This window comes from Triticum aestivum, chromosome 7A, assembly GCF_018294505.1.
Source record: "Triticum aestivum cultivar Chinese Spring chromosome 7A, IWGSC CS RefSeq v2.1, whole genome shotgun sequence".
Lineage (NCBI taxonomy): Eukaryota > Viridiplantae > Streptophyta > Magnoliopsida > Poales > Poaceae > Triticum > Triticum aestivum.
This window is the reverse complement of record NC_057812.1, coordinates 52100842-52172930: the sequence shown is the minus strand read 5'-3', so window position 1 is coordinate 52172930 and position 72089 is coordinate 52100842. Positions and strand designations below refer to the sequence as shown.

The 72089-nt window shown below is 46.2% G+C and overlaps 1 long non-coding RNA gene across 2 annotated transcripts; it reads left to right on the top strand.

Moving 5' to 3' along the window:
* The first annotated feature begins 58179 nt into the window (after window positions 1–58179).
* Window positions 58180–61967, top strand: LOC123150738 (uncharacterized). 2 transcript variants are annotated; one of them, XR_006475327.1, is made up of 6 exons: window positions 58180–58779; window positions 59073–59942; window positions 60170–60262; window positions 60345–61036; window positions 61116–61274; window positions 61683–61967. It is a non-coding gene; the product is annotated as an uncharacterized lncRNA (long non-coding RNA). The 2 variants fall into 2 exon arrangements; XR_006475326.1 differs by having other exon boundaries at window positions 59090–60262.
* Window positions 61968–72089: the final 10122 nt, after the last annotated feature.

Here is a 72089-nt window from a genome sequence, read left to right as displayed (position 1 = left end):
GTGGGTCAGTTCTATGACCTTCAATGTGAAAGTCATAATTTTGAACATCTAATGGTTCATGTTTTATGATGTGTTAAACTACCGTCAGATGTTTCTTATTGTTGTTTGATTTTCTAGCTTTTTTATCTTTTTTCTCAGAGATATATAAAAGATATTTACCAAACAAGTGACAAGAAATACAAAAACTTGCAAAGGAACTTTGCTAGGGAAGAGAAATGATCAACCTCGTGATGTCTATCCATATGGCCTTATGTCAGTTTGCCACACCAAACCAAGATATTTGAAGACATTATTTCCTATCTGAGCTACAAACAGTATTTCCATTTATTTAGTGAAACGTTGTACTCTTGTCTCCAACCAAACAGTGTTATAAAAGGTGACTTAACGCAAACCTGAGGAGGCGAAATGTGAGAGAGGAAGGGAAGAAGCAAGAGAAACAGAAGTTCGTCGCTATGTTCCGATCATAGATTTTGACAGAAGCTAAAAATGTTTCTCGGTAGTGAGTTTGAGAGGTGTCAGGAATATAGTGAACACATAATGTTTTCATGACACACGGACTAGTAGTATATTAGTGGTTCAATAATGGAGACGTATCACTCGGAGTATCGTCTTTGTGTGTAACTTGAAAGGGGGCTGGAGCTTGATTTGACCGTTTTGAAGATAAGCATGATGATGAAGATAAATATTAATAAAAGTGAGCAAATTCCCATTTTACGCGGGATGCTGTAGGACCATGAAACCAGTTATCCTTTCCCCTTGCCATTTGCTCCGTTATCTCAAAGACGACATAGTCGGCCACCATGACTGATTGGTCTGATAGCAGTTGCAACATGCGAGGATGGTGAGACATGGTGTCAAAGAAATTAATCTCTCAATCTGGGCGATACGAACGGATTGTCATAAAATAAAATGAAGAAACAAAGGGTTGATTATCATATTAAAATATCATATCATAATAAAAATACTATCCTATTATATGTCATGCATGACAATAAATAAGATCATCTTTGATTACTAATTTATGATACTATGCACTATCAAGATTTTATTATACTAGTATCCTGCATATAATTGGTTAGGAGCCTGATATAACTGGTTTGGTGTGGATCATTTCTCTTGCTATTTAGGATCCATCCAGAGGTCTTGTTGGGTTGGCTGCCACCAGCTTGAATGCTACCCATTGCTTTCCGTCCATTGAACTGACAGGGTCAAGGAGAGAGTTTCGTTAGCACGACGTGGCTTATCTTACCGTAACCTAACCAATACACGTTCTTTTCAGTCCACACAGAGATGATCGAGTATAGCACTCCATGGAAAACAAAGATGATCGAGTATCCACTACTCCCTACGTCAAAAACAAAATCAAACAGAGATGGGTACCACCGGAGGAGGGCAGGGTTAAGGCCAACTCTGATGGAGCTGTTTACAAACAAGGTGGCAAATGTGGCGTTGGTGCAATCCCGCGAGATCATTCAGGAGGTCTTAGAGAGGCTACATGCCATTTCTTCGATGGCATTTCTGATCCAGAGGTTGCTGAAATCCAAGCTTGCAAGAGGGCAATTCAGGTGGCGGCCGAGTTCAACACGACGAAGTGACATGTGGTGTTGGACTGTGCTTCACTTGCCAGCATGTTGAATGAGCTGGGAAAGAATCTATCGGCCTCAGGACCATATGTAGAGGAGATCCAGGGGTTGCTGAAGTTCTTCCAACAGGTGAAAGTATCGTGGGTAAGGTGTCGTGCTAATTCTGCCGCAGGTAAGTTAGCTAAATTAGGTTTGAGCGATGAACTTTGTAAAGTTTGGTTTTCTGTTCCCCCAGATTGCATTCTGGGAATTGTTTCGGACGAGATTCCTAGCTACACTTAATAAAGCGGCATCATTGATCCCAAAGATAAAAGAAATTCCTGTCGTGGGGGTTTAAATTTGAACTACTGCACTATTTACAAAAAAAAAAAACATCCCGTAACTTCAAATTGTGTAAAGTAAACCCACGCCAGGCGCGGGCTCCAGGCTCCACGAAGGTGGAGCTCCTACCGTTGTCCTGCAAGTCTCCTCCTCCTTCTCCCCTGCCGCCGGCCTCCGCTTGGCCACATAGGAACTTTGCCGCCCACAAGAGCTCCTCCCACTTCGGAATCAAGGTCGTCTCCTCCACTCCAGCCGCCGCTTCCACTTGAACGCCGTCGAGCCTCCTCAGTCCTCCCCGAGCAGACCCGGAGCTCCGCCTCTCCGATAGCTACGGCCTGCTCGAGCCACGCTTGCTGGGAAGCCGTGGATCGACGGAATCGAGGCTGTCTCCTCCCACGCCGTCCTCCGTTTCTGCACAGGAGCTCGACGGGCGTCACGCCTCCTCTTGCTTCCGGAGCCGTTCAACAGCTTCAAGGCGATCTGCTTGTTCTACAAGCCACTTTTCCCGTGTTCTGATCCATGGTGGAGCAGGTGCTGCTGGCCTGCTGCAGATTCCCTGTCTCTGGAGAAGAAGAAGGTACTCCCTCACAGTAATGATGCTATAAGTCAGATTATAGTCAGATTATGATGTCTAAATGATGCAAACTCCAAAGAAGAAAAATGTTCAATTATTTGCATACTCCAGAAAGCAAATAATTAATGATGCAAAACTGCCGCTGCTACTATAAGTTCTGACTAAATGGCAGCATATTCACAGTCATGAATACTTGCTGCTGTTGGTGATGCTATGATTTGGATCAGTGCTGTATGTTCACAGTCATGAATACCTGTATGTCATATTCACAATCGGATTACTATAAACATTTGAATCATTACACAGTCATATCAAAGTCATGAATTTGGGCAAATTTTGACAGCATTTTACTAAATTGTGAAAACTGAGACAAACAAAGCATTGTTTAACTTAAGTTAGCTGAGTACTCCAGAGAATTGTTTGACTCAGTGATGATCAAAACCCTCAGCACCCCTAATCCAAACATCTTTCAGAAATGCAGTAGTAGAAGCAGAAAAATTGACAATAGTAAATGCAGTAGTTTTGTCAATCACTTCTAAGGACTAATTTTAAAAATCCAGTGAGAGTAGTAAATGCACGAGTATGATGAGGATTAAAATTTTATTTATGAAAAGTCAGTGTTACTGTAAGTGTTAATTTCATTGTATACTGATGAGAGTTCTGCAAATGTTCTGAATAAACATGAAATTCAGTTAGCTGAGTTGTAACTGTCGAATTCATTGTGTATTGAGAAAAATCATGATTTGTACCAACTGCAATCTTCTGAATTAACACGACAAATTCGGATTGTATAGAACATGTCATTGGTGACATGGACAGTCCAAACATGCATATTTACATAACAGAAACATGTGGGCTTTGATGAATGTTCTAGCTTTAACATTGGTAGGGAAATAATCACAAAAAGATTCACAGAACCACATTATTCAGCTTTGAGTTACAAGTGATGTTGTGAACACATAAATCATGCAAAAGTAAGCAACGTTGCTCTCTCTGAATCTGAAAGCGAGTTGAGAAGGTATGCTTACCCAAGCATATAGGGCACTGCACTTCCTTCCATATATCCATTAATTTCACTAGTATAAACCTGCATGAGAAAACAATACTGTTTAGCTACCAGTTTCAAGCTTGTGGTACACAATCTCAAACGGTTTACCAACTATACTGGCATACCATCCACAATTTGAAACTACAAGTCTGTGGTACAAAATCTGAAATAGTTTCGGTCTAATCCACTTGGAGAAACATCAAAGATTCAAACACAGAATACTTTGCAGTGACCGTCTCACCACTACTTTTTCAGAATTCAGTTGAGAATTAGTGCTCAACAGGAATTGGCTCAAAGGCTCAAACATCAAATGTCCGAATTTTCTCAAAGAGTGACAGATCTTCAGTCAACAAGTTTTCTTGAGCTCAGCAGTACGCAAATTTATATTGAAGCAAGCTCATCAGTACACAGATTTTTGAGCACAAAGTTTCTTTGTAGCTCAGGCTACATGAAACCTCTTATCCTCAACCCTCCAGCCTTGCTTTGAGATCCGTACTCTCCAATTAACTAACAACAACAAGATTTCTTTTTTTTGTTTCTCGAAAATGAAACAACATATGAACTTCAAACTTTGCAGATCGAACAAACATTAAAACATCAATGTGTGAAAAAACTTTCAGATTTTTTGGTCTGATATAAATATACAAAATGAGATTTTCTTTGAATAAAAATATTATTTCAAGTATTTAAAATACATGAAAAAATCTGAAAGTTTTTTCCTATATTGTAGTTAGAATGTATTGTTGTTCTGCAAAATTTGAAGTTCATATGTTGTGTCGTTTGAGAGAAACAAAAAAGACAAATATGTTTGCACGGATCTTGATGCATAAATGGATGGCAAAGATAAGGGGTACCGTGTAGCCTGAGCTACAGAAAACCACACTCATTTTTGAGGAATCAAGCTAAAGATTTACACAGAAAAAAAAAATCAAGAACAGAGTTGCAGGGAGGGGAACAAAGGCCTTGAGGCGCTCCAAGGGAGGGGGAAGGTGCGGCAGCTGTGGGATCGGAGCTCCATGGCGGCTTGGAGGTGTTGGAGCTCCTCCTTGTCAGGTACCTCCTGGCAGGCGCTGCAAGCCATGGTCTTGGAGCTTCACATCCTCTTCAGATCCAGGCAGACAACGGACACCACCACGTCTCCAATCGCAACCACTAGCTGCAGCGCCACTGCAAGTCATGGTCTTGGAGGAAATGGGGTGGGGGAAAGGTGGGAAATTTAGGGATGCGGAAAGGGGACACTGTGGAGCTGCGCGACAGCCCGGCGTGCTGGAGCTGTGTGTCGCCGGCCTCGTGGGGGCCGGTGTGGTGGAGCTTCGCAGTCGAGGACGTTAGAATAAATATGAAGCATACCGTTTGTTGGTCCAGACCCGACGCCGAGTACTTTCCGGCCACGGTGACGATCAACGACGAACAACGAACCTTGCTGATGCACTCTCGTCAAGATAACTTTACGCCGAGATGCACCACACCACAAGAAAACTTGATCTCCAATACGTATGTGCACAAGCTAGCACAACTCAACCTGATCGATTCCTTGACAGGATGTATATGCTAGTACTTGTTCCTAGTAGCCGTAAGCTAGCCAGCTACGTCTGGAAGCTTGACGAGGGACAAGAGCAAAATCACCATGAGGGGAGAGGGATTTGGTGCGGGGCGACATGGTCGTGGGGCTGGGCGCTTCGATCGTGGCCGGGGACGCGGCCGTGGCCTTGACCACCACGTCTGGAAGCGCAAGACAGAGACGGGGGACTCGTCGACACAGAAAGCTTCAGGATCTGGAGATGCGGGATCGGAGAAGTGGGACAAGGCGGCCGGAGGCAACCAGGCTGAGCTTCTTCGCCGGGAGCGGTGGGGAGCGGACGAGGGGGACACGAACATGGTCCGCAACCATGGGAAGAACACCACTCCTCCTCGTGCGCAAGATCCTCCTGCATATCCTGGTAATATTGCTCCTCGCCCTGAACCATGTCAGATCTGTAATCTGACTGGTCATGTCACTGCTAGATGCCCGCAAGCTGTGTGTGATAGATGTAAGAAGAAAGGTCATTTGCATGTGGTTTGTGCTGAGTTCCTGCGGTGGGAGTGTTTTCCTATGATGTGTGCGTTCCAAAGCAAGGGGCAGGGATTCTTCTATATTCCTGATTTTAGCATTGATAGGCAAGCTAGGGAGAGGATCTTTAACGTGATTGTTACTATCACTGAGGGGGCTGCTCTGACCAAAGATATAGAACATGAATTAAGCATCTATGTGGGACAGGGTTGGAGATGTTCTGCTAGGTTTTTTGCACCTCAAAAATTTGTGATGAGGATGCTAATCCTAGGGAAGTGGATCGTGCTTTGTTTGTGGAAAATGTGAGACTGAAGCAGTGTGGAGTTTCAGTTAAGTTTTCTCCTTGGTCTGAAGATATTGAATCCGAGGGCCTGTTGGAAATTGCTTGGGTTCGAATTGGGAAGATCCCTCCGAACAAGAGATGTGATAGGACTGTGGCCTATGCGGGTGGATTAGTGGGCATTACTCTTGAGGTAGATATGTCCACTATAAATCGTTCCTTGTCTGTTAGAGCCAAAATTGGATGTCGCTCTGTTGATCAGTTGCCTGCTACGGCGGAAGGTGTCCTGGGGGTCGTTTCTATAAGTTTACCTATGAGGTGGAAGAAGTTCTTGTCAGGAATCCTGTGATCAAAGACCCTATGGGTGTGAAAGTGAAAGATGCACCTGCTAAACCTGATCAGACTCCTAAACATAAACGAGCTAATTAGGAAAAAGAGGAAAAGCAAGCTGATTTCCCTGAGAGTAGCAGAGATGGTGCTGGTGCTCATGGGGGCAAGACCTGTCGTCTGTCACCACAATACCATGACCCCTCAGAATCATCTGATAGTGAAAACGATACATCTCTGCTTATTGAAACACTGGCAAAAGAACATGAGATGGCTGGAGGAGGAACAACTCTGGATACCTCATGTTGGATGGTGGCTATGGAGACTGATATACATGTGGCCCCGCTGGAACATGAAATTGAGCCTAAAGATGTGCAGGTAAATGATATACCCGCAACTCGTCGTTCACTGTCTTTTGATGTTACTGGGGCTAACTCTGCTCAGGTTGTGGAGGTGGATGGTGATGTATACCCAGATCTGAAGACCTCAAGTGACTATATGGTACAGCTTCCTCTTTCTGATCACAGCGATGAGATCATTCTCACACCTCCCCTTGCGCCTGAAGTGGCACTAAGATTCAGCAAGCGCAACACGCGGGGGGGACAGGAGCATATACAAGCTAAAGCCATTAACCTGGCTCAAAAGAACCTGGAAGGTACCATCAGTATATCTTGCAATAATTCTTTCGATGCTCTTTCTGATAAAGAATTAATGTATAGAGCCACTTGTATGGGGGTCAAAATACCTGATAATGATTTTACCTGTGTGAATGTTCTTAGAGAGCTGGATAGGGTGAAAGAAAATCTAGATAGTAAAAAGGACATTGGGGACAGTAATACTGATATTGAGGATGATATTTTAGTCAGCAATGGACTAGGAAAATCTGTTCCTGTTAACTTGACTTGGCTTGACCAAGACGAAATTGTATTTGAACAAAAAGCTTCTGGTAAACTGAAGAATAGAAGACATAAAAAGAAATCTGCCGTTAAGCTCTCTAGACCTGTGACTAGGAGCCAGCATAAGGCAGTATCCTCTGAAGATGTGTGTTGTAGTCCTGCATTGCCTCCTGGTAGGACTACTAGATCTTATTTTCACAAAAAACGTTCCAAATGAGAGGGCTCATTTGGAACTGTAGAGGGGTAGGCAAGAAAGGAATGGCCACCTGCCTCTCAGACACGATTAGTGACCATTCTCTGGATTTTATTGGTTTGCAAGAAACTATGAAGAAACTTTTTACTCCTAAATGCATTAGGAGAATTGACCCTTTTGGTCTATTCCATTGGGAATGGATTCCATCTGTGGGGAAGTATGGTGGCATCTTAGGAGGAGTGAGGCAAAATACTATGGAAATCACCTCCTGTACAAAAAGGAAATATGTTTTGCAGTTAAACCTGCACGATAAGAAGAAAAAAGCTGATTGGGGCCTGCTGGTGGTCTATGGGGCAGCCCATGAGGAGTTTAAAGAGGAATTTTTAATAGAGCTGGCTGCTAGTTGTAGTAGCATGACTGTGCCTTATATTGTAGGGGGTGATTTCAATGTCTTGCGCCATGGTGATGAGAAAAATAAAAAGATGAAGAATAATAGAGCTAATGACATCTTCAATTCCATCATCAATGCCTTGGCCCTGAGAGAGATTTATATCAGTGGGGGGAAATATACTTGGTCTAATAACCAAGCCCACCCTACCCTGGAAAAACTGGACCGCATCTTGATGTCTGAAGGTTGGGAGGATCTGTTTCCTATGGCATCTGTCAGGAAGTTGGTTCGGGAAATCTCAGACCATAATCCTTTACTTCTCTCTGATGGAGAAGAGGGGCGTGAAGCTCCTAAGCCTCGTGAGTTTCGTTTCAACCTATCTTGGATTAAAGATAAAATTTCCTTCCTACTGTGAGTAGGATCTGGTCGAGGAAAGTGCACTCCTCGGACCCTATTGATATCCTAAATATCAAACTTAAGAGGTTTAAGAATTACTTTAAAGGGTGGGGGTCCAATAAGTATGGTCATGACAAGAGAAGGAAAGAAGAGCTCAGGTTGGAGTTAGCCTTGTTGGAAGAATTGGAAGAAAATGCCCCCCTGTCCCCTAAGATGTACAGCACCAAAGTGGATGTTAGTATGGAACTGCATGAGCTTTTGGTGAACGAAGAGATCTTTTGGTTGCAGCAATCTCATGAAAGATGGCTGCTGAAAGGGGATCTCAATACTGACTACTATCATAAGATTGCGAACGCGCGTAAAAGGAAAAACACGATCCATTCCCTGAAAGCTGGGGATGTGGAAATAGAAGGGACTAGTAATCTGATTGCTCATGCAACAGAGTACTACAAAAACCTTTTCGGACCTGCACCCAGCAATGAGTTCCATATGGATCCTGATACTTGGACCACTAATGAAAAACTTAATGAGGAGAATAATGCTGATTTGTGTCGGGCCTTTAGGGAGACTGAAGTTAAGGAAGCTCTGTTTGCTATGGCACACAATAGAGCGCCCGGGCCGGACAACATTCCTGTGGAATTCTATCAGGTGTGTTGGGATATCGTGAAGGATGATATTATGCTCCTGTTTGGACACTTTCATAAAGGAGGATTGGACGTACAACGCCTCAATTATGGAGTGATTACTCTTCTCCCCAAATTTGCGGGCGCAGACAAGATTCAACAGTTCCGGCCGATTTGCCTCCTGAGATGTCCGTACAAACTTATCACTAAGGTCCTAGATAGGCGAGTTGAAAAATATGCTGATAAGCTCATAAATAGGGCCTAGAACGCTTTCGTGAAAAAAGGAACATCATGGACGGTGTGATGTCTCTTCATGAAATCCTTAACTATACTCACGTGAAAAAGAGAGTGGGTGTGATTCTGAAACTTGATTTTGAGAAGGCTTACGACAAAGTCAACTGGGATTTTATTCTTGAGTGTCATAAGCTCCGAGGCTTTAACGAAAAATGGTGCGGGTGGATTAGAAGTATCCTGCACAATGGGACTGTGAGCATTAAGTTGAATAACCAAGTTGGCCCTTACTTTCAAAGTGCGAAAGGGGTTCGACAAGGTGACCCCCATTCCCCTTTCTTGTTCAATTTAGCTGTGGACTATTTAGCTAAAATGATTACAAATGCCCAAAAAGAGTGGCCTGGTAGTGGGGCTGGCCGCTGATCTAATTCCTAATGGAGTAGCAGTTCTTCAGTATGCGGACGATACCATCATATGCCTGGAGCATGACATTGATAAAGCTGTTAACTTGAAAATGCTTCTCCATATATTTGAATTATTGTCTGGTCTTAAGGTGAACTTCCAGAAAAGTGAGATCCTCACTGTGGGAGGCGATGATAATGTGGTGAAAGTGTATGCAGACTTATTTCATTGCGAAGTGGGCAGTTTTCCCATGAAATATCTAGGGATGCCTGTCAGCTATACCAACCTTAGAAATTCAGATTGGGAATTCATTGTTACTAAATATCTGAAAAAAATTTGAAGCTTGGATAGGCAATGCAGCTTCGATGGGGGGGAGGCTGACCTTACTAGACTCGGTAGTCACCCAACTATCCTTATATCATATGTCTATGTGGCTCATGAATAAAACTTTCATCGAGCGCTTAGACAAACACAGAAGGAAGTTTTTCTGGCAAGGCTGCAATAAGAAGAGGAGGTACCATCTGGTTAGATGGGATAGGATCTGCAGATCCAGAGATAAGGGTGGCCTGGGTGTGAAGGATTTACACAAGCAGAATGTTAGTTTGATGGTCAAATGGTGGTGGAAACTAGAGACCCAAACGGGTATGTGGCAAGATATTGTTCGGGCGCGTTACCTGACTAATAAATCTGTGGCGTCGGTTAAGCCCAGATTTTCTGATTCCCCCTGTTGGAAAGCCCTGCTTAAAGTCAAAGATATCTATTTGGTAGGTAGAAAGATCCATTTGGAATCTGGTGACCTTGTTAGAGTCTGGAAAGATTCCATAAACGGGTTGAGTCCTTTTCAGACCCTCTACCCTTCGCTGTTTGAGATCTGCAATAATCAGGATTGCACTATTGCTAGTTTCAAGTCTGTGGACGTCCACTCTTTCTTTAGAAGGAGACTCACTCCTGAATTATCCCGTCAATGGGAGGAAATAAACAAAACGATCAATAATATCCAGCTGAGTCAGGGTGGGGACCGGGTCTACTGGGGGCTTAATAGCAATGGCAAATTTTCCACTAAATCTGTGTATAAATGGCTTGAAAACCCTCTTAGTGGTTGCCATTATAGATGGATTTGGAGAGCCAAGATCCCTCTCAAAATCAAAATCTTCATGTGGCAACTGTCCCAGGACGCAGTGCTCACTAGACAAGTTATGAGAACGAGGAAATGGACTGGGAATCCCACATGTTCTTTCTGTAATGAGTTGGAAACCTCCCAACATCTGTTTTTTACTTGCCCTGTTGCTAAAGTGATCTGGAGATGCGTTGGGATAGTTCTGGGTACTGAGATGTGCCCGAATAGCTACTGGCAATATTTTGCTTGGTGCCACACTTTTCTCCCTGATGGACAAAAGTACTATACGGTGGGCTTGGCTGCTGCTTGCTGGGCCATTTGGCTAGCTCGAAACCGAGCTACGTTCGAAAAGAAGCTTATCAAAACGCCTTTTGAGATTGTTTTCTCCATGTGTTCTTTCCTACTGTACTGGACAGGGCTGCAGGAGGAGGAAGGCGCCAAGGAGCTGCGAAGCGGTGCTGAGATGATCAGGTCGAGCACGATGCGCATGATGGAGATGTGCAACGCGGCGAGGGTGCCGATCGGAGGAGATTGAAGGGCTGCAAAACCTCGTTGGCTGGAGCTGGGCGACCTTACGATCATGTGGTGGCTTTTGGTTCTTTTGTGGATGTCTCATGTCTCTGTCTGTAGTTAAAACTTATGGGTGTTTGTTGTGGATATTCGGTGCTGTCTAGGTTTTCGCCCCACGACATTCGTTTCGATGGCGGGCGAATGTAGTGGGTTTCCTGGCAGTGCCCGGACTCGCTTTACCTCTTTCCCTCCTTCTGACATGTTTCTAAACTCTGTATACCCGGTTCGAAAAAGCTAGATAGCTACGTGACCGACTTGATCGATCCTTCGATGCACAACTCACGCACACGAGACTCCGGCGTAGTGCCACAGGCTTGTATCGAGCCTGTTGTTGATTTGTATTACTTCACAAATCATCGTGGTTACAAGCTAGGGATACAGGACTATATATACTAGCTACAACTAGTCTAGTCCTATTCGGTGATCAGTTAGAAACCTACACTGACTCTTACTTGTATACATACACAGGAGCGAACACGGACACAAGTTGCCATGTTTAATTTTAACAATCACCCCCCTAAACACGACATCGTTATGTTACAGCTCCGACGCCGATTCTTAGTTGTATCTTCAAGAACTTCTCCCGATCCAAAGCCTTGGTCAGGATGTCTGCCATCTGATCATCGGTGCAAACGTAGTTGACCTTCATCTTAGCTTCTTCCACGCAGTCCTTTATGTAGTGATACATCGTATCAGTGTGCTTACTTCGATCATGCCGCGCTGGATCTTCGCGTAGAAAACTTTCAGACTTTCCATCAACATTGAGCACCACTTGTTCCGGATCTTGATCCATGAGATCACCGTATAGCCTCCTTAGCAACACACCTTGACGCATCACAGTGGCCGCTACAATATACTCTATTGCATCAACTGCGGGTGCTTTACTCTTCTTGCTCAGCGCTAGACGAGGTTTCATTAGAGCGTCAACTGGATTGCAATCTCTCATGACAGGGCTTTCAAGTACCTTCCCTGTGTATGCCTTCTGGCATAGTGTGACCCCCTCCGTCTTTTGATGTACCTCTATCCTGGGGTAGTAGCTCAAAATACCTAGATCATCCATCTTGAAAAACTCTTTCATCTGTAGCTTGAACTTTGCAATCACCTCTTCATCTGCTCCAGTAATTAATTGGTCGTCGACGTAGATGCCAACTAGTAGACGATCCCTTCCTTCACCTTGCTTGTACATTGCATGCTCTAGTGGGGCTTGATGAAGCTATGTACCTAGGGTAGGGGCATGGACCTGTCCTAAGTACCCTACCCAAGGACATCCCTAGAAGAAGTCACCTGTCAATCGACTTGGAGGTATCCCACTCGATGGATTCAAGACACTCGATCACGAAGCAATCACTCGACCAAGATCCAACCGCTCGACTGCCAGGAGATCTAAAGTCGCCCTGCACGCAAACGGTTGGTCATTAAGTAGCTTTTATGGTCATCATAGCACTTTATTAGGGGCGTTACCAGTAACCCCCAGTCTTAATGTACTTTAAACCCTGCATTACTGAGGGCTGGAGGGGCCTGGCGAACTCTATATAAGCCACCCTCTCCTCATTATCAAGGTTTCGCACCCCTGTTATTCATACACACATAATCCAGTCGGCCGCCTCCGGGCACCGAGACGTAGGGCTGTTACTTCCTCCGAGAAGGGCCTGAACTCGTAATCCTCGTGTGCTTACAACTCCTCCATAGCTAAGATCTAGCCTCTCCATACATACCCCCCTACATAACTGTCAGAGTTAGAACCACGACAGTTGGCGCCCACCATGGGGCAGGAGTCTTAGCGCCTAGTTTGAGAAGTTGCTATTTTTTCCGATCTCTTTGATCATGGTTTCGGGCGGAGCTTTGGTGGAGGGCCGCGAGATCCGTCTCGGCGCGCTCACGTTCATCGCCGACGACTCCGCTTGGCTTCAGGAGGCTCCACTCGACGTCGACGCGCTCCCTGTCCGCGGGGCGACGCACTTTCGCGCATGCGTCTGTGGTGTCCTCCTGCGGCAGCCGTCGACCCAATATCGGTCGGCTCCTGTGGCATCTCCGGGCCCTGTTTCTCGCTGGCGCAAGCGCTCCGGTCGGTCGAGGCTTCAGAGGTGGGTGAGACATGCGGTGGCCCGCTAGTCGGCCACCCCACAAGTCGCGGCAATCGAGCCCGACGAATCCCTCGACGGCCTGTTCGGCTGGCTCCGCAGAGACCGCATCCGAATGCGACAGCAGTGACCCAGCTGCAGAGGTTCTAGTGATCAATGGGCCACGCAGTCCTCCCGGTTTCCCCCGCGCTGACGGAGGCGCGGATGGGGGCGACCCGTCGCGTCCTCACGAGGAGTATCTCCCCGAGCCTCTCACGTCATTGCAGCGGGAGGAGCTTCGCCGCTGGAACATGGATGCACTCCACACTCCTATCGTTGGAGAAACCCCCGAGGCCCGAGCCTTGGAGGACGCACGCTTGGCTAATTTGGCCGAGCGCACTCGACTGGAGAATCTCCAGCGAATACTCGATGAGCGAGCGCATCAACGGGCTCCAAAATCCAGTCGACGTCAACTCTTTCCGCCCCCGCAGGTATATCGTACTCCGATTCAGAATTTGGCGGTTGCGGCCCGTATAGCAGAGTCGATTCAGCCCTCCTAGTCAGAGGCTGGCAGAGGCTTATTGCAAATCAGAGCGTTGCTCCGGGCAGCGGGAGACCAGAATTCCGCTGTTTCTCAGTCGTGGAACAGGATCCACAGTCGATCCGTTGTAGCGGATACAGTCCAGTCGGCTCATAGCCCAAGATCGCCTCCGAGGCATGAGGGACGTGGAGACCGGCATGATCAGTACAGAAGGAATGAGCAGTATGATCACCGATTCGATCGTGATGATCGACGTCGAGTGCCAACCCCTCCCCCGAGGAGTGGGTCATATGTGCCTCGACAGCAGGATGACAGATGCCCTCATAGTGTTGGGCGGAGAATTCCAGTCGACCCTAGGGAACCAGGCTTTGATGCAACATCCATTCTCGTTCAAGGTTTGGTCGACAGGAATAGGGCTCACCGAGAAGGCCACGACAGAGATGCGCCTACCAGTAGCAGAGTATATGTTTCAGGGCCGGAGTGTTTCAGTCGAGCCATCAGAGTCGCTGTAATTCCTCCCAACTTCAGGTTGGCGACTGGAGTTAGTAAGTTCACCGGTGAGTCCAAGCCCGATACTTGGCTCGAAGATTACCGCGTGGCTGTCTAGATTGGCGGTGGGAATGATAAGGTAGCCATGAAGCACTTGTCTCTCATGTTAGAAGGCTCGGCCAGAGCGTGGCTGAATCAGTTAGCACCCAGCAGCATTTACACTTGGGAGGATCTCTCCCGAGTGTTTGTCACCACATTTGAAGGAACATGCAAGCGACCTGCAGGCCTTACGGAATTGCGGTCTTGCGTGCAGAAACCGAATGAAACTCTGAGGGATTACATCCAGAGGTGGATCACATTGCATCACACAGTTGAAAATGTACCAGATCATCAAGCAGTTTGTGCCTTTAAAGAAGGCGTTAACTACAGAGATTTGAATCTGAAGTTCGGTCGAACCGGAGAGATGTCTCTGAATCGGATGATGGAGATTGCCACCAAATACGCTAATGGTGAAGATGAGGATCGACTCCGGAGTGGCAAGCATAAAGCAGTCGCCCAGGAAACCGGAGGAAATTCCAGTCGGAAATAGAAGCGGGAAGCCGAGCCAGCCGCTCCTAGGGAGGCCCTGGCCGTAACCCAGGGAAAATTTAAGGGAAAACCCAAAGGACCTTGGAACCCCAAGAAAGTTAAAGACCAAGATGGAAATGATGTTTTGGATCTACCATGTCACATCCACACCAAGAAAGATGAAGAGGGTAAACTCATTTACCCAAAGCATACCACTCGACAGTGTCGGCTTCTGATCCAGCAGTTTCACGGCAAGCAGTCCAAAGATAAGGAAAAGGAGTCAGACAAAGTTGAGGACAAGGAAGATAGTGATGATGGGTACCCCCAGGTCAATTCCACCCTGATGATTTTTGCTAATGTTGAGAGAAAAAGTCGACTGAAGGTTATTAACCGTAAGGTAAATATGGTTGCTCCGGCAACACCCAATTATCTGAAGTGGTCCCAGACTGCCATCACATTCAACCAGTCTGATCACCCTACGCACATTGCCACCCCTGGGAGGCAAGCTCTGGTGGTCGACCCAGTTGTCGAAGGCACTCGACTGACCAAAGTCCTGATGGATGGAGGCAGCAGTTTGAACATACTGTATGGAGAAACATTGAAAGGGATGGGCATTCCGATGTGCAGGCTCAGTACCAGTAACATGAGTTTCCATGGAGTCATTCCTGGGAAGAAAGCTGAGTCACTCGGCCAAATTGCTCTTGATGTGGTTTTCGGTGATTCCAAGAATTACCGCAAGGAAAAGTTGACATTCGAAGTTGTGGATTTCCAAAGTGCTTATCACGCTATTTTGGGCAGGCCAGCTTATGCACGCTTCATGGCTCGACCATGTTATGTGTATCTCAAATTGAAGATGCCTGGTCCCAAAGGTGTGATCACTGTTACAGGCAATCGGAAGAAAGCAGAATAGTGTTTTCAGAAAGGCTCAAAGATTGCTGACGCTCAAATGGCAGTGGTCGAGCTGCAAGAGTATCAGAAGACTACAGATCCGAGTGAGTTGCTACGAGCTAAGAAGCCTGCTTCAGAATCAGCTTTTCAGTCGTCCTGTGAAATGAAGGCAGTTCACATTCACCCGACCGATCCAAATGCTGCTCCGACTCACATCTCAACGACGCTCGACTCCAAATAGGAAGAAGCGCTCGTCCAGTTCCTCCGTGAGAACTGGGACATCTTCGCATGGAAGCCTGCTGACATGCCTGGAGTTCCCAGGGGGGCTGGCTGAGCACCGTCTTCGAGTCGACCCAAAATTTAAACCTGTGAAAGAACATCTTCGACGGTCCGCCGTCCATAAGAGGAAGGCCATTGGCGAGGAGGTGGCTCGGCTCTTAGCAGCGGAGTTCATCCGAGAAATTTACCACTCCGAGTGGCTCGCCAATGTTGTCATGGTCCCCAAGAAGGACAAGTCACTTCGCATGTGCATTGATTTCAAGCATATCAATCGGGCCTGCCCGAAAGATCATTTTCCTCTCCCCCGCATCGACCAGATAGTCGACTCGACTGCGGGATGTGAGCGTTTGTCTTTTCTAGACGCCTATTTCGGGTACCATCAGATCCGTCTGTACGGGCCCGACGAGATCAAAACAGCTTTCATCACTCCATTCGGATGCTTCTGTTATGTCACCATGCCGTTTGGCCTCAAGAATGCAGGAGCCACGTTCATGAGGATGATTCAGAAGTGTTTGCTCACTCAAATCAGTCGGAATGTGGAGGCATACATGAATGATATTGTGGTTAAGTCACGGAAGGGTTCCGACCTGCTGACTGACCTTGCTGAAACCTTTGCCAACCTTAGGAGATATGATATCAAGCTCAATCCGTCAAAGTGCACATTCGGAGTTCCAGGTGGGAAGTTACTCGGTTTTCTCGTTTCCGAATGGGGAATCGATGCCAATCCTGAAAAAATTGGTACTATACTCCGGATGAAACGTCCTGTGCGTGTGCATGACGTCCAGAAGCTTACAGGATGCTTGGCCGCTTTAAGTCGATTCATCTCTCGCCTCAGTAAAAAGGCATTGCCTCTTTACCGACTGATGAAGAAGTCCGACAAGTTTGAGTGGACTCCAGAAGCTGATGCAGCGTTTACAGAGCTCAAAGCTCTGCTCTCCACCCAGCCGGTGCTTGCTGCCCCAATCAGCAAGGAACATTTGCTGCTTTATATGGCAGCCACGGGACAAGTTGTCAGTACAGTACTTACGGTCGAGCGGGAAGAAGAAGGAAAGGCCCTCAAAGTTCAGCGCCCAGTATATTATGTTTCTGAAGTTTTGACTCCTTCAAAGCAAAGATATCCTCATTACCAGAAGCTTGTATATGGGATTTATATGACCATGAAGAAGGTTGCACATTACTTCTCTGATCATTCCATTACAGTCGTCAGCGACGCTCCACTATCAGAGATTTTGCACAACAGAGATGCAACTGCTCGAGTGGCCAAATGGGCGATTGAACTTCTTCCCCTAGATATCAAGTTTGAGGCAAAGAAAGCTATCAAGTCCCAAGCAATTGCAGATTTCGTCGCCGAGTGGATCGAACAACAACTTTCGACTCACGTTCACTCGGAGCACTGGACCATGTTCTTTGATGGATCTAAGATGCTGAATCGTTCTGGTGCTGGGGTAGTATTGGTTTCCCCCCGAGGAGATAAGCTCAGATATGTTCTCCAGATTCACTTTGATTCCTCCAATAACGAAGCAGAATATGAAGCACTTTTGTATGGGTTGCACATGGCCATTTCATTCGGCGTCCGTCGCCTCATGGTCTTTGGCGACTCAGATTTGGTGGTTAATCAGGTGATGAAGAAGTGGGACGTCAGAAGTCCAGCTATGACTGGTTATTGCAATGCAGTGAGAAAGTTAGAGAAGAAATTCGAGGGGTTAGAGCTTCATCACATCCCCCAACTGAAAAATCAAGCGGCTGATGATTTGGCAAAGATAGGCTCCAATAGAGAAGCCATCCCCAGCAATGTGTTTTTGGAACACATCCACTCGCCATCAGTCCAAGAAGATCCTTTTACAGATGAAGCCCCGCATCCAAAGAGTGCCACAGATCCGACTGAAGTTGAAATTCCCGCAGTGGTCGACCTAATCATGGAAGTTTTGGCAATCACCCCCGACTGGAAGATACCATACATCGCGTATATCCTGAGAAAGGAACTCCCGGAGGACGAAGAAGAGGCTCGACAGATTGTCCGTCGATCCAAGGCCTTTACAGTCATAAAGGGACAGTTGTATAGAGAAAGCGCGACTGGAGTCGGTCAGAAGTGTATAACACCAGAAGAAGGTCAGATAATCCTTGATGATATCCACTCGGGGACCTGTGGTCATCATGCGTCCTCTCGGACCATTGTGGCTAAAGCATACCGAGCGGGATTTTACTGGCCAAGAGCGAATGAAATGGCAAAAGAGATAGTCGATAAGTGTGAAGGGTGCCAGTTCTACTCCAGCATGTCGCACAAGCCTGCATCAGCTCTGAAGACCATTCCACTCGTCTGGCCCTTTGCTGTTTGGGGACTGGACATGGTTGGCCCATTGAGAACAGGCAGGAGCAGTTTCACACATGTGCTTGTGGCAGTCGACAAGTTTACCAAATGGATTGAAGCTAAGCCTATCAAGAATCTTGATGCTTGCACTGCTATCAGTTTCGTCAGGGAGTTAACATTCAGATATGGAGTCCCGCATAGCATCATCACCGACAATGGGTCAAACTTTGATTCAGACAAGTTCAGAGCTTTTTGCGCCTCTCAAGGCACACGAGTCGACTACGCATCGGTCGCCCACCCCCAGTCGAATGGACAAGCAGAAAGGGCAAATGGTCTGATTCTCAAAGGACTAAAGCCTCGGCTGATGCGTGATCTCAAGCACGCAGCAGGCGCTTGGGTCGACGAGCTTCCGTCAGTTCTGTGGGGATTGAGGACCACCCCGAATCGGTCGACTGGAAGAACTCCGTTCTTTCTGGTTTACGGAGCGGAAGCAGTCCTGCCGAGTGATCTACTTCACAATGCACCCCGAGTCGAGCTTTATACCGAAGATGAAGCAGAACAAGCCCGGCAAGACGCAGTCGACCTCCTGGAAGAAGAAAGAGAAATGGCTATGATCCGATCGACCATTTATCAGCAAGACTTGCGTCGATTCCATGCCAGAAATGTGAAGAGTCGAGCCTTCCAAGAAGGAGATTTGGTCCTCCGAATGGATCAACAGAAACCACACAAGCTCGCTCCTACTTGGGAAGGTCCCTTCATCGTCACCAGAGTCCTCCACAATGGAGCGTATCACCTTTACAATGTCGATCGCCAGATCGATGAGCCACGAGCTTGGAATGCAGAACTGCTCCGCCCCTTTTACACTTGAATTCTCACTCGGATGAGATGTAATAAGAAAAACTTCTGTAGTCTATTTATCAAAGACAAGAGTGTTACAATTTTTCCTATAATTGTTGTCGCTTTGTTTGCGTGTGAAATCCCCCAGTGGGTGGCTTAGCTGCGAATCCGTTTCGCCTAAGTTTGTAAAAAAAATCCTACCGAGTGGTGAACCAGACTCCCACTCGGAGGCTTAGCTGCGATCCAGTGCTCGCCTAAGTTTGTAAAAAAATCCTACCGAGTGGTGAGCCAGACTCCCACTCGGAGGCTTAGCTGCAGCCCAGTGCTCGCCTAAGTATTTAAAAATCCTACCGAGTGGTGACCAGACTCCCACTCGGAGGCTTAGCTGCAGCCCAGTGCTCGCCTAAGTATTTAAAAATCCTACCGAGTGGTGAGCCAGACTACCACTCGGAGGCTTAGCTGCAGCCCAGTGCTCGCCTAAGTGTTTAAAAATCCTACCGAGTGGTGAGCCAGACTCCCACTCGGAGGCTTGGTTGCAGCCCAGTGCTCGCCTAAGTATTTAAAAATCCTACCGAGTGGTGAGCCAGACTCCCACTCGGAGGCTTAGCTGCAGCCCAGTGCTCGCCTAAGTATTTAAAAATCCTACCGAGTGGTGAGCCAGACTCCCACTCGGAGGCTTAGCTGCAGCCCAGTGCTCGCCTAAGTGTTTAAAAATCCTACCGAGTGGAGAGCAAACCTCCCACTCGGAGGCTTAGCTGCAGCCCAGTGCTCGCCTAAGTATTTAAAAATCCTACCGAGTGGTGAGCCAGACTCCCACTCAGAGGCTTAGCTTCAGCCCAGTGCTCGCCTAAGTGTTTAAAAATCCTACCGAGTGGACAGCAAAACCTCCCACTCGGAGGCTTAGCTGCAGCCCCGTACTCGCCTAAGTATTTAAAAGTCCTACCGAGTGGTGAGCCAGACTCCCACTCGGAGGCTTAGCTGCAGCCCAGTGCTCGCCTAAGTGTTCAAAAATCCTACCGAGTGGAGAGCAAACCTCCCACTCGGAGGCTTAGCTGCAGCCCAGTACTCGCCTAAGTAATTAAAAATCCTATCGAGTGGAGAGAAGACCTCCCACTCGGGGGCTTAGCTGCAGTCCAGTACTCGCCTAAGTTTTTAAAATCCTACCGAGTGGAGAGAAGACCTTCCACTCGGGGGCTTAGCTACAGCCCAGTGCTCGCCTAAGTACGAAACACATCCCAATCCGCAAGGATGACGAGGTGCAAATCGACTGCTACCTTCTCCTTCGGAGCTGCACCACAAATACAATGTTATTTCGAGTGAAGAACAAGTTCCACTCGACAGATAATTCATGAAGATATTCAACGATAAATCAAGTTCAGATAAGATCCAAAGGTCCTAGACCGCAGATCAAAGTACTCGAGCCTCCAGCTCGACAGAGTTTAATGGTTACAAAATCCGCCCATCATTCCGAGGTAAATTTAAAGTGAAGCATAAAAGTTTTTATTCCTTAGGCGGAGGACTAGAAGGGGCGACGAACTCGTCCAAGTCGATCCCGTCTGCAATGCGAGTGGCAGCAGCAATGCAAGTCTCCATGAAGTCTTGAAAGTTGTGCTTCCTGGTATTGGCAACTTGCATGACGGCCAACTTTTCTTCTCGCGCCTCCTTGCAGTGGACGCGGACCAGAGACAGAGCGACGTCAGCGCCACATCTAGCAGAAGATTTCTTCCATTCCGCCACTTGACCTGGGACTTCATTCAGCCGAGTCATCAGGGACTCGAGGTCATTCTGAAGCGTCGTCCTAGGCCAGAGCGACGTGTCGATCCGCAACATCGCAACCTTCAACCGAGCAAGATAGTTAACAACGCCGGCAACACGAGATTCCAGTCGGAGCACGTTCATAGCAGCCTCGTCCTTCACTGGAGAATTGATGGGGTCCAAGTCTGTCTCCACTCGACTGGTCTCCTCTTCGAAGTTCTGGCAGAATTCTGTAAACACAATTCAAGGATAAGTCAGTGGCTCTACGCAGATTTGGTAACTGCAAGTCAGTCGGGCCGGAGTAATTACCCTCGAGCATGATGAACAGCTTCTTGGCGAGTCCACCGAGATAAGCCTCCAGATCGTTCCTCTTCCCCGCCAGTTCACTTGCCTTGTCATTCAGAGCTATATTGCCATTCTTCAGACGGCTGACCTCTTGATTAGCCGCGTCGAGAGCAGTTTTCAGCCTGGAGTTTTCCTTTTCAAGAGTACCGACTGAAGCCAGTTTTTCTTCAGCAAGCTTCGTTTTGTTCAGGGCCTCCTTCTGCGCTTCGGCAAGGTCTTGATCCTTCTTCTTCAGAGCCTCCTCCATTTTGTCTGCGAAACAGCAAGTGAGATCAACATCGAGGACGGCCAGAAAGAAAGGACAGTCGACAAAAGCTCACCAGCCATACCTTTTGCTTCGTCCCTCGCCTTCTGCAAGTTCTCCTGAGCAAGCTTCAAGTCAAGGTTCAGCTGGATCTGTTTGTTCTCCAACTCAGTGTAGCGAGCCACAAGTTCGCAGGATTTCTGCAAAAAATCAGTCGACAGACATCCAAGATAAGTTGCTTCCGAGTAACCAAGAGACAATGATGGCGTTTCTAAGACTACAGTCGAATCAAAAACATTCGACAGTAGTCTCGGGGACTACACCCAGTGGGTGCACTCAGCGTGCCCCCACTGGTTCGACCAAAAAAAATCGACTGCCCGCAGTCGACCGTGTACAGTTCCATTCGACATGGCCTGACCAGACCGAGTGAAGAAGTTCAACTAAAGCAACACAATATAAAGACTACAGTCGACTGCCAGCAGTCCACCGTAGTCTCGGGGACTACACCCAGTGGGTGCACTTAGCGTGCCCCCACTCGTCAAAAAGATTAATAGACATACCCAGTGGGTGTACAGATATAAAGATCTTCGGAAAAGAGATTCTTCAGATAGCATATCCTAACAGAACAAGCGGTGAGTCGACTGACCTGGAGGTTGCTCTGAAGAGCTGAACTCGCGTCATAAGCTGCTTGGCTGGCTTCCCGAACCACCTTCACTTGCTCCATCATGATCCCCGCCTGGCATATAGCCTCTTTAGCGGCACCCACTTGGTCCTTAGGGACGTGGTGTGTGGCAAAAAGCGAAGGCGGATTTGCAGTCGACGTCGAAGGCCGGACACTCATCAGAGGTTCAGCGAACGTCACAGAAGCCCGAGTGGTATCACCACCCTCCCGGACTATGGCCTCAGGCGCCGGAGTAGTTTGTGGGGTCTTGCCAGCCGGCGCCCTCCTGTTCCTTCGCGCCCTCAGTGGCACTTCGTCGTCATCATCAAGGAGGTCAATGACATGAGGAGGAGCTACAAGAAAAATCCAATCAACCGGAGTTATAAGAAGTCGTCAGTCGACTAAAAGCAGAGCATCAGTAATCGTACCGGGGTTGGAGGTAACAGCATCTTCCATCTCTTGATCATCGTCCTTGGCGGAGATCTCCGAGGTGGCAGCACTGCAAATTTCGAAAGTCAGTCAGCTTATTCAATGAGTCGACCAAGAGTCCGTCACGTTCAACAAAGGAAAACAAATTCTACTACTACCCAGAAATGGTGGGGACAGTCACCTTCATCTTGGGCAGAGCCTTGGGCGGCTTGGACGGCGTTGCGCGTGGGTGCTTGGGAGCTTTTTCTGCCGGTGCTGGAGATGAGGTCCAAGGGTGCTTCGACGACTGCCCAACAGGGACAGTCGCCTTACCACGTTCCCGTGCAGGGTCGTGTGTAAGCTTGGATCGCCGTTCCGAGCGGGGAGGTTCGACTTCTTCCTCCTCTTCTTCACTGGAGTCGTCGTCGTCATCCCCCTCTCCTTCGCCGTTAGATTCCCACTCTTCTCTCTCGTCTCCACTTTCGCCTCCGCTCGCCTCTCCTTCCTCGGCCTGCTCCTGTGCTCCATTGGGTGTCGAGTACATCTCAGTAGTGGCCTAGAGGACAGCAAACAAGACAAAAGTCAATCGACTGATCCAAAGAGAACAAATAAAGAAAGCAAGATCACAGTCGGAAACGCAAGGTCAGACCTTGTCCACTTCGTATGTTTGGTCGAGTGGAGGAATCCTCCTGGCTCCTCGGGGTTGTCCTTGTTCCCTGTGATACTCGACAGCCACCCTTCCAACATCTCGTCAGTGACCTCCTCTGGGTGAATCCGAGTGGTGTCTTCGAGACCCGAGTACAGCCACATCGGGTGGTCACGAGCCTGAAGCGGTTGGATGCGCCTCCGAAGGAAGACTTCCAACAAGTCCATGCCAGTCACACCCTCGCGGACAAGCTGAACCACTAGACCGACCAGCACCTTGACTTGCGCCTTTTCCTCCGGCGTCACTTTCAGAGAGGCAGGTTTTTGTGCTCGATTCAGAGAAAAAGGGGGAAGCCCAGTCGACTGTCCTGGGGTCACCTGGTCTTTACAGTAAAACCAAGTCGACTGCCACCCACGGACTGACTCGGGAAAAGTGATAGACGGAAAGGAACTTTTTCCCCTCATCTGGATCGCCAGGCCCCCGCACAGCTGGATCACCTGCGTCCGTTCGTCACTCGACTTGGCCTTCTTGACCGACTGAGAGCGGCAAGTGAAGATATGCTTGAAGAGTCCCCAATGGGGGCGGCAACCCAAGAAGTTTTCAAACAAGGAAACGAAAGCAGCAAGATACACAATAGAATTGGGATTAAAGTGATGGAGCTGCACTCCGAAGAAGTTCAAGAAGCTCCGGAAAAAAGGATGAGGAGGCAGAGAGAATCCATGATCGATATGGGTGGTGAGGAGTACGCACTCACCATCAAGAGGTTGGGGTTCGACTTCTTTCCCCGGGATACGCGCAGATTCGTGGGGAATGAATCCCCCCTCGACCAGATCATCGAGATCATCCTGCCGAATCGCCGACGGCATCTAGTCACCCTAGATCCAATGCTTGGGCAGAGCAGTCCTCGAGGAAGATCCGCCCCAAGCGGACTTCTTCCCCTTCCCCTGCAACACCGCCTTCTTCGCGCGCTCCAGAGCCGACGTCTTCTCCTTCACCATCGTCGCCGGCGAAGCTCGAACAGACCTACGGCACCAAGGTGAGAGCGGAGGTGGCGGAGGATCTTGTGAAGGAAGGGGGAAAAGTGAAGGCGCACTATTCGGGGGTCCTGAGCCGGCAGCTTATAAGAGGTCGCTTCCGAGTGGCTGACTAGTAGGCCCGGGCAATCCCGTCAAATCCCGCAACAGGCGTGCGCGCGGTACGTGGCGAAAAAGGTGGCGCGGGGATCAAGGAGCTTCTGTCCTATCCCATCCGATTACTGCGCCCGCCCCCGTCCCGCGCGCTTCCCGAAATTCAAATCTCGCAAAATCCGCGGGCCGCCGAACAACTCGTCGAACAGAAGATCCCTTTCACACCGTCACTTGGAACTTCACAAGTAAAGAAATTCACTCGCCAAGAGGCCAAGAATGGATCAAGGCGACTGAAAGAAGTTGACGACGTCATCCGTGATAATTGATCCAAAACAAGACGTTCATATAACATGAAGAACCAGTCAGAAAGATCCCCAACTCCTTCCCCACTCGAACCTCGATCCATTCGGGGGCTAATGATGAAGCTATGTACCTAGGGTAGGGGCATGGACCTAAGTACCCTACCCAAGGACATCCCTAGAAGAAGTCACCTTTCAATCGACTTGAAGGTATCCCACTCGACGGATTCAAGACACTCGGCCATGAAGCAATCACTCGACCAAGATCCAACCGCTCGACTGCCAGGAGATCTAAAGTCACCCTGCACGCAAACGGTCGGTCATTAAGTAGCTTTTATGGTCATTATAGCACTTTATTAGGGGCGTTACCAGTAACCCCCAGTCTTAATGTACTTTAAACCCTGCATTACTGAGGGCTGGAGGGGCCAGGCGAACTCTATATAAGCCACCCCCATCCTCAGTATCAAGGGTTCGCACCCCTATTATTCATACACACATAATCCAGTCGACCGCCTCCGGGCATCGAGACGTAGGGCTGTTACTTCCTCCGAGAAGGGTCTGAACTCGTAATCCTCGTGTGCTTACAACTCCTCCATAGCTAAGATCTAGCCTCTCCATACATACCCCCCTACATAACTGTCAGAGTTAGAACCACGACAGGGCTTTCTCAAATCTAAGAGAAATTAATGTCCGATCAAGTTTGATGTTCCACTACCGAGGTCCTTGCCATAGTCCATACAAGATTTTGTGTAACTTCAGTACCTTGTGCTCTTCCCCCTCTTTGATGAAACCCGGCCGTTGATTCACATACACATCTCCTTCTATCTCGCCGTTCGAAAACGCGGATTTTACATCCATATGATGTATCTTCCATGATTCCTGAGCTGCGAGAGCAATGAGTAATCTCACCGACTCCATCTTTGCAATGGGAAAAAACACTTCTTTGAAGTCCATACTTTCCTCTTGCACATACCCTTTGGCCACAATCCTCGCTTTGTGCTTCATGCACCCTTCAACATCTTTCTTGACCTTGAATTCCCACTTGAGCTCTATAGCATTTTCATTGTTGGGAAGATCCACCAGCTCCCATGAATTATTGTCATGGATTAACCCCAACTCTTCTTTAATAGCATGATGCCAACACTCTTTTGTATTTGCGTCTTCAAAATTGTTCGGTTCCTCAATGTGCAAACATTGCCATCCTTTCAACTTCACCGGCTCAATTGTCTGAAGCTCTTCCTTCAGGAAGAGATCCGATACAAGTTGCACGTGTACTGGTGTAACTAGCTGCCCCACGGTTCAGTACTGTCGGGGGCGAGGACCAATCTTCTGGAGTTGCCAAACCTCCTTTTCCTGGCGTTTCTTGTGAGCCTGCAGTGCACGGGCTACTATTTTCTGGTTCAAGCGAGCCTTCATTGGCTGGCTTATTTTCTGGCCCATCTCCTGGACTGCTAGCAATCAAAACCGTGGGAGCCGCGGACATGCCATGCCTTGCCTCAGGCACCTGCTCGTCTGAGCTGGCCGGCTGCCGCTCGATGCCACGCGCGCGACACTACCGCCTGGACTCGCGACGTTGGATGTGCAGCGACTCTCCATGTCCGTGCAACTCCCTCTTGCACTGTCAGACACCACGTACGTGCCACACTCGTCAAGTCCGAGCGCAGTTTGCCATGTGTCATGCCTAGTTGCTGGTACGACCACACCGAGACGCATTGTGTCGTGGACTTGTGGCGCCACGCCTTCGCCTAAAGTAAAAACTTTTGGGTCGGTTTTGGGGTTGTTTATGGGCCTCTCTTCCAGTTGACCAACATAAAGACTGCTTCTCCATGGTCGAGCACACGCTGCTTTCGCTGCATCTGATTCAGCAATGTTAGCACTTAGGTCTGTAGCATCGACGCAAGTTTCGGAGTCACCTCCCGCATCAGTAGCATCGATACGAGTTTCCGAACCATGATTATGAAGGTGAACTTTTTCTTCCACGAGCGCGACAATTTCTTTAGTCGGCGCTTGAAGAACTAGATCCTGCTTGTCCATGAGTTCACACATCAACATCATGTCACTTTCATTTTTTTGCTGTGCCATGAGCGCCTTCTGCTTCGGTGCTTCCTTGCAGTCAGCCTTGAAGTGGCCGACGAGGCCACAATTATAACATCTCACTTTTCTAATGTCAAACTTTCTCCTCGGTGGTGGTGCAGCCTCATCGTTCGAGTCGTCCTCCGAGTCGATGAAGTTCTTTTTCGCCGAACGCTGCATCCCCTTCTTCTTGCTGCTGCTCGTGGATCTGCCTTGCTTTTCCTTTGACAAAGCGACCCACTGTGCCCTTCTGAGCATCACAAGCTCGTCGCTCCTCCCATCCCCAAGACTGTACCGCACTCGCTCATCGTGAGCCTTATACCGTCCGACAAGATCGTCGATGTAGAGAGTCGCGAGACCGACGCACTGCTCGATCGCCGTGACAATTTGCAGGTACCGGGGAGGGGTCGCACACAAGAACCGCCAGACAACTGAGGCTTCCGTGAGGTTTTCTCCAAGCACACGGATCCGATTGACGAGAGTAGCCACCCGTGAAGCGAACGTGTCGACAGACTCATCGTCGCCCATGACCAAAGTCTCGTAGTTCCTTAGGAGAGTTTGGAGATTAGCTTGCTTGACGCGGGTGTGTCCCTCGAACATGAGCTTCAAAGTATCCCACACATCCTTCGCCGTTTCTTTGGCGATCAGGTGCTGGAGGACATCCATCGGCATCACCGAGTAAATCGCCGACGCCGCCTGCCGATCCTTCCGGTGCTCAGCTCCCTCCTTCTTGAACGCGTCGCCTCCTGGATCGACCGAGTCCCATAGCTCGTTGGCGCGGAGACCACACTCCATGAGTGCCTTCTAGACCCCGAAGTTCTCTCGATCAAATCGTGGGTACGATGAACTCACGGGAGCAGCAAATACTTTAGCCGCACCGGAGTGCTCTGCCAGCTGCTTGTTCTTCTCGTCTTCCGCCATGATCCTCCGTTACCTAGAAGATCAACTTGCTCTGATACCAATTGTTGGCCCAGACCCGACGCCGAGTACTTTCCGGCAACGGTGACGATCGACGACGAACAACGAACCTTGCTGATGCACTCTCGTCGAGATAACTTTACGCCGAGACACACCACACCACAAGGAAGCTTGATCTCCAATACGTATGTGCACAAGCTAGCACAACTCAACCTGATCGATTCCCTTGACATGATGTATATGCTAGTACTTGTTGCTAGTAGCCGTAAGCTAGCTAGCTACGTGACCGACTTGATCGATCCTTCGACGCACAACTCACGCACACGAGACTCCGGCGTATTGCCACAGGCTCGTATCGAGCCTGTTGTTGATCTGTATTAGTTCACAAATCATCGTGATTACAAGCCAGGGGTACATGACTATATATACTAGCTACAACTAGTCTAGTCCTATTCGGTGATCAGGTAGAAACCTACACGGACTCTTACTTGTATATACTAGTAAGCGTGCACGTGCAATGCACGTCTTGTTAAACTTCAAATGTGAATACTTTAAAGATTAAATTGTCAAATCCATATATATGTGCAATGATTTGGATGCATTCCATAAACTCTGCAAGTTTAAATTTCGATGAAGTCTCCTACAATGTACTGAGATTAAATACATCACCGACATCTATCCCTATTGCCACTTGGATAGAATAGCTATAAATTCCAAGACTCTTGTGAGACATTACTGAATCAACATCAAAGGCATCCGACCACCTACTGGTCTAATGCACATATATAAGTTCTCAAAATTCCATATATGAATGTTATCAAACATATCACAGCCCCTTCACAGTTTCACCTAAAACAGTCTAAACCTCACTATATAAGTTTGAAGAGACACATCAACTGAATGTTCTTATAGATTTTTCATTATAAGATGGCAAGGTCTCAAATGAAATCACAATTTAATATTTGTTCATCAGGAAAAGCTAGGAAGCAACCAGAAAATAGTGAGATAAAATAATAACACCAAAAAATATGTGCCAATAAATGTGAAGATAAAAGATCATAGTATTAGCTCATGTTTTTCTTCATTCTACAGTTACCACTAAGCTTAAAGAAAAGATGATTTCAAGTTCTGAGTACATTAGTTAGCAGGTCATTAGCATTGGCTCATGTTATCAATGGTAACATGCTACTGTAGCTCAGGCCACAAACATTCAGATTGTACAGAATACAAAGCAAAGCAACATCTATAGTACATTGATTCAAATAATTTCATGTACATTTTGTCCCAGAAACTTGCACTGTGATCTTGTGCCTTGTTCAGTCAGATTGCATTTCAGACACAATCTGAATTTTGTTTGGTTTTCAGCACAGGAACCAATCACAGCACCGGAACCGAGACGACACGTGGTCGATCTTCCGGATGCGCTCCACCTGTCGCGCCGACTGGACTACCCACCGGTTCTGTCTCGCCTCTACCCTTGCCTACTTCTTGGTCATGTTGTTCTTCGCCCGCGCCTTCATTTGATCGGCATACACCTGAAATAAAATTTGTACAATTACAAACAACTGGGATTTGTTTCACAGTTTATTTAAGAGTATAAAATTTAGAGCAGAGCTGGCTGAGGGATGGTGTGGCGGCACCGGCTAGTGCCGCTCCTTCACTGCTCCAGGCTGTCATTTGGCGTCATCTCTGTGCCTACGCTTCTCGTCAACACCGACGACGACGACTGCAGCACTGTCGCCGGAGCAGCCGCCTGGGTGTGGAGCTTCATGTCAATTCGGCGGAAGTATTTCCTCTGCCAGAGATAGTCTACTTGGGAGGTTACATTCTATGTGCCATCCTCCCATCTTTATTATAGGCATCATTTCAACTGATTTTAAATTGGCATCAGGGTGTTTAATTCCTGTTGGCTAGAGTTCAGAAGTTATTTTTCTCAGACATTAGTATTTCCAAAATAAAACCAATAAGGTTTAGTACGGGGACTATTTTTGAGTTATTGACAGGAAAAAACAAACATGTGCCTTGTGCATTAAGTTCACTTTGCAGGACAATATATTGCCTATAATCATATGTTCACTGAAACTTTCAAGAAATGTTCATTCTGCCATAGAACTATGATAGTACTATGATATACTGAGTGCCTACTGATAAGTCAAAAAGGAACTTTTACTATTTTCATCCCATCAAAAGTTCAAATAACCAGATCATGACATGTAGGTCAGAGATACACCAGAAATTCAAATGAGCAACAAAGTGGCATGTAAACGAATCGAATAATCTAGATAGTACCTTTACAAGTGTGTTGTAAGCCTCTAACAAGTGGTCAGCAGCTGGACCAAACCCATGCAACCATGAAACCTCCATCATGTGGGTCCAAGGATGGATTTCCTACAATGACAAATAACTTCTATCTTCTCACAACTCAAAAACACATGGAAAATGATAATCAGAAGTACAAATGATATTCATGTCAAGGCTGCTTGTCTGGAATATAAAGAGGAGATACATGGGGAAAATTACATAACGATGCATGAGATATTCACCTCAGTGTATGTCATATTGAAGGATTTTACTGTTACGGGAAACGATTGCAAATGTTCCCTCAACTTCAGCTCTGTCTCGGCATAGTCTTCGTTCAGATTATAGTCATACTTAGTAGCAGAGAATACCCTGTTAGTGCAAATAGTATACTGCAGTGCACTGTCAAGAAACTAACTAACACAATATGCATTGGAATTTCAGATAGAAGTATATAAGTTGATTTTAAATTTATGACCAAATCACAACAGTACGAATACGGAAACAAGATCCAGTGCTGAATGTATACCTTTGAGGCTAGCTCTTGGACAAATCTGTTTGCAGATTTGACATCTATTTGGTATACTCAAGAGAGCTTCAACTCTAGTTCTGCTATATTAGACCTGCAAAATGATAATCAAATGAGTGAAATTGTGTTTTTTCTTGAAATTGCTTGTCAACTGGGAGTCACAAGATGGCAACATAGATCATAGTATTTTGGAATTATATGGTTGCTAGAAATCTTCACCTTCTAAGACAAGAACATCGAATTGGGTGCACTTGCACGGGGTAAATTGATTGTATTTGGACATCTTCAGGAAAAGGCTTGCACTCCTCTGTATTAATATGTGCATGTTTCTCTGGAATGGAACCTACAAGATGTACATCCTTTGCTAACTGCTCATCAACACTACCAGGGAGCAATTTGTCAGGTAATTTATATGATTCAGATGCCCTAATACTGAGGTTAAAACATCATATTATACTTTCTGTACAACAAAGTATTTTTTTTGAACGTCACAAAGTATATTTTGAGTCAGATAATCCTTTCCGCTTACAGTGCTGGAAAATGTTGGACTGAAAATAGCTACCGATTATCGTATCATATGACTGTAAAAATAGTCTTATGTATGATAGAAAATAGAGACTTATGTATGATACTATGCAAGAGCGTAATTGGTGGACAAAAAGTGACCAACTATGTTCTAGTTGCTAGCCCTTAAGTTGTCTTAAGATCTAAGAGAAGTAGTGGAAAACAGAAATGGAAAACCTACAACATTTTGCCATCCAAAATGTACAGGGCTGATCTGAGAGGCCAATCAAAAAGAAACATAAGAAAGCCCAAACAAAAGATAGCAATCTCACAACATGATATGCCTCAAGAGCATCATTGCCATGTAAAAATGAAACATGGTTGAAACATTTTCCTGTTAGAAACTTTGCGCATATCTGCAGCAAAGTCCATACATCAATGATCAACAAAGCAGTGCGCATTTCTTCGTTCTTGAACAGTTAGAACTACAAAAGCACGGACAAAAATGTCAGAGGGATAACAGAGAGAGGGATGATAGCTGCTCAAAGAAAAATGACAGGCAGTACACAGATCGTTTCTAAACCAACCACCACCACATGTGGCCTCCGAGCTCCAATTCCTTTCCGTCGTCGTGAACTCCCTGGTACACATGTGCATCAATTGTTTAAATAGAAGGACTATTTTCTCATTTATTGATTCTGTGTATGTAGCAAGAGAATTACAAAAAGAAACATGTGTGCCTGTGCTATGCATTCATATTATTGTCGCCCAACATCCACAAAGCATGCTTACGTAAACAGGAACTTAGCGGATCATTGAGGACACTATGTAAACTGGAACTTAGCTTTGATTATTGAGACACAGAGCAAAACCGAAAGTGATATTGTGTAATATCGAATCTGATAAGCAGGTGGTTAGCAGACATCACAATTCAACTTCCACCCCCCACCCCCCACACACACACCAAAACATAAACCCAAAAGGGAGGAGTTCTAAATTGAAACTTTGTTAATTGAACTATTTTGACAAGCAGATACTTATAATCACAGAGGCTGCATATGACATGTGATCGTTAGCCATGCTCAAGGCACTCGGAACTGGCAATACAAATGGGCTTGTACCTTGATGGAGGTCATGTGAGTTCCCCAAACTGGTCGTCGTCTATGGGTTCATCGTTGGGAGTTGGGACTGGATTGAGATGCAGGACCACATGCTGGCAACAGCAGCAGGTGAGGAGGGTGGGTGGCCTGGCGACTGGAAACCATGGGATGGGTGGGGGCGGGCGCGAGGATCATTAGCAGGGGTCCTCCGGTGGCGCGCTCAACATCAGATCGGGTAGGGCCGCAACGCCTTAGCCTCCGGCGGCGGCGGCGGCGAACGAGGAGGCAGACGGGTCCCACTTTGGTGCGCGAAATTCTGATCGCCGGGGAGGCGCCGGTGCCGGGCGGTGCAAGAGAGACCCAGGGGAGCGCACGTAGGTGGCGAGGGCCTGAGAGGTGTGGGGAGGTTTTTTGGAGGCGCTAGAGATCGTGCGATGGTGCGAGGTGTTGTCTTCAATAGCGATGCAAGGAGTTTTCTTGGACTAATTAGCGGCAACATGGGTGCGGGCTGTGGAGAATGCCAACCATGTTTTAGTGCTAAACATTGAAGCCGCCTGGATCATTGGATCAAGCAGTTTGGATGGATGAGATGAATTGGTTCTTCGCCCTCTCGTGCTTTTATAGGGGTAGTAGATATACAGGAGCGGACACAGACACAAGTTGTCGTGTTTAATTCTAACACCGTCGATCATCCAAGAATCAAGCAATCACATGAGCACGACATCGAGATTTGTTAACGAGGTTCACTCATATGACTACATCTCCGGGGCCTAATTATGGGCGCTCCTCCCCATGACACCGCTACAATAATGCTTCGGTCGCCCTGGACATCGGCACATGCTGCCGGCTTCCCCTGCGCTCCAGTGCTATTATGTTGGCATATGTTACATCGTGTGTCTACCCCCACTATATATGAGAGGTCTAGGATACAAGTGTCCTACTAGGACACGACTCCGTATCCTATCTAAACACAATACAACTACAAGTCCAACTGTAACCTATCTCGTACACAATATTCGACACAACTCTAACAAACTCCACCTTGGCGAATATTCTCCACCACCTTGAATTCGTGAATGCGTCAAACTTCCATGTACACTGGACTTGAGCTTATCCCATGAGTACCGTTGCTACTCGAAAGACTTCATGTGACTCCACCTGCAACTTGTAGTCCCGTCATTTCTTGACCAGAGTCAACACTCGAGCAAAATTAAGTTCCTTGTTACTCTAACTTGTGCTCCCAACTTTCAGAGTATCCGTCCAACGACATCACACACTGATCACCGACCTGTGTGAAAGTGAACAACTGACATATTGTGTGTCACACAAGAGTTACCTAAACTCAACATCACCGCTCCTTTCTTGACCGTATGTCTGAAACTTGAAAGAATTTCACCATTGCTCGTAGTCATCCCGAGTCAAATTCGCAGTTGTTTCACCACATGTATGACCACCAAAGCCCTGGCCTGTCTCCTTACCCCGTGCATACCGCACGCCTCGCTGCTATTACTGCGTCGAGCCTCCGCTGTCCCGGTCGAGTCTCAAGGGTAACAAAACCACACCATTCAACCCCCACTTCAGAGTACCACCGATCATCATCGACCGATGACAAGTTTCACGCTTTCATCAAACCACTTATGTCGTAGCCCCTCAATCAGCACCGAGTGAAGTCCTCTAGACTTCAGCTCCACCTTCAATATCACTCCATGGTAGATGATCAGTCCACCCTCGCGCCCCATCAACTTCAAGCTCCGTGTGTACATCACCTTGAATCAACCCCGCGCCATAGTCTTGTTGAAGCCACACATGTCCTCAGACCTGTGCCACGTGTTTCCGCGCCCAGAAGTCGGTCACCATCAACATCACGCTCCTATATCGACGTCGCCGATCCCACCATCGTCTTCTATACCACCGACTTGCGTCGATCCCGTCAGACTGTCCAGTCCGACCCAGCCGAACTCGTTCGACTGCACGACACGCTCAAGGCTCCCAAATCATCTTCCAAGAATTCCATCCATCACATGATAATTCCATCACAGCTGACATGACTTTTGTAACGCCTTCAAACATCCCTGTTGTGCCATCAAATCTTTCACCCTTGTTTGCCATAACTCAAGGTTTTCAGTCCCGTCGAACTTTTCCACCTCAAATCTGATACCGGTCGATGGCGCCACAGTTCTTTGTACGGCTGACCCTGCGAAAAATTATCCAAGCTTTCCTCACCTGATGCCCAAGTACACAAGCAAAACCTGACGTGATACACCCTCATGTACTAATAGCAAAATCCAACCAATCTTGGTCTTCACGTGTAACCACTCCAGGCACAACTCCAATACTAGCAATTGCTTTGTCAATGCCTCTTTGCTAATTCCCGATGGATGTGAATCACATGTTAATGGATTTTCCCTTCTGCCGAAACGATCTGTCTCTTGCCTCGCTGTGTCACACGAGGACTCGATCCTCCTTTTGGTCTCCAAACAAATCTCAATCGATACCTAGCTGTACACGACTGGTCTTGCGCGCCTCCGTATGCACGCGTACACATGCTCACCAGCTGCCCCTTGGCCAGTGACTTGCCTGCCGGCCTGCAGTCGTACGGCTTCTCCTCGGCCGCAGCCCACGCACGCGCCTTGCGCTACGCAGCCAGCGTCTCGCCCTGCTGCCTGTCTGTCCGCGCGCGACACGCCGCCGCATCTTGCCTGAGTCGCTGATCTAACGACCTGCTGCTGCAACTCACCACCGACTAGGCATCCAACCACGCGATTGCTTCTTCATCCTCTAAATCAACATTCCACGACATCCGAATAACCTAGCTCTGATACCACTTGTTAGAATAAATCTGAGGCATACCGTCAATCATCCGAGGACCAAGCAATCACATGAGCATGACATTGAGATTTGTTAACGAGGTTCACCCATATGGCTACATCCCCGGGGCCTGACTATGGACGCTCCTCCCCATGACACCGCTACAATACCGCACCCGGTCGCCCTGGACATCGGCACATGCCGCCGGCTTCCCCTGCGCTCCGGTGCTATTATGTTGGCATAGATTACATCGTGTGTCTACCCCCACTATATATGAGAAGCCTAGGATACAGGTGTCCTACTAGGACACGACTCCGTATCCTATCTAAACACAATAGAACTACAAGTCCAACTATAACCTATCTCGTACACAATATTCGACACAATTATAACAGAGGAGATAAATGGACTGCGGGTTCGGTTTGATAAACACGAAGCTTTTCTTTTTTGCAAAAACACGAGTGCGACAAGAATTTCTGGACCGAGAGAGTATTCACTCGTATTCTTATTCGAGCTTCATTATTTACTTTCATTTTACTAGTGAACATTATAGTACGACCGTAAGAAACTAGTAAGCTATAAAAAAACACGAGGGGACTTGAAAGAAACAATGAAGAGAGGTGGAAGTTCCCCCGGGTCTGTGAGCTTGACTTTGTGGCCACGCAGTCAATGATCCATGCCTTGAAAGACGGCTTCGGCCTTGTTGCTCCTCTACGACTAGCCACAATGGAGAGTAGCATACACTAGTAACATACACATATTCCTAGACTATATTACTACCTTCATAGTGGGTACTAACTTAAGTATGGTAACATGCAAAGATTTATTTATTAGGTTATAGACTCATATTGCATTCGAACATGTGATGTTACAGTAACTAGCTAAGTTACTACAACTAGCTCTCTTCTTATTAGGCTGGTCACAATGGGCAAGAACATAAGCTAGTAACGTACACACTTTCCTACACTATATTACTATCTTCATAGTGGGTAGAAACATCTATGTAGTGTCATGCAACGATGTATTTATTAGGTTATAGACTCATTGTTTCTTTGAGTGTGTGATGTTCCGTAACTTAGCTAGTTACCACAAGCACCCCTCTCTTCATTAAAATGTGCCACATAAACAAAGTTGTATTGGAGTGTGTGATGTTACTCCTAAGTTCCTCCCCATTGTGACCAGCCTTAACTCATTGTCATATAAGCAAATTTGCTGAGTTGGATCCGATGTTACTGTTAAAGTTACTCCCACTGTGACTAGTCTACTGCTGTTGTGTGTGGAAGCACAGTACATCATGGTCTTCAGAAACTATGCAGGGAAACCCAATGCTCACTACTATTACTATACATATATACCTATTAATTTGTAAGGTGGCAGCACCGAGGAGCTGGCTGTCAAACTTGCAGTAGTTGCTAACCCGAGTGGAGAGGCCCTTCATCTCCCGATACACCTCGACAAAGAATTTGTGCAGTAACTACTCAATGACCACACTCCGCCTCCACGATAGCTTCGGTCGAACTTGTCCCCACACACGTGGCCCGTCAATTAGACAACAAGTTAGAGCATCTCTAGCCAATCCTCTAAAAGGTTATAGAGGTAATTTTACTCCCCTAAAGATGAACTCCTAAACTGTATAGACTGTATAGAGGAGTAAATAATTTACTTCTCCGCCCCGCGGGCGCCTATTTTTACCCGGCCGTGCAACCTTTGAGAAAAAAAAATCATATCCCTCCTCGGCTGCACTCATCCCACTCACGTGCTGCATCTACTTCAACGCCTTCCTTCCCGCCACAAACGACGCTTCGTACTACCAACCGCGCTCCTCGTCCATCCGGGTTTGGGCCTCTCTCGCCGTCTTCGGTGCATAAATCGGCATACCTACGGCCCTCGTCGCCGGCATCGGATTCGACCAATACGGTGCTAGAATTTAGTCTATTTTGGGACAGCCTAATAACTATTTCAAAAATTCCTAAATAAATCTTAGATGTCCACTTAGACCATTCGTTCAAGGCAAGGAATACTGCTAAACTTTAGTCCCGCATTGCTAGTTTAGTGAGAATTGGACCTCCTTATAAGGGAGGTTCTTTCCCCACTTGTATGAGCATGAGAACAAGAAGGACATCCACGTGCGCTTCTCTGCCGCCCGCCTCGTCACCACGCGCCGCGCCGTGGGTTGCGAGAATGAGCCGAGCCGATGTCTAAATTTTGGTCACGCACTATGGATATACGAAAGGTCACTCCGGAGCTACTATGGTGGATATTGAATACGAACACTGCATCCTTCGGCTGCTGCCTGCTCGTTTCGACTCCCTCGTTCCCTTCAGCCTCCCGGCGCAACCTCCTCTTCACGAAGCTGCACGAATGATACAAGTTCCCCGCTGAATTTGAAAACACAAGCCTCAAAGGGAATAAAGTGAACAATGCTGCCCTCACGAAGATGAGCACGACCATGTCTACATGAAAAAGCAATGTGAAGAGAATGATCGAGAAAGGTGAGAGTTATGAGAAGATCAAGGAGAAAAATCCTTCGATCATCGAAGATGACTACAACGACTTCAAGATCAATTGCTCGAGCACCGCAAGTTCCGAATCAAGTAAGTGGGGGAAAGAAATGCGGGAGCTGAACTTAGGGGAACACACACTCGGTCCCTGCGGTTACAGAGTGGCGGAGCCTATATGGGACAAGGAGGAGGCGGACTGTGCCGAGCAAGGCCTACCGCCCCTCTTTGATAAATATGGTGACAAGCAGACCAGGAACTTTGTGAGGGCCCGGTACAAGAAGGACCCGAAAACAAAGGAGCTTACCACGGATCCGAAGACCAGGGCGCTTGAGCTTGTTCTGGTAAGGAATACACCCCCGCGTAATTAGCTCCATATGGTTGCATTCTAATTAATGAAGCCAAATTTCTAAATGGTTCACATTCCTTCCGCAGGCGACTGAAAGCAGTAGTGCAGGGTCGACTAAGAGCAACCCTTGGGACACAACTCTAAACAGGGCGTTGAATGTAATGAAGAACAAGGATAAGCTCAGTAAGCCGACGTCGGCTGGTCGTGTGGCCGGCAAAGGCTTGTCGACAAAATGGTCGTCATACTATAACACTGGTGGGAGAAAGGAGAAAAAGACCAGCTCGGAAAGCCAGGCGCGCGAGGTTCAAGAACTCAGGGCACAAGTGGCGCGGATTCCGGAGATTGTCCAAGAGCAAGTGCAACAACAACTCGGAGAGACGATCACCGCCATTGTGCCTACCTTGATCTAGGGGATTAGTGCGTGGATTGCGGGCGGCCAACAGGGGCCGCCCCCGATTCCTAGCTTCACGGCCAGCAACTCGCAGAACGCGATGGCGGGGCCATTGGTGTCTCCGGCGGAGGCGGCATTGGTGTCTCCGACGCCGGCACGGGAGCTTAATGCACCCGGGTGTACGTCGGCCGGCACCTCTGCAGCAAGCGGCCCCTCCGTCAACTGCACGCCCGCAGTTGGCGGTGCCTCGACATTAGCCGAGCTCGACGCCATCATCACGGTAACTAATTAAGCCTCTCTCGGCCGAGGACTTCATCTCCTTGCCTTTGACTGGGCATCCCTGACGCCCTACATGTTTTCGCAGGGCGCCGCCGACGTTCCGTGCACTCTCCTGCACTTCGTGAACAACGAGTTGGTCGATGTCGCCAAGGGCAAAATCGTTCAACCGGGCAACCCCTTGTTCCACGGTACCTAGATGCCATCCAACTTGTTTAGGGTTCAATTGGTTCGGGTGCTGCCAGGCTGCGACGAGTTGTTACCTCCGATTCGACCCGTCGGGGCCGGTGATGATGACGTGATGACCCTCAGCGCCTGCCTGAGCTCGCCCCTGCTTTGGCCGAAGAGCCAGATTCGTTTGGGGGCGGGGGACACCACCCCAAAGACAACACCGCCAGTCGTGCCAGCGCCAAGTCGGCCCCATGGCAAGACCGCCGCAACGGTGCCGGACATCCCTATGCCACTGGATCCAAACATGCATATGGCACAGGATCAGAACGACGACGACGACGATACATTTGCCAACGTCGATCAGTACTTTGCCGATCATGGGTACGGTGGCGACTTCATGGGGCCTCCTTCTCAAGAACCCAGCCCAACAAAAGACGTGCGCGATCTAGCTGGTACCGTGGAGAAGCCAAGTTGCAACAGGCGTCGTCTGCAGTTCAGCTCTCAGGAGACGCCTCCAGCTGCCGACTTCACTGAGCCTCAGATAGGCGAGGTGCGAAATATGATCAGCCCCAACACACTCAAGAAGGCGGTCTGTGAGCAGAACTCGGTCCCATTACAGGAGAAGAAGAAGGCACGCAAAAGAAAGACTAACAAGGGTGCGGGCTAGCCAGCACCTAGTACGATCCGTGCTCAGGACAGGCCACCTTCACCTGAGGATATCTCGAGGAGGGTGCATGTGGCGAGTAGGCCGATGCTACCGAGAAATATGCTCGATGCTGCAACCGGTGCTATGCGGAGTCTGCATGACAGTGTTCTTTCTTTGGAGAAGCGGCGTCTCAGAGAGAAGGATGTGGCATACCCGATTTTCGCGGCCAAGGTGCCAGAGGGCAAGGGCTTTGTGGATAACTCTATCGGGGGTACGATCGTCCTGCGGTTTGATGACATCCATGCTATGTTGAACCTTCATCCGCTGCACTACACCTCCGTTCGTCTATTTTCGCCTAGTATGGAGATGCGGATCATTCGTGACAAGACCCCGGACATCGTGATAGTCGACCCCTTCTACATGCGTGCCAAGATCTTGGGCAGCGCTGGGGACCGGCAAGTCGCGAGTTCTTACCTTGAAGGCGTCATTCTGACAAACCAAGATAAGGATAACTTCCTCGTGCCTTACTTTCCCGAGTAAGTCCTCCCCTCAACCGCCCCGTAACATATGAATTCTTAGATTTCGATCGTTTTTTTAACATTCCGTGTTTTCTGCAGTGACACACGTTGCACGCTCATCCTCCTAAGCCCCAAATATTCCATGGCCACGTATTTCGACCCGGACCGTCAGTCGAACGTAGACTACACAAATGTCAAGAAGGTTCTTGATGATGTTCTCCCCGGCTACGTCAAATCTGGAGGCACCTTCACCAGGCCTATTCGTAACTATGGCAAGCACGTGTTCTCCCACAATACGACGTTCTGCTGCGTCAAGCAGCCGCCTGGCGGTCAGAAGGGTGCCTACTACGCCATCCATCATATGCGGGCGATTGTACGGGACCATTATCAACTTCTGCTACCGAGTAGACTCAACGATTGGGCCGCGAGCGTGTCGGCAATCCAGGACGCGGACATCAGACAAGAATTCTTTCGCATCCAGTCGGAGTTTGCGGAAATCATCCATCAAGATGTCCTTCGTACCGCGGGGCAGTTCTACCTCAGAAATCAACCGTCCAACAGTGACATCGACACAATCCTACAAATGCAGGCTGACAACGCCCGTTCTTTCATGACTCCCACGATAGACGGCGGCTTCATCCACGCTTCGGTCCCTTGAGTCTCATGTTGTAATTAAACTTTAATGAACTTGTAGTATGTCTCTTTGGTTTCGAGAGTCGTTCAACTTAAGATGTAATCGATGCTATTAATATCTTGCTTTTCTCTTCCGATTGTTCTGTTACATACTTATATATTGCTTATGTATTGTCTGTGAATTGGTACTAACGTTTCGTTTGGCTACTGCATAGCGATGCCGTGGTATGTCGTGTACAAGGGTAAGGTTCCCGGAGTCTACGACGACTGGGAGGAGTGTCGGAGACAGGTTCACCGATTCAGCAGTAACAGTTACAAAGGGTACGCCACTAGGGCCGAGGCCAAATCTAGATACGCCCGCTATCTAGCAGGTGAGGGGAGGGAGCGTTGGAGGAACCGGATGAAGACGAGTTTCATCATGATGATGCTCATCGTGATGACCGCGGCTCTCTTCTATGTGATGGTAGTTTAGATGATCGATATCGACTTGTAATGTGAAGACAAACTCGCGGTCTCGAGACTTGTAATATAATGTTCTATCTTTGTTCGGTCTTTTCAATTCAGAGACTAATATGATGACTTGTATTCGGAGACTAAAATGATGAATTGTATTCAGAGACTAATCTTCTATTGTATTCGATGAATCTGTTGTTGATGTGTGCTGTCTATATTTTGTCCAATTATACATTTTGTAAGCTGTGCAAAAAACAGAAAATAAAAAAATAAAAAAACCTAATATTCATACTAATGGCGCATCACATCATAGTGCGCCATTAGTATACCAAAGGATACTAATGGCGCATCATTAAAGAGTGTGCCATCAGTATGCCGAAATTACTAATGGCGCATCTTGCTATCGTGCGCCATTAGTATGCCAAAGCACCTGGGTATACATGGCCCCCTGGGAGGCATACTAATGGCGCACTGTTGTATATACTAATGGCGCATCTGGGGTGCGCCATTAGTATACCAGATACTAATGGCGCACCTGTGGTACGCCATTAGTAAAATATACTAATGGCGTGCTACTAATGGCACACCACTAATGCGCCATTAATGGCCAAATTAGGTGCGCCATTAGTAGGCCTTTTCCTAGTAATGTCACCTCCTCCTTTTGCGCCTATAAAAGGGAGGTTGCTCCTCTAGTAGGCCTCCGAAACTGCACCTCTTTGAGTCGTGTACGGGAGAAGGGTGATAAGGTTTTTGAGGAACGCTCCGCGCGACTACTAACTTCTTCGTCACGGACGCCCCGGACTCCGTCGACTACTTTCCCGACGTCGATAACCTACTCGACGACATGGCTGACGAGGACACCGACCCCAAGTCCAGTGCCGCCGCTGTGCTGCTGTCCCGTACGTGTTCTTGTCCTTTCTGTTTGAGGTCCTACCACAATTCCTTGTTCTGGTGATTGCCCTAGATATGTTAGGTTCTACTTCATATATGAAACTTGCCCTACTTTCTGCTCTAGATAAGAAGCTTGGTTATGGTTCATATATGCAGATGTTATTTACCTTCTCTCTGTCTGATCGCATGACTAGTTTTATCCCTATTATATTAGTCATGCTTTATCTAATATTTCTATTAATAAAATCATTCGGTAAATTGTTCATATTTCCAACATACGGAAGCCAGCGCGCCATCGTGTTTTGGATAGATTCTATGGGTACCGAATCGCGCAGCCCCCGCAACGACTCTGCGCCGCATCTCGGTATGGCAACCACTTGTAGGTGCTCGGATCTCACTCATCGACGGACCACTGGCACAGCCACGTCCGGCGGTCGTCGGCCAGGCTTGGCACTAGCCCAATAGCTCGTCGGCTCCCCGCTACCATTCATCAAGTGTGACGACTTCCGATGGATAGTGTTGTGTGGAGTTTCAAGCATGCCGAAACATCTTAGATGGGTGTTTTTCAAGTACAAAAAGGATGCGGTGAGTGCTTTATGTTACAGTTGTTCCGCGGATTCATCGCAATTTGGAGCTTATTGTTTGCTCAAAATTGTGTGTAGAATGGATGCAAGTTTTGGTATTGGGAAGAAGAGTATATCCATCTATTGATATCAAGGAATTTGATAGATGTTTGCGCACTACTTGCTATAGTAGAGACTAGAGACGATGCAATATCGAATTGTGTGAAAGCAAAGAAGTAAGAAGTGTGCAAGCTCGAGAAGCCAATTGAGGAAACCATCAATGTAGAAAATGAATACATATAGAAAATATTAATCCAACTAGTGGAACCAATTTTTAAGGTCGGATTTCTATTTAAGTGTGTAATTTTGGTTGTAATTTTCTTTGTATCGGTTCTCGTAGCAAGGAATTTTTGAATCATGTACTCAGGTGTATCAAGATGTTGTTCAATAAAAAAAGTAGTAAAGTTTATTTTGGTGGCTGAACATTAAATGAATTTGAAAAAATCCACTAAATTTAGGAGATCGGCAGGTCCGACCAACACATAATGGAGTAAAACTTCTCCCAGTATGATTTACTCGGCGGTTTACTTCTCTATTTTTTAGAGGATCGGCTAAAGATGCTCTAAGCGACGTTTCAGCACACTAACTCAGTAGTTATCTTTGCTTGTGATGTTCTAGAAACATGCATAATTTCAAGATCCAACTGATATGCATTTCAGAGGTATGTAAGTTTCATACCTCTAAAGTAGTTATGTGCTTGAACATGAATATGTGCGTGTTCACAGAACTCCACCGTTTATGATATTCTAGAATTATGCCAAATTTTAAGTTCCAACTCATATTCATTTCAGAGACATGTAAATTCTATACCTCCTAAATAATTTTGAGCTTCAACCAAAAACTTTACTTATTTATAGAACACTCCATTGCTACAACATAGTTGTAACTTCTGAGGTTTTATTTGAAAACGTGCAAACATGTTTTATAAGTGCTATTCACTGTTTTTTGATGGATGTTTTCTCAGTTATACATGTGTCCATGTCTTGCCTATCTGAGTCTCTGTTGCCCTTGAAGCGGTCATCTATGTTGTCTTAGCGTAAAGGTCAATCTAATAATGTAGTATAAGAAGGCTGTCAATTTAGTTTGTTCCTGAAACTAATCACGTTTCTACTTGGTACATAGCTAGTTTTGTGTGGCACGATAGAACTATATATTAAAAAGAAATGAAAACAATACTAAACATATAGTTTGGCCAAAAAGTTACAAAAGGCATGCATTGGCAAGACCTGCCACTCGAATTTAGTGATTTGTTTGCACTACTTACCACTTAAATACTAAATCAATGTACTCTTCATTTCTTGCATCTGCGAAACTGAATGCACTGTAGCTATGCTTGTTCAAGTGTTATGAATCGTTTCAAGTATCGAAAGACAAGAAAAATTATTTATCGATAGGGTTTTTTATATCTGTGCCCCTGGTTCCTTAGCTCTACTCATTCATCCACACGCTCTTAAATTTTGCTCAGTTTTGCTCACTCCCTTGCCCGAAACCCTCAGAAGAGGTCACAACGGACGTCGCCGTCGGGTCAGTGCTTTGACTGTTAACTATGACGAGTGGGGCCGCGTTGGGCGGTGTAGCTGTTTGACCATTGGGTTGTGGTTTCGTTGGGCCGTCCCTTGCATTAAACGCCTGCGCAAGCCGCCACGACAGAAGCCTGCTATGCATGCACCCAGCAAGCCTGCCTGCATGTGTCGATGCGCGCCGCCATGATGCGCCGACCCGCCTGCATGCGCTGATGCGTGCCGTCACGATGCACTTACCGAGCCGCTTTTGTGCACGTCAGCCATCACGGATGCAGCGACGGTCGCTGCCGCTGGTTCCTCTCTTCTCGCACGCTTGTCTCCTCGATTTAGAGCATCGTTTTTTACGATCAGTTGCAGCCTTTGTGGCTGCATGCACTAGCTAGCTGGCTACATATTTGTGGCTTGTGTAAAAAAGAAGGGTTACTAACAAAGCGAGCTCTATAAGAAAACAATCAACAAACATGTAGTTAGGGCCAACAAGCCCATAGCATGATCACATAGTTGAAACTAGGAAGAACTTCATAATAGAATAGATAGAAAGCTTAATAATAGAACTTGATAAAAGGCCAACAAGCCCATAGCATCTCCAACATAGTTCAATTACAACTTAACATAACATAGACTCAAAAAAAATAGATAGAGGGTTTAGAACCCTAGACGCCGCCTTCACCACCTCGCTCCTCCTCCGGGCGCCCTTCACAGCTCCTCCGGGGTGTTGTCGATGGGGTATGGAAGAGTGTGCATGCGCGACGCGGTGGGGAAGATGTTGGTGTACTCCGTGAACATGTTGTGGGTGGTGAAAGCGATGAACTCGCAGCCACACCAAAACACCTGGCCGAGGAGGTAGAAGGCACCAAATGTGTTGGTGAAGTGGGCAAGGAGAGCAACTGCCACCCCGTTATGGATGACTCCTCGACATGGAACATCCTTGGAGATCCCCGCAGGAGGTGGTGATAGCCGGACGTGAGGAAGAACTAGGTGAAGTTCCTTGCGGTCCTCCACCTTGATATCGCCCACACACGTAGTGTGCGCTCAACGTACATGCCAGGAGGGTAGAGCCTCTCCAGAACGGTTGGTGGAAAGTGGTAGGTTGGTCCGGTGTACTGCATAGCTGAGGATGTGCTAGAAGAAGGAGAAGTGGTGGAAGAGCAAGAAGGGCAGATGGCAGAGAGTATGGGAGATGGATGAGGGATGGCAGAGGCAGAAGGTGGCTTAAATAGCCGTAGTGCTACGTGTTATTTGGCCGAGGCAATAACAGGGTTAAATTTGAAGTAGCCCATTTTCAAGCCCACCACAGCATCGGGAGTGCACACGCGTGGGAAACGGTGGTTTGAGAAAGAAGAAGAAAAAGAAGCTAATTGCATGCATGGGAATCCGTGGTCATATATATTATATGAACAAACAAAGAAAACATTTGAATAGTTTGTGGCCATTTTGCATGATAAAATTAAATTTGGCCCTTAAAATTTGGTCATTTTGCATTTGTATAGAACAAAAAGAACTAAATTTTGATACACAATGTCAATTGATTCCAAATGATGCAAAAAAAATACAGAGCCAACACGTTCACAAAAAACAGAGCAAATGATGCAAAAAAATGACGCAATTCGACGGCCCAACCAGAGCTTGGTTTCCTTTTGGGCCCAATAACAATGTTTTTTTCACGGAGTCAGTGGTGGGCGAGACCAAGAGGATCGCCTCTCACGCATCACCCCACGATCCAACGATGCGGAGCCGTCCTTGTGATCTAACGGTGTGGAGCCTGCATGCAGCCAGCCCACCTAATTCATTCTAGAAGACCAAATCTAAGGGATGTCGCTTGGCGCGAGGGTATGATCGGACGGCTGACATTGGGAGCTAGGGTTAGGTGAAACCCCGCGGGGTTTTGAGGGATTTTGAGCTGGTCAACGAGGTTTCGAAGGCTTTGACTGAGCATAACTAATTTAAAAAAATCTAAAAAAATATGAAACCTTCGCCGTTCATCGTTTTATAAGACAAACTAACGAGGAAAAATACTAAACTTGGTCTATGGCAATTTCATGAAAAAACCCTAGCTGGCATGATCGAGGTCAAATGAGCACCATTAATTTAAAAAATATCAAAAAATATAAAACCTGCGCACAATGTTGTCTTATGTGACATGTTACCAACAAAAAGTCATATACTTGGCTATGGTCATTTTCATGAGAAAACCTTCACACATATGAGCTATCATGTACATGATTTCATAGAGTTCAAGGAGAGGAGGTAGGGTTACCTTCTGGTTTTTTTTAAATTAAAAAATCAAAAAAATCACCAAAGCTTTATTTCAAAGTGAATAAGAAGGATCTAAAGTTAGTTTTCCATTTTCATATTTCAAACGTGTTTTAATAGTTTTTATATTGAAGCATATGTTTTCAAAAGAAAATGTAAAAATATGAAGATTAATTCAAAAAATAGCGAGACTTCGAATCTACACTATGAAAAGTGAATATGTGTTAATAAAAAACATTTGACTCATTTAGAGTATGTCGAGAAAAACTTGATTACAAATGGGCTGTTTACCCTAGCCTGGGAGCTCATTTTGAGCACATTTCTCAAATGCAAATTTATTTGACTTCCTTTAAATCACTTCAAATTTTGTACACATGATTTCCTACACAAACATAGATAGTTTGCCAAGGTTTTACTTGTTTTTGCATTTTCTTAAATTTATACTGTCCATGTTTGCCAAGGTTTACATGATCTCATTTGGAGCATGCATTTGATTTCCTACACAACATGTGTGATCATTGCAGCACCTAAAATCATAGTTCACAACATCTAAACATAACTAATCATAGATTCAGGACAGACAAATATACCACATGCAAATTTAAAGACAGGCAAATATAGATAGCAACCAGATTACTAGCATCAACATAGCCAACCATAACCAAATTCATGAAAACTAAATTGAGTTCAACAAACCATAATCAACGAGATTCAGTTCAACAAACCAAAAGTAACCCAACAGATAAACTTAAATATTCGGTTCACAGCACCACATCATTGATCACATCACGCCGGAGTCAGGGCCTTCGCGAGGGCGGCATGCTGCCCCCTGATCATGTAGTCCTCCCCGCAAATCGCTACATCCTTCGCATGAGACAGAAGGTGATCGAAGCAGCCATCCCTTGGCTTTGGCTTGATGGTGAAGTAGGGACTAGACTTGCTTGCTCCCCCGCATGCGCCCATCCGTGCTCCCGCATACGTGGCGTGATTTGATTGAAACAAAATAAGACCTGGCCCCACCCCCTTAAAATCAGGGGGGAGATGATTAGATTAGAAAGAAAAAAGATAAAAAGACAGCCGTAGGATGGAGCGGGAGCACGGATGGGAGCATGGGGAGGGAGCAGGCAAGCCAGATCCGAGAAGTAGGGGTTGTGCCACTTCTTGGTCTTGCAGTTGGAGAAGGAAGCAACTCCCTTGGCCTTGATCTTCACCACCTCCTTGGCTGTGAAGGATGCCACATCGCCCTTGGACACTTCATCTTCAGAATCATACTGCACACATGAATGAGTTACACTAATACATTATAGATTCATGGATACACTATGTCAAAGGAACTAAATGAACAATATAAATTTCAAGTAGGCTTACCTCATATTCTTCATCATCACTTTCCTCTGGATCATGCGGGTCGTACTGGGCCAGCTTCCTCTTTCTACCCCCCCCCAACCACCATCCTCCTGAACATACAATTACATCCATCACTAGTAAATACGGAAGCCAATTGAAAATTTAGATATGCACACATGACACATTGATCATAGGGCTAATATACTACCAATATACTATGATCATTGTTTTGCATTTTCCATTATCATGCACACAAATTGAACAACAGAGCTAATATAACTACATATTGTGGACAAATTTATATACTAATGAATCAAGGGTTACTTTTGATTATGACATTCAAATTTAGATTGTGATTCATACGGTAGGATTGTGATTCTAAACATAACTAACTTCTTAATCAATGGATTCCATTTCGGCATATGATATTCAAAACCCCAATCTGAGTAGCATTCAAAAACAAATCTGATAGGGACCCAATCTAAGGCAACGAATCTGAGTAGCATTAAAAACCCCAATGTTTGAGCACTAAAAACAAATCTAATAAGCATGCATCTGTTCACAACATCTAGCATTTTTGCAATGAATTTATCCAAATCTAAAAACCCCAATCATTGTAGCACCTAACATCATAGTTCACAACATCTAGCATTTTTGCAACTAATTTATCCAACAAATCCTAGTACAAAAACCCCCATCCCCCAACCCATACAAAAAACCTCGGCCCATCCGTCAAACCAATTACTCTAACCATCTGAACTACCGTATGAATCACAATCTAACCAATGCAACTAGGGAGAAACTAACTCTACAAGCTAAGCAACTGCAAATACCTGCTGCTTCACGGCAGGTGACGCATCGGGGCACTAGTAGAAAAAGGGCCATTTGTCCCGGTTCATAAGGCACATCTGTCCCGGTTGGGGAACCGAGACTAAAGGGTCGTTACTAATGCCCTAGGCCTTTAGTCTCGGTTCTTATACTAACCGGGACAGATGGCCTCCACGTGGCCGCTCGGCGAGCCCAGGCACGAGGACCTTTGGTCCCGGTTGGTAGGACCAACCGGGACCAATAAGCTTCCACGCATCAGCATTTCACGGGCTGTTTTTTTAAAGGAGGTGGTTTAGGGGTTTTGGGGGTTAATTTAGGTTGGTATAGGTAGCTAATAGAGATATGTGTCCTCTCTTATCTCCGTGCTACTACTACTGCTATGCCTAAACATGACTTAAATTGAAGTGAGGCAACATGTGGTGCATGTCGAAAGTAATTCAAATCCTAACTTGATCAAGTTTGGATTGTACTACTTTCGACATGCACCACATGCATGTTGCCTTCACTTCAATCCAATCCATGTTCATTTCACCCGCTGATATATACTAACTCTTCAGGCTCGCATCATGCATCATCATATATAATAACAAGTCTACTAATCATCATCATACAACTTTTACTCGTTATTAATAACAAGTCATACGATCATCATCCTCATAGTCATCGAGCCAACCCTACTTAATTTTTCTTAGCACATGATCATCAATATTACCTAGGACCTAAATACCCTCTTAAAGGTAAAATAGCATAAAACAATATAGATCCTGACTCTCCATTATGGAGAATGGAGATCATCCTGTCTCCAATTCTTGCGCTTTGCTTCCTTTTGCTTCCAAGAACCTACTTACGGCTGTCCATACATTTTTTCCATCCTTTGATTCGCATGTCTCCATTCCTTTTAGAAATCTGGTATGGACAGTTGAGATTCGTAGGATGACCTGGCTGTATGTTCAAAACATTAATGCTACCTTTCTGATACATCAAATGAGGCACACAATTCTCTAGGATTATCTGTTGAAAAACATAGTAACAACTTCATAGTTAGCAATGTTGTATTAGTTTTAGAAGTATGCAAAAGATGCATGGATGTCGTAATAGTAAAAAATCTTACCAGGGTATCTCCATGGTAGTTATTGTAGTTCAACACATGCACTAGTGGCACGTATTGACCATAATGTTGAGGAGTGTGATTGTAGATATTGTAATTCTCAGTGTCAGTACAAAATTCGACCAGATGATTTTTCTCCTTGTAAGTTAATTCGGAGCCATCGGTGTAGTGGGTTTTGTCTACCATCTCCCGCACATTCTTTGAAGAATGAAAATAAGCTGTCAATAAAAATAAGCTGTCAACTATTTTGATATAAACTATGTTTGAGAAACTCAGATAGTAGTAGAATTGGAGGCGTATCAACAAGGACCCAAATGTCCATATTGTCTTGCTTGATTTCAGGATCACCAAGATCCATGGTGACAAGCATACCCTCATCAAAATGATATATCTTGCAAAGTGCTTTCCATTTTTTGCAACCAAAATGCGTTACGCTCTCAGAATTGTACAGCTTTACTTCAAAATCCACATCATGATGAGTCCTTAGGTGAATTTTCTTTGTTTCGAAACTTTCATGGTCTTCAAAAACCCATCCTCTTCAAGACATAGCGCCTTGCATGGCATGGGATAAGCTACTCTAATTGCAAAAGATGAAAATTACATGTTTAAATAGTTGTACTCATGCTTAATTACGAAAAAACACTTGTCGTCATTGCGTACCATTTCAACATCGAAGGTCTCCTCGAGCTTAATGCTGAAGCGCCGATCATCGTCCAGGTGAGGCCTGTCGCACAGACCTCGATCGTCGTGGCACCAGCTGCACTCCCCCAGGAGACATTCGTCGTCTAATGACGACATCTCCTACGTTCATCATTCAAAGATTAAACTTGTACAATTAAATATATGTACTACAAAAACTAAATTAGATCATTAGTATTCATCATGGGTTGACTATCGGTCTGTCGAGTCTTTTCTTGAAAACTCTCAGCTCACGTGGTGTATATATTTGACTCTCGGCGATGGTCGCTCCTCACTTCATCCCCGAGTGCATTACACCAAAATGTCTAGCACAAGGGAACGAAGGAGAAGCGACCCCCACGACAACAGTCAGGATTCTTCGTCCTCTCATATATATGGTGGAACTCTCCCTCGCAGATTCCTCTCTGACATTTGCGACCGTCGGTGATGGTCGTTACTCCTTCTTCCCCTAGTGCATAACAAAGGTCTAGCACCCGGAGAAGAAGGAGAAACGACCCCCACGACAACAGTCGGGCTTCTTCGTCCTCCCATATATGGTGGAGACTCGACAGACTTAAAGTCAACCCGAAATATCGTTTAATTATCTTTCTAAAAAAGGATTTGGCTGGTCTCACCTCGAGGTCGGAGGGGGTCGGTGACGGGGACGACGGCGGGGATGATGGAGGGGGGCTCCTAGATTTCTGCGAAAACAAAAACCCTATAAGCTATCAACTAATCATATGCATACGCCTTGCATAGTGCTCTCCAATTTTAGCATTCAAAGTAGGAGTAGTTTTCCAATTTGAGCATTCAATAAGCAAAATCAAATCGCAAAATAAAGTAGTATTCAAATTATGATGCATTCAATTATAAGAAAAATTACATCATCTCTTGTGTCCGTACATCATCGAATATTATCACTAATACACCTCGAATAATATCATACATATAACATCGCTAGTACAGCTAGAACCGTAGCCCCCGACGGGTATCGGCACGGGCGGTGGACATCACAGGATCGCTCCAGTGAGATCCCTGGAGAACCTGCCAGATATTGTCGAACCTGCCCTCCAACGCAACCATGTAGTGACGGACGTGCTCGTCCTCCTCGCTGACACGGTGACGTACCACCTTCGCGGTGTCTGGAAGCCTCGGCACCATCACTGGACCACGTGACCGCCACCAAACAAGGATCGGGTCAACGACGGGCTGGCTCCTCACCAACCTACGCCCCCAGGAAGGTAGCACATCCCAAAACCATCCCGACGGAGCCCAGTCCCGGACATGGCCCCTCTGATCAAGTCGGGCTCCTCCGCCGAGTCAACGACGAGGATGCGGGATAGGCATCGTCGACGTCGATGCGGGAATAATTGCTTTAACTAAAAAAATAAACTAATTCTATTAATTTTGTTGCTAAAAATAAACTACTCCGGTAGTAAAATAAACTAGTTTTATTAAATCAAGTAGTTCAACTACTAAGCACTTACTATAAATAGAATAAAGTAGTACCATGGTAATGGCACACTGTACCGTGGTGCGCCATTTCTAGTTTTGGAAAAAAATTGTTAGTAATGGCGCACCGTGTGTGCGGTGCGCCATTACTGGTTAAAACTATTAATGGCGCACTGTGCGCTGGTGCGCCATTAATAGTTTTGGTAAAAAAATAAAAAAAGTTCTAGTAATGGTGCACCGTGTGTGTGTGTTGCGCCATTAGTAATGAGGACACTAATGGTGCACCTGTACATGGTGTGCCATTAATGTCCATATTGGCTATAGCCCTTTTCCTAGTAGTGCAAATCATTTCTGTAGTTCCAGACTGCCCACAATAAAGCACAAACTCCTACGCGAATATGTCTCGTTGTTCCAAATAATGTGTTGATAGACCTCGGTGGAGTAATATTAAATGCAATATGGAATGTCCGACATAGGACTTTGGCAAATGGGCAATCAAGAAAAAGATGTTTGATAGTTTCATCCCGATCATAGAAACTACACCTACTAGGTCCTCTCCAACTACGCATTGCCAAATTGTCCTTGGTTAATATTACTTGTTTATGGACAAACACTACAAGGATTCCGTTCTATTGCAACAAAATTTATTGCCACAGATCTCTTTCGTTGCAATAAAATGCTATATTACCACAAAATTCTAGTTCGTGGTAATAGGATCTACATATTGCCATAGTTTCGTTTCATCATGCTAGGTACTCACTTTGTTGCAATAGAAGCCATGTATTGCCACAAGCTGCATTAGCGTTGCAATATGGTAGTGATATTGCGACAGTTGTGTCCCGTTGCGTGAATTGATCATTTTGTTGCAATAAAGACTAGGTATTGCAACAAAGTGAATCTTCGTGGTAATATTTAGACATATAATGCAACAATTTTGATATGTTGCGCTAGCCATAGATACTGTTGCAAAATACACAGCTTCTTATTGCAACAAAATATGTATTGGTTGTAATAGGGCGATTTTTTGCCTCACTTTCGTTGTGTTGCAATACTATTACATATTGCGACAACTTGTGCATCCATGGTAATACGTACAATATATTGCAACCATCCTCTAGTGTTGTGGAAAAAGGAACAGGATATTGCAACGATATTCTCTACAATGCCCCTGATTTTTTTCACTTATTTATTATACTATTTCTCAGGATCCGATTAAAGGGGCGTACTAGTTCATAGAGGTATTAACACATTTGGTACCACAAATTGCACCTACGTTGTATTTTAGTCAGATATCTTGCAAAGTGGACATCGGTGGTACCACAACTTGAAGGTACGTGCGCTTGCTCGCGGACGCCCTTCACTTTAGGGTTTCTTGCACCGCCAGGGTCTCCTCCACTCGCCCTACTAACCTCCTCCGATAGCAAGGTCATCCTCGGCACTGGAAAGACAACAAGCTCACTGCCCTTCTCACCAAGGTGAGTCATGAGCACTGGGCAGCAAATTCTCACTTTCTCTTACTTCCTAATTTTTCTGTATCTTTCTTGATGTGATTGTATGTATTTATGTGCTATTAATAAAAATGTATAGCATCCAAAATTCTCTCACCCTACAACACGCTTCTCTACATAGTTTAGCTATCCGATTTGTCATGGATTACTTCCTGCACAATGTCGTATTATTAGACAGGATGGGTCGCGCTATTTGTCACCCTGAGTGAAGAATGCTTATTCCTCACCCCACCGATAGAGCGCACCATCCAGAGCCAGCCCGTCCATGGGCTTCCAGCGACATGATTTTGGATAACCACCACCGTAAGAAAAGATGCGAGAAAGCTAAAGAAAACTTCCTTCGCCCATTCTGACCAGCCAGGCACCAAAGTAAAAAAGCTGCGAGTCTAAAGTAAGAAAATATTGTGTGCGCCCATTCGAGCCAGCCCACATTTTCCTTTTTTTTGGCTAGAAGCCAGCCCACATTTTATAACCCCAAAAGCAAAATTACTCTTGTAACTTTCTTATTACACACTGTAACATAGATATAGGGCTGACGTCTGACATAAGTAACATATTTAAGGCATGATAAATTGCAGCAATCTATCGAAATCAACCTTGTGAGACTGCAACGTAAGACTTGCCCCAACATAAGAACTATCAGAATGACCAGTGAGACCAAAATTATGCCACATAAATAAACATGTTTTTGTCAGAAATAATTGACGAGAGAAAATGTAATTTCAAAAGAAAGATCAAAGGCTTACAAGTTAGTATACTCCTAAAAATTGTATGCTTGCCTGCCAAAATCAGTACAATCTAGGCTTTTTCTGTACCAATATACGCACCGCCTTTCAAAAGACTAAACAATGTCTGGATCACGTCAACTTTTCACTCTGTGCACACCCGCGTTACCCGAAGGGGACTACAGAAGTATGTCTAACAAAACTCGAGTAAGTATCAAGTCAAATACATTGGGGAAAAACGAGATGCAATTCCACTGAACTATACACATATCAGCCAGGATTCAGCCTGCATTTCACCTCATGAGATCAGCTTGTGTATCGCCTCATGTACAGTTCAGAAGAGATTAGTTCCTTATGAATTTCTATATTTGTCAGGCGAACAAAGCCATACATTTCTCATTTCAATGGTGAGTAATTTTCTTTTAGTACCTACAATGGCAGAAAGTATTCCGTAAGTATCCCAAGTATATATAACAAAATGAGTACACGAGGAGAGAAGTGTATAATCAAAGGGAGCACATAACAAATGAGAATCATCTTCTTCATGCTGTTTTCCGCATATGGAGTTCATGAGCAGGAATACAAAACGGGCTGATTTTCACTGAACTTGTGTAGAATCACGTATTTTGAAATGGCAATAAGACATGGGCCACTACTTGAAACTGTAATCAATATTCTTCAGACACCACACTGAGTCCTTCAGCAACCATATAGAGTTCAAACAGACAGAATATTACCTATCTATTTCAGGGATTGCCTATTTTCTTCAGCAAACCATACAGAGTTGAAACAAACAGAATATTACCTATCTAGTTCAGGGATTGCCTATCTTCTATCTAGTTCAATCATGCGATTTCCTTAACTGTACTGCCGACTCTTGGTAACATAAATAGTTAGTAGTGATCCGTGATGAAAAACAGACAATGTCAATGGTTAACCAATTAATAAACCCCTTCACAGTTCAAAGACCATGTTCCCTTAGGACGAAATAGAGAATAGGAAATTCATTCAAAACCAATTCTGCAATACTAATACGTGATGGAGAACAGCTATTGTCAATGTGTCAACAATTAAATAAATTCACATGTGTTTTTCACCCAGAGAATCCAAGACAGGAGCAACAAGTCAAGCAGCATGCACCAAGGGAGTAATTAGATTAGGATTGAGAAATATTAGTTACTTATCCGGGAAGCTGTCCACCTTTTGATGGCTTTTCCGTTCAAATAAAGATGGCTCTTGCTAGCCACTGTGTTTTCACCCTCACGCTATATCTCAAATCTTCTCATTTTCAGTGGACTTCAACTAGACAAAAGCGATCTTTCATAGAATTATTGCATACAAGTAAATTTTGATGTCCTAAGCAGAGAAATACACAGGTAGGCGGTCACTTATCACAGGTCGAAGTTATTTTTTTTTTTGGAATCAAGAGTATGTTTTGATTCAGTTCACCAGCAGCAAGTATGAGATTATTAGTCAACTATACTTGCAACTAAAGTGGCTCCTAATTTGCAATTCTAACTATTGATCAACTACAACACGTGAGCACATGCACAGCTGTATTTGAGTTCCTTGCAGATTGCAAAAGGAAACATAGACAAGCAAATATAACTGGGCCTTTATTTACATTGATTATTAAAGAACCAATACCTGTGCACTATAGAGAAATCAAACTGGAACCTGGTCGCAGCATCAATGATTTGGGCTCTAAACAAATTTGGCAGACAACAAGTGGAATTGTAATTGCCCAGGTAAAGGCTAAACATGCTGCACCGCCGCTCTTCCTCAGTCATCAATAATTCCTGGTTGTGCTCCTGCCTGCCAATAGCTAGTAGTGATCAACAAGCCAAGAGAAGCAAATCAGCAAGCTTAAACATGTTTGATCATATCCAAGACAACAAATACAAAACAAATGTAGCGTGTATCAAATATGAGTATATGACATTTGATATTTAGACTCAGTTAAGTACAAGAGGGGTGCATCGCAATGCAGAAAGCATCAAGTTAGTTCTCTTTGTCAGCATTGTTAAACGATCAAAATAAATAACAAGATATTCATCGACTAATGGTGAATTGATAAGTATATATGCTGATGTTTCTTACCCTGAGTAAAACATGATTATGGCTGTGGGAGAACCTACAGGCGTACTGTCCTCCAGCAAACCTTGACGGAGTGCCATTTTCTCGCAGTGCATACATCACCTAAATTTAACAACTAATGCTAAAGAACATAGCATATCTTTATGCTACTGACCTCCACAAATGTGTGGTTCTACATACCAATAAAACCGCAAGCAAGGGAAAATTAGTCTACTACTTCAAGATTTCAGCAGCAAATAGGTAAGCAATCGGGAGCATTTTTTCGATAAAACCGTATGGCTCTTCACAAACACAGCAAAATCTAAATTTGCTGCACTTGCAATGAAAAATACAGAGGGAAACAGGGGGAATAATCATACTTTTGTTGTTGTGGAGGTAGTAGGTCGCACGGGAGGCAGGAAAGCCAGTCCCGGGCAGGCCAGCAGGATGGTGGAAGAGCCGGAGCAGAGCCAGTTGGCACCGGAGTTGAGATGTCGGGCGGTCCAGCCACGCGCCCACGGGCAGGATCGACCAGCCGAGATCCACAAAGGAAGAAGGCGTCGAGCGGCGGGTGGCGGCCGGAGCCAGTTCAGAGGGAGAGGGGAGCGCTAGGGTGGCGCCGGTGCGGGCTGCTTCGTCGCGCCGTCATGATGTGGTTGCTGGATGCGGCCAGCGCTCGGGTCGGGCGGCGGCGGAACAGGGGATCAGGTACGAGTTGAGGTATGGAACCTGTCCATAAAGGACTAGTATTTTAAATTTTCTTTTGAGGATTTGGGGTAGTTTTTTTAAGCTTACGTAACTCCTGAAATTACAAGAAGAGGATTTCGTCATAATACAGGACTTTCATGGGAAATAAGAACTTGATGATGTAAACAAAGAAGCTGTTTCAGTTTCATCGACTAGTATTTGACAAATAAGTGTGTTCATGGTGCAATCAGACCAATATACATTAGATTTGCACACCAAGAGATTCAGTAACAGTATTCTGTTCATCCAATCTGAATCACCATTAGTTTGAGGGCTACAATAGCTTTTTTTATCTCTTACCAGCTCAGTGCAAATACTGTATCCCAACATATGTGGAATGAATTTTTCAAATAAAAGTTTGGTTGCTACGAACATATTCATTTTGAGATTTCAGATGAAAGGCAGCTTCGACGGCGTCTTCGCACTTCCTCAATAACGCTTCCTCGACCGGCCAGCGAAGACGGCGTCTTGCCGGTTTCCCGATCCGCCACTAGAGACGACATGACAGTGCGTCCTCGACCCGCTAGCGGTAACTGCGTCTTGCCGGTCTCCCGATCCGTCGCCGGAGACAGCATGACGACACTTGCTTGACCCGCTTGCGGCGACGGCGCCTTGCCAGTTTCCCGACCCGCCACCGGAGACGGCATTACGACGCTTCCTCGACCTGTTAGCGGAGACGGCATCTTGGCGGTTCCTCGATGCGCCAGCGGAGAGGGCAAGACGGTGCTTCCTCGACCCGCCAGCGGCGACAGCCTCCGCATCCTCTGATTCTTCCGTCGATGAGGAATCGGTCAAAACGTGTGGGTTCTTCGTCGATCTGGCCGTCGTCGATCCACCATCGGAGAGGCCTTGTTGGAGCTTCCACGATCCGGATCCATTTTTTGACATGTCCGCCTCGACATTTCGTCAAACACGTAGCAAGTCGGCCGGTGCGCCCAACGAGTGCTGCCTATGCTCGGTCGCCGCTGCTCCCGCCCCGCAGCTCCGCCCTGCTACTCGCCCGGCAGCAGCAGCTCGGTTGAGAGAAGCCGCCCGCGCCCGCCTCTGCGATGCTCTCAGTCCGCGCTGAAGCTCGTGCCCGCTCGTCGTGCTCTTGCTCGCGCGGCCACTCCTCCTGCTCCAGCTCGTGCCCGCCAGTGCTTGCGCTACCTAGTCCGGCTTTGGGTGTCAGGGTTATGTCCTGCTGCCCGGAGCTCCGAGCTCGCCTCACCGTGCCGCCGAGCCCAGCTGCCATGCTCGTCGGCGCCCCGAGCGCAAGTAGCCGAGCGCGAGGCGTCGCCCCACGCGCACAGCTGCGACACGCACGCCCGATCTCGCGCCCGATCTTGGGTGTGTGTGGCATGTGTTTGTATCGGTTGCTTCGATGTATGTGATGGTTGCTTTATAATATAAAGTGGGGGAACTCTTTTTAGTTCGTTAATTGGCTTCCTCAAATGGCGATGACTATACAAATATCGACGACGAGAACGTTACAGGAGAGGGTGCCGGATCGCCCCTCCATAATTCTCGAATTTGGTGGGTTTTTATTTTTTAACCACGATATAACTTTTACAAACAAATTTTAGTATTTCCTCCGTCTCAAAATAGATTTACAAACTAGAACATTCCCTCAAAAAATAATTACTTTTTTAAAATAAAAATAATTACTTCCCACCACCTAATTTAGGTGTACCGTTGTTTGCGCCAATATTTTTTAACCTCCCGCTAAAAGATCCCAAATTAGGGTCTTTGTTCCCACCAAAAAATAGCTTATATTAACCTTTCCCCTAAATACCCGCCTAACAGAACCACTCCACGGCGTCTTCACGGGAGATTGGATCTGAGCTCTCGTCCGTGGTTCCTCTGTGCTGCCGACGTCATGACGGCGTCAACACGGCGAACCACACCCGAGTTAGCTGCACGGCGTCAGGTTATTCCTCCCGATCTCCTCCCTTCCTGTAACCTCCGCTCCTCGATCTCGCCCTCCTCCCTCTCCTCTGCGCCCGCCGACATGGGCCGCGTCTCCGTGTCCTCGGCCATGCCGGCGGCAGCAGCGATCCGGTCTGGCGTCGGTGCTGACGTGGTTCCCGTCTCATCCCCTTTCCCATTAATCCCGTGTCTGGACCAAGCACGACACCACCTCGGTGTTGCACGTTGCGACAAATGCCCACCCGGGCTCAAACCCCCTCCCCCACGAGCTCCTCCTCCTCGACGCGCCGCTCTCTTCCTCCCTTCTCTCCTCCGCTGGCCGCTTGGTCGTAGAACTAGTCAGGGCAGGGGACAACATGGCCGCCACCAAACAGCAGCCGCCCCTATACATTGTCGTCGCCGACGACCGCCAGAGGAGCAGCTTCCCCTGCACGCGCCCCATCCTGCAGAGCGCGCTCCAGCTCATGGGCTGCAAGCCACACCACACCTTCAAGGTCTGTCTTCCCCCATCTTGCTTGTCCCCCAATCTGTCAGCTCACTTCTTTTCGCTTCGGTTCAGTCTGAATCTTTAGATTAGACTCAGTATCCTACCATCTCTGCCGCATCCCTGAACCTCCATAGCAAGCGATGTAGATCAGTTTTTTTGGTATTCCATACTCCTGATATCCTACCTCAATTGGCTGATGGGATCAGTCTCATAGTGTTTTCGTTACAAGTAGCGAGCGATGTACATCTGCCTCATATCCTGCTTCAATTGGCTGAACCTTCAGAGTGTATTTAATTGTAGTATGATGTTCACAGCAGGGGCGGAGCTACTAGGAGCCTCCCTGATGCACAGGCACCAGGGTCGATGTTGATCTCTTGAAGCGATTGTGTAGAGTTGTTTGGTCGTGCACCAGGTTAGGCTGACAGTGGTGCATCAGGTACAGAGACAATCCCACGGCAGCCTTGTTCGGAACTGGTTCATGGGTAGGCCAGGTCTTGTTCAGACGTGGCCATGCCTTGGCGTAGCCTTGTGGGCTGTAGCCTTTTGGGTACGTTTGGTGTGGCTGGGCATCAAGGCGTCAATGCCCTTAGGTGTTGTAGGGTCACGCCGACACGCGATCACTCGACGAACCACATCGGATGGGCGACGCTGCGCTAGGCTCGGTCTTTACACCTAGCATCATCCATGCTAATCCGATCAGTCACTGACCTCAGCTCCAGCTCAAAGGTAGAGTATGACATATAGATGTAGTAAATCTTAAATCTCGGGTTAATCATTGCAAAAATTTTGCTTTTAGGCGGTATCTTCTTTAGATTTTTTTAGTTCTATGTACAGGGGTATTCTGAAGTTGAGAATTCAGTTCATTTACTTGACTTTATCAAATGTGGATAGCCACAAGACTGGAGACGCGAGACTTTGTGTATAGTCTAATAATGTTGCAATAAGTTGCTCCATCGTCGTATTTTCCCTCCTTTTTTGCAATAATTGTTCATTCACATTTTTTCAGAAACTATTGCCAATGTACCAAGTCTTATTCAGAGATTGTCAATATTGTTGGGCGTGTCCTGCTCTCCCTCTTTTATATTTGGTTGTTTGGTCTCACACTGAAGGTGCTAGATGTAATGTGGACTCAGGGCCAGAACAGAGAAGAACCAGAGCAGCTAGACTCGGGTGTGTGTTCAAGGCAACAAATGCCCTCTTTTCCACTGAACCACCAACACATGCTAGCTCTACTCTTTTGATGTTCACTTACACAAAAAAAGACCACACTGTATCCATACCCGTGCATGCACAAGCCCACACTGTACTACACTATTTGGGTACACACTCAGTACAATATCTTCAGCTTCTACAATGGCTTGTCTGACTGGTTATATTTGGTTTCAATAAATTAATAGGAACGCAGCCAAAAGAACGCCGATAACCGTAAGAAACAGAAGACAAAACATAAAATTGGATCAAAATCTTACTCGCAAGTAAGCTTTGAGAAGGTATGAGTCTAACTAAATATCTATGCCTCGCTTCTAAATATGGTTTCGTGTTTGAAGCATCTCATTGTTATATTACTTGCAGAGAAACTTGAAACTCACCCACACAAATGACGGAACATGGTCTAACACAGAGTCCTAGAAAGTTTGCGGAAGTACACTGACTTTTGGTTATTCTATAGTTATTCAATGATGTGCATTCGGTGTGTTTCATCATTAGCTGGGATTATTCATGCGTTGGATCGTGCTATTCTTGTTTTATCTTTTATATAGTGTCAATATTGATGCCGTACCTGTAATTGTTATTTTCATTTTTAGAACAAACCACGTCAAGAGGTTCAAAACAAAGAAACCGAAAGTCCACTTTCAAGTGAGCAGAAAAACAATATTTTCCAGACCGCATACAAAGAGACTCTGAAATGCAAGTCATCGCAGCCTTGTGGGTACGGATACATGGCCAAACCTTCAACTGGTTCTCAAAGGTTCCGTATCCTGGTTGAAGAGCAAGCTCGTGCTACAGCAGCCACCCAGCAGCAAAACTCTGAGCTCAGCCAGCAGGTCAACGAATTACAAGATCAACTACAAGCTGAACGTGCAAACACACAAGAGAGGATTAACTTGGAGTGTACTGAGAGAGAACAACTTGAGGAGAGGTTAAAAGAAGAGCATGCTGAAAGGGAAAGATTGTTGGAAGAGGAGCGAACATCAAGACCGGAATTTGAAAAAAACATGATGACAAAGTTTGTAGCATTGAGCCAACAGATGGGAACCCAACAGGTGATTACAGTCATATGCTTGCGACCTTGTAAATTTATGTTGCTTACTTGCATTGCTAAAAGTGCACTTATATTTACAGGTGCCTAAGGATTGACAAAGAAAATAGTAACCCAAACTTGAAAAATACACTTTTATAGAGATCTAGTCCTAATAAGACTCCAGTTCAAGGCCAATTATTATTTCTTCAAATGCGCTCATACAAGCTGCAACAAGGAATTCTCGAATGTTTAAAGCAATGGTAAGTCACAACCTTACTTTCTCTTCATGTTCACTTGCATTTTATACGTCATTGGCATTCATAACTAGCTAGCTGTTTCTTCTCTTTCACCATGTGTTGTTGCTGCATCGAGTCACAACTTAAACAAAAAATGAATATGTGCTAGCTAGGGACATGAACTTAACTGAAGCTATACATCGGGTCACAACTTAAATCAGTAGCAGAACCTTTTAGTAGATGTACTTGTGCTTATGCTTTAGACATTTACACTTGTATGATTGTTCTAATCCCTCAGTTACATGCTTGCTGACACAGTATTAGTCTAGTTAGTCTGGCGATAGTTCCTTTTAACTATGGGACTGGAATAATTGTATGGCGTATGTTATGTTGGACTCATTAACTAGAACTTTTTTTATTTCTTGATTGCAGGATCCAAAGAACTAGCTGGCCTGGACTCTAGATCACGGACCGTTTAGTCTCTGCAATTAATTAGGATGGCTAAATTATATCTGAGTTTCATTTGATGGATATTTGCTACGAGAATTATGAACTTTATGAATCTACATATTATACGTATGGTTTTGAATATTGTAATTGAATGCATGTATTTTTTTTTACGGTTGCAATATGCTACAACCCACTTTCGGTTGCCACATGTTAGCACCACCAAAAAAAGTGTTGCGTCATATCTCAGTCGATATGCCTACTATTTTGTTGCACTAGGATGTTGTAACGGATCACTTCATATTGTCTGGCACCACAAATTTTTTCGGTGCCACCAAAGTAATTTTTGTTGAAATAGAGTATCACCATGGAAATTTTAAATTGTCGCAATAGTTTCTTGCTACAAACATTTCAACTATTGTGATGCCTATTTATCACCACCAAAACAAGTATGTTGTAATTTCTTATTACGACGACAGGAATATTTGTTGCCATAAGTTAATGCCACAAGTGTAGTGGGTCGTGGCAACATGTCTAATGCGGCGAAACCAAGGATTGTTGCCATAGTTTATTGCCACAATTGTAATGGGTCGTGGCAACATTCCTAATGCTACGAAAACAAGGATTGTTGCCATAGTTTTTTGCCACAAGTGTAGTGGGTCGTGGCAACATGCCTAATGCCACGAAAATAGGGATTGTTGCCATAGTTTATTGACACAGTTGACTATTGCCACGGAAGAGTAATGCGCCACGAAACGGGCGTCGTTGGCATAGGTTATTGCCACAAATGTCTATCACCACGAGATATTAGGCGCCACGATTCGTTGCATGTTGCATTAAAGCTATCTCCACAAATATAATTGTGGCATCAAGTGAGTGTTGCCACGGAAAAACATGTGGCAACTTCCAACATGGATGTTGCAATAGCACACTTTATAGCCACGATTGCTTTTTCGTGGCAATAACCTATTACCATGTGTCTAGTCGCAACAGCTGCCAACGAATGTCGTTTCGTGGCAATAGGTACTTATCGTCACGAAATGACATGTATTGCAACAAACGATTTTGTTGCAATAGACCCGGATCCTTGTAGTGAAACCACATAAACACTTTGATTTTCAAAGGAACTAGGAATCGAGCTTGAATTGATAACATCAACATACATTGATTTAACTGTAAACTCTCCAGACCTAGTAAGCTTCCAGCGTAATTTATCGGGTTGTTGAGATAGCTGAACCTTCATCGGACTACTTACTAGATGGAGCCATTCTTCCCAACGATTGCCAACTAACGTCCTTCTGAACTGAATATTAAGGGGGTTGGATTGAAGTACCATTGCAACGAACACCTCACGTCGTTGAACAATACGATACAGAGACGGGTATTGAATGGCAAGGGGGGTCTCTCCGAGCCAAGTATCCTCCCAGAATCGCGTACGAGCGTCGTTGCCAATAATAAACTTTGTCCTATTAAACAAGGTTAATTTGACTTTCATAAGCCCTTTCCAAAAAGGTGAGTCAGTCGGCCTTGCTGTCACCTGTGACAAAGTTTTGGAGTGAAGATACTTGCTACGGAGAATCTGCGCCCAAGTGGCATTAGTCTCACTCGATAGCTTCCACAACCACTTGTTGAGAAGACATCTGTTCTTGACCTCAAGATTCTCAATACCAAGATCATCTTGGTATTTCGGTCGACAGATGATATCCCATTTAGCGAGTCGGTATTTCCTTTTTAGTTCATCGCTCTGCCAGAAGAATCGTGATCGATAGAAGTCTAGTCTTTTCCTAACTCCAACTAGGACTTCGAAGAACGACAAAAGAAACATAGGCATACTCGTGAGAACCGAGTTAATCAGAATTAATCGGCCTCCGTATGACATGAGCTTGCCCTTCCAGCAACTCAGTTTCTTTTCAAAGCGGTCCTCGATGCACTTTCATTCTCTATTTGTCAGCTTACGATGGTGGATTGGTATACCTAAATATGTACAAGGTAACGTCCCCAATTCGCACCCAAACAATTGCCTATATGCCTCTTGTTCGTCATTGGCTGTACCAGAGCAGAACAATTCGCTTTTGTGAAAGTTAATCTTTAACCCGGTCAATTGTTCAAATAAGCATAACACCAGCTTCATATTTCTCGCTTTGGCCAAGTCATGCTCCATAAAGATGATCGTATCATCAGTGTACTGAAGGATAGACACACCTCCATCAACTAGATGAGGTACCAAGACACCCACCTGACCAGTCAAAATTCCCAACGTATCAACTACAATGTTGAACAAGATAGGAGACATCGGATCCCCTGGTCTCAGGCCCTTATGTGTCTAGAAATAATGACCTATGTCGTCATTCACTTTAATTCCAGCACTCCCTTTTTGCGTGAACGATTCTACCTGGCATCGCCAGGCTTCATCAAAACCTTTCATACGCAGGGCCTGTTGAAGGAATGGCCATTTGAATTTATCGTATGCTTTCTCGAAATCCACCTTAAAAACAACTCCATCTATTTTTTTCGAGTGAATTTCGTGGAGCGTTTCATGAAGAACCACCAACCCTTGTAGGATGTTTCTGTCCAGCATGAAAGCAGTTTGGGAATGTTGCACCACAGAATGCGCAATCTGTGTGAGCCTATTAGTTCCAACCTTGGTGAAAATTTTGAAACTAACATTGAGGCGGCAGATCAGCCTGAACTGCTCAATTCTCACAGCTTCCGTTTCCTTAGGGAGCAGTGTTATTGTTCCAAAGTTCAAATAAAATAACTGAAGCTATCCAGAGAATAGATCATGGAACATTGGTAACAAATCCCCCTTACTAATATGCCAACACTTTTTATAGAACTCCGCCGGAAACCTATCCGGCCCTGGAGCCTTATTGTTTTTCATCTGTGCAATAGCTTCAAACACCTCTTTCTCCGAGAATGGGGCAACCAAAATATCATTATCATCAATAGTAAGTTGAGGCACATCCTCAATCCTAGACTCATCCAGGGACACACAACTATCCTCCGGAGATCCAAACAACTGCTTATAGTACTTGGTTATGTATAGCTTGAGGTTATCCTGTCCTAAAATAGTTCCTTCATCTTGTTCGAGCTAAAAGATTCTCTTCTTTCTGTGCTTGCCATTAGCGATCAAGTGAAAGAATTGAGTGTTTGCGTCCCCCTGGACAATATTGCGGACCTTAGCCCGCAATGCCCACTTTAATTCCTCTTCACGGAGAAGCTCTTTCAACCTCATCTCTGCTTCTGGTTTAGCATGAAGCTCTGTGGCTTGCAAGATCGTGGATTTCGATTTTAAATCTAGGGACTGAATAAGTGTAAGGAGCCTTTCCTTTTCAACTTTATAAATCCCACTAAGGTGCTTAGCCCACCCACGTAAGAAACTTCACAAATGCCTGATCTTATTCTGCCAGTGCTCAACAGAAGTCCTACCTCCTGCATCCTTAGCCCATTCCCTAGCTATCAGATCCAAGAAGCCTTCACGTTCAAACCATGCCAGCTCGAATGAAACGGAATTTTTGTTTTCGATGTGGTTTGGCTCACCCAAGTCCACGAATAAAGGCGTGTGATCAGAAATTTCACGCGAGAGAGCCTGGACCGTTACCAAAGGGAATTTCTGTTCCCACTCGACGCTCGCTAGGACTTGATCCAGCTTCTCATACGTAGGGTTTGGCAAAGCATTAGCCCAAGTAAATTTTCTACCGGAAAGCTCTATCTCTCTCAGGTCCAAGCTTTCAATAATGGTATTAAACATAAACGACCATCTGTCCTGAAAATTGTCATTATTCTTTTCCTCTCTCCTTCTAATGATATTGAAGTCACCCCCAACTAAAATTGGGAGCTGCTCAGAGCCGCAAATTCGGACAAGATCCGCCAAAAACTCTGGTTTAAGCTCGGGTTGTGCGGCACCATAAACTGCCACCAGAGCCCAGTTAAACCCATTAACTTTGGACCTAACCCGAAACTTAACCGCAAAGTCACCCATCACTACACTTCGGACATCCAGCGAATCGCATCTCACTCCAAGTAAGATCCCACCCGATCTTCCTCGCGGAGGCAGGCAGTGCCAATCAGAATCGACACCGCACGATAAAGTATTGAGAAACTAGGTCGCAAAATTATCTCTACCAGTTTCCGAAAGAGCAATAAAATCCAATCTATGCTCGATAGATACATCTGCAAGAAACCTTCTTTTAGCCAAGTCCTTCAGACCTCTACTATTCCAAAAGATTCCTTTCATAGTAAATCATGAATTTTTTTAGAGGTACGGATCCTAGCACTACTACGTACCGCTGAAGCAGGATAAATCTTCCGCTTCCACTTGCGTTTGGGTTTGCTTTGGTGCTCCACCCAGTCCTCATAACCGGGCTCACTGGATCGAACTACTGCATCCTCTAAAGTGGCATCCTCTTCCTCGGAATCAGGAATGGATGGTGCAAGATCCACACAAAAATTATCGAGCACTCTGACCCCCAACGCATCAATATCTGCATCATTCATGGGTTTTACCGCTGCTAAGTTTCAAATTGTTTCTAAAGCGCGTTCCGCTTCCAAATCTAGGAGATTTAACAGAGTTGGAAATTTCACTATCATTACTACCTAGTGAAACTCCTAATTGATGTGCATTATTAGTAACCTCATTATTGAAAAAATGCAAGATAGAATTAGAAACGTTGACGGACATACCAGTAGTGACCTCAATGTCATGAGGCTTGGACACCCTCATGGCGCACCGCTGCTGCATGTCATCAACCTCCGGGTGCTCCTGGAGACGGCTGCTCATCCGTCTCCCTGCAGAAACCGGATCCGGAATCCCTCCATACGCAATGACCTCCTCCCGAGAAACGGCCGAAACCAGAGGTGCCCTCGAGCCATGGTCCGGGGACGCAGGGGCGCCGGAGGAGGGAAGACGGGCCTCCTGCCCGTGCTCCCCTGCCATCCCGATCCTCTGGCTGGTGGGGGTCTCGGGCGCCGCCTGAGGCGCGGCCATCCTAGCCACCCGGGAAGAGAGGGGAGTCAAGACCATCTACCCCGGACTCCCTCCCCTAGGCATAGTCATCAGCAGCGGCTCCATTGCCGCGAGAGGAGAAGAGGAAGCCAAGGCAACCTGCCCCAAACCCCCTCCTGTAGGCAATGCCGTCACCGCGGGAGGAGAAGAGGAAGCCAAGGGCACCTGCCTCGGGTCCCCTCCCCTAAGCACCGCCGTCGCCGCACGAGGAGAAGAAGGGGCCAAACCCACCTGGCCCGGGCCCCCTCCTCTAGACACAGCCGCCAACACTGGCTCCATCATCGCCCGAGGAGAAGAAGGAACCGGAGCCACCTGCCCCGGACTCCCTCCCCTAGTCACAACTGCCAACATCGGCTCCGTCACCTGAGGCGAGGCAACGGTCAGAGAATGAGTAAGAGGGGCCACCTGCCCAACCTCCTCCCCCCTCCCTCGACGAAGGTCGTAACAGGAAGATTCACCTCCGAGTCCCCGTCTCATCAACCTCAAAATCTAGTGCAGGCAGCGCATGCTCCCACACATCATCGGACTCCACCCTCTCACTCTAGAGTCGGGGGGGGGGGGGGCGGGGGTGCAGAAGCTGGCTCGAACGACCCAAATCTCAATGGACTCATTGGCACCATAGAAGATGGTGTTGCCCCGTCTCCAGGCGTCTGAGGAACGGGCACCGAACCGTTAGCCATCTCTCGGCCAACCTCATCCACGGGTGCTTCCTTAGCACCCGGGTCGTCATCTCCCTTGTGCATGTCAACATCAGACCCATTAATGGCCTCAGCGAAAAGATCAGCATCCTCAAACTCACTCTCAAGATTAAAAATCTAGCCCCTATATGTCCATAGTCCACTTAACCACATCAGGCACAAACTCGATATCCAGAACACTCACTAGTAATCGGGCCACTCCGTGAGCTCGGGTGAAGGCCATAACCACTCTCTTGGTTTTCCCGGCCAAGATTTCCAAGCTAGAAACGACTCGAGCATCCTGCATCAGCTTCGAGGGAGCCCCGGAGAAACGCAACCAGACCTGAGTAAGAGGCTTACCCTGAGGCTCAATCCTCTTCCACTCATAGAATTACAGGATGCACTCTGTGCCAAGCACTCTACACAACCCAAAGCACAGAACCCTCTGCCAATCTTCAACAGAAGGAAATTCCACCTTAAAAATATTGTCATACTAAAAGGTCCCACTGGAAGTCACTAGGAGCTAACTCCTTGAGCCTCTGCAAAATCTGATTCTCAGAGACCTCACCTTTAGTGACTTTCACAACCCCAGTGGTCAGGCTCTGGGTCTCCTATGGGATCTCCCTCACACTGGGAGACTCAAAGAACATCAGCTCAGCGCAATACACTCCATACATAGTTATAGTCGGCATCTGATCACGAAGAATCGGGCATTCCCCCGAAGCACGTGCTGGCTTGCCGCAAATATCACATAGCTCCGCCACACACTCAGCAATAAAGTGGCCTTTCTTCCCACATCGATAACAGAGCATCTTCTCTTTCTTACACGCCCACTTGGACGCCCTATCAGAGTCAGACCTATCCGCAGCCTCGGCCGAGCCTGTCACCACTGTCTCAGTGTCAGGAACCTCCGCATTGGCCAGCGCTGTCACCACCTCCATCGCATGTCCAGACAGAGCGGGTGTCCGTCCAGGATCAGCCCCCCCCCCCCCACGGAGGCCGTCGGGTCGACAACAACAAGCTGATGATGCTGACGGTTGCGGAATCAACCCCCTCTACCACCATGAGATCCACGGTATCCACCTCGCTGCTGATGGTTAGGGCCCGACGCCCTCTCAACAAAACCACCCGAAGGACCATAAAAAGGCCTCTCAGCTGAGCCATCGCTCTGCCAAGCAAACCCACGGCCACCACCCGTCAACGAGGAGCCACGGTGCTTGCCATCACCATACGCATCATATCCATCATGTAAGTGCATCTAGTGCCACCCCTAGTTGGTTTTGGAGTATTGACGACAAACCTAGTTGAGGGACTAATGTGTTTGTGAGAATTGCAGGAAAACACAGGTAGAAGTCCCTCATTGATTCGGCTTTACTACCAGAGATGACCCCTAAAAATGTATGAAGACATTGAAGACAAAGGTGGTCTATGAAGATATTCACATTGAAGACTATGACAAAAGAAGACACGTTATGAAGCCTATGGAGCTCGAAGACTTAGATCTTTCGTAGTTCTTTTTCTTTTGTGTTGAGTCATAGGAACCACCGTACTATTAAGTGGGGTCCAGGAGAACCAGTCAGAATGACTGAAGTGATGCCTAAAATCAAAAACCTATGTCTTCGAGCGAAGACAATGAGAGCGAATCTTGTCCAGAGCCGGACAAGTCAGCTTTGCTTGTAGCCCAAGTTAAGTTGCCATGAGAGTTTGAAATCTGACCGTTGAGACACGTTTCAGTTCCTTAGTGACCCAGGGTCATTTCGAACAAATCAGGTCGGGTTGCCAAGTGGCTATAAATAGCCCACCCCCCACAACCATAAACGGTTGGCTGCTCAGATTTCAGTGCACGGCTTTTGTCGTCTGAGAGCAACCCACCTCGAAGCCTTTGAGAGAAATTTCCTAGTGAGGAGAAAACCCCTAACCACCCAGAGCCAGAGCAAATTGGGCATCACTTGAGTCTTCTTGTCTGTGTGATCTGAAGACTTATTACACTTGAGGACTGTGAATCCTCCAGACGGTTAGGCGTCGCGTTCAGAGCATCCAAGAGACATTGTGGATTGCCAGTGAACGAAGTTTGTGAAGGTTTGGGAGTCTACCTTGAAGACTTACCAGAGTGATTGGGCGAGGACTAAGTGACCTTATCTCAAGGAGAATACGGTGAGGACTTGGTGTCCTGGACTGTGTGTTCAGGACTGGCTGTCCGGGACTGTGTGTCCTAAGGTTTAAATACCTAGCCGCTCCAACCAGACGTACAGTTGTCACAGCAACTGGAACTGGTCCAACATATCATTGTCTTCAACGAGTCACTGGTTTCATCTTCACTTCCTTTTCTTACTGTTACACATTGTGAAGCCATTGCATGCTTGCTTTATCTTTTGTCTTCACAACGTGAATGTATGAACTGTTTGGCTTCATAACTTCTTCCTACCTGATCCTTATTACACTGCAGTTGTTTGTCATTGTGTTTTCACTCTATTGAATACATGACCATGGCTGGCCTAGTGTAATCTAACTTCCGCTGCATAGTAAAAGGCATAATCTTCGCTGTTTGTCTTCATAACTCTCATGGTTTGAAGACTTTCATAAAAATCGCCTATTCACCCCCCTCTAGTCGATATAACGCACTTTCAATTGGTATCAGAGCAAGGTGCTCCCTTGTTCTGTGTGATTCGGTTTAACCACCTGGAGTTTTAGCTATGTCGACTGCAGGGGTAATCAAAGTCTCCGCTGTGTGCCCCGTCTTCGATGGAACTGAATATCCCTACTGGAAGAATAAGATGCGCATGCATCTTGAAGCCATTGACGTCGATCTATGGTATGTCGTCGAGAACGGCATTCCCAAGGCTGGAGAAGGTGTCACTACTGCTGATGTCAAGATGTTCACTCAACTGGACTCTACTGCCAAAAATATCATCTGTGGCCATCTGACAAAAGGACAATATGGCCGTGTGAGTGCCTTGAAGACATCCAAGCTGGTCTGGGACTGGCTCTCCAAGGTCAATGAAGGCGTCTCAACCCAGAGAGATCAAAGAATCAGTGTCCTTCGCAACCTCTTCAACCGCTTCAAGCGAAATGACAATGAGAATGTCCAGCACACATTTGATCGGCTCACTAACATCACAAATTAGCTTCAAGCCCTCGGCGCCACTGAGATCACCAAACATGAAATCGTCAAGACGCTGCTGAGATCACTTGATAGTTCGTTTGACATCCTAGCCCTGATGATTCAAGAACGTCCTGATTTCAAGACACTCAATCCATCTGACATACTTGAGAGGCTCAACACACATGAGTTTCAGCTTTCTGAGAAAAGAGATATCTACGGTCCAAACTATGGGCGAACTCGTGCCTTGAAGGCAAAAGCTGTTTCCTCATCTGAAGAAGAATCTGACAGCAGTTCTGATGATCCTCAAGACATTGGAAGGGAACTTGCAATGCTAGTGAAGAAGTTCCAAAAATTCACCAAGAAGAAAGGCTTCAGAAAATCTTCACGATCAATCTCAAGGAATGATGAAGCTTCTGCTCACGACTACAAGAAGAAAACATGTCACAAGTGCAAGAAAACTGGACACTTCATCTCCGAGTGTCCACAGTGGGACAATGAGAACAGAAGGAAGAAGAAGAGCAAGGAATATGATTCTGATGACAACAAGAAGAAGAAATACTCAAAGTCTTCTTCCAAGTCTTCCTCAAAGTCTTCATCACACAAGAAGAGATTATCTGGCAAAGCACGTGCATTTGTTGGCAAGGAAATGGATTCAGAGGATGAGTCCGCTTCTGAGGAGGCGGAGGTGGAGTCTGAGGAGGAGTCTGATTCTGGTATTGCGAGTCTGGCTACAGCATACGTCGCCAAGTCCATCTTCAACACTGAAGACAATGACTTCATCACCGACACCGATGCAAATGACAAGAACGACTCCTCTCCTACCTACTGCTTCATGGCACGCGGTGCCAAGGTAAACACATGCACTACTCGCTATCAAATATCTAGTGACGATGACTCTGACTGTGATTCAAAACCCAGCTACAAAACACTTGCTAAAATTGCAACTGAACAACAGAAAGCTATGGAACATATTCAAAAACTGTTAGACAGAAGCGATGATCTGTTGGGTGCTGAAATGACTCGATCTGAATCCTTAATTGAAGACATAAAAAATCTTCACGTTAAGTATCAGGAACTTGAGGATCGTCTTGATACTCTCTCAACAACTCATGAAAAGCTTTCCTATGATTATCTTCAAAGGAAGCAAGAACTTGAGAAATTGAGAGTGGCTCATGAAGATCTTCAAAAGGAAAACAAGTCACTTCGCGCCGAACAGATCAGTCCCGCTCAGGAAGGATTTGAACCACCATGTCTTAAATGCATTGAGCGTGACAATGCTACTTCTATTGCTGAGTGTTCCACTGCTACTGCTGTTGCAATATCTTCAACTGTTGATGTGGTAACTAACCCCTCTGCTGAGGATACCACTGCTATTGCTGATGAGAATTTTAGGTTGAAGACATTGCTTGAAACATGGATGTACAAAAGTCTTAAAGGACATCAAACATTATGTGATGTCCTCAAGAAGCAGATTCTGAACCGAAACCCTAGGAAAGAGGGTGTTGGGTTCGTAAGGAAAATAAATGTAGATGGCTTCATATGGTCCAAAGGCTTCATACAAACAGAGGACTCACCTGAGTCACACTAACGAAAATGTTTTGCAGGGA